A 72,089-nucleotide genomic window follows, 5' to 3' on the forward strand; every position below is an offset into this window, starting at 1 on the left:
CACTTTGTTACTTTGAATTTGGATTAATGAATTGAGGTTTCATTCAATTATTTGATTGTTGATGATTGTTTGGATTAGATAGTTTTAATTCAATTCTCTTCTTTAAATTGCATCATGTTCTCTATAATTGCCTACCAATTATTTGTGATAATGACAACCTTAGCTATGGAGTAGATTTCTCTCACTTGGCTTAGGGGTTGAGTTATTGGAGACACTTGAATAGTAGATATCAATTGTAGATTATGAATTGAGAATTGCTAATTGACTTGGAGTGCACTAAAGCTAGACTTCCCTAGGGTGAGACTAAGACTTGTGACTCAAGTTAGTTACTCTCACTTGACTTTCCTCCATTGTTAGGGGGTTAACTAAGTAAAGCAACAATCAATTCTTATCATAATTGAAGGAAACTATAATGATGGAACTTCCAATGCTTACCCTTAGCCAAGGTTTTTATCTCAATTAATTGTTGTTTGCTTTGCTAGCTTGAATTCTTGCACCAACTCTTAAAACCATAAAAGCTTTCCTAATCAATAATGCACATTCTAAAGCAATTCCTAGGGAGAAGGACCCGGGATCAATACTCTCGGTCATAGATTTTAGAATTATTTGATGCGGTATTTGCGTGTTGGTTAGACTATACTCACGATCGGATTCATTACTAGTTTCTAACCGGCATAAGAATATTTCCGTTCATCAAAACCTATCTATAAGAATAAAGGGGATATACAGAGTTGCAAAAACTATAAAGGATCAAGCTCATGAGCCATACCATGAAATTATGGAAACGAGTGATAGAATAGAGACTGAGACAAGAGACACAAGTAACAGAGAACCAATTTGATTTTATGCCAAGCAAATCCACCACTAAAGCTACATACCTGTTAAGAAGGATGATGGATAGGTATCGTAGTAATAAAAGGGATCTACATATGGTGTTTATTGATTTGGAGAAAGTGTACGATAGGATGCCAAGGGAGGTCTTATAGAATGTTTTGGAAAGGAAGAGAGTAGGAATCGCATATATTCATGCAATTAAAAACATGTATGATGGGGCTATAACTAGTTTGAAGACTCAAGGTGGTGTGACAGAGGAATTTTCTATTGGTATAAGATTATACCAGTGATCATCCTTAAGTCCATACCTTTTTACATTAGTTTTGGATGTACCCACAGAGTATATCAAAGAGCTTGTGCCATGGTGCATGCTTTTTGCCGATGATATCGTCCTTATGGGAGAGTCAAGGAAAGACATAAATAATAAGTTGGATTTATGGAGATAAGCTCTAGAAGTGTATGCTTTGCGCATAAGCCGTAGCAAGATGGAATATATGGAATGTAAGTTCGGCCGCTAAAGAAAAAACCCTAATATAGAGGTGAAGATTGGAGAAAATATTCTACGAAAAGTTAAAAATTTTAAGTATCTTGGGTGTAGGGGTGTTCACGGTGCGGTTTGCATCGGTTTTAAGGAAAAAAGTCATCCAATCCGAACGCTTAATTTATGTGCGGTGCAGTTTGGATTGGATGAAATTTGTTTGGAAATCCGATCTGATCTGATCTGATTAGAAACGGTTTGGATGGGTTTGGATCTGCGGTTTTTTTAAATAAAAAATAATAACTTAATTTATAAAGTTGATAACCTGTTGGTGCACGAAATTGTGATCCCTGGTAAATGCTCCAAAAACTTGGTGCTCTAATCTTAATTCATAATTTGTCACAACTTCGATACAACTAACCAGCAAGTGCACTGGGTCGTCCAAGTAATAAAACCTTACGTGAGTAAGGGTCGATCCCACGGAGATTGTTGGTATGAAGCAAGCTATGGTCATCTTGTAAATCTCAGTCAAGCGGATATCAAATGGTTATGGAGTTTTCAAATAATAATAATAAATAAACAAAAAATAAAGATAGAAATACTTATGTAATTCATTGGTGAGAATTTCAGATAAGTGTATAGAGATGCTTTCGTTCCTCTGAACCTCTGCTTTCCTGTTGTCTTCATCCAATTATTCCTACTCCTTTCCATGGCAAGCTTTATATAGGGCATCACCGTTGTCATTGGCTACATCCCATCCTCTCTGTGAAAAAGGTCCAAATACTCTGTCACGGCACGGCTAATCATCTGGAGGTTCTCGATCATACTGGAATAGGATTCACCCTCCTTTTGCGTCTGTCACTACGCCCAGCACTCGCGAGTTTGAAGTTCGTCACAGCCATCCCTTCCCAGATCCTACTCGGAATACCACATACAAGGTTTAGACTTTCCGGATCTCAGGAATGGCCATCCACGGGTTCTAACTTATACCACGAAGATACTAATAACTCGGACTCGGTCTCCTGTATTAGATATCCAAGAGATATTCATTCTAGCTTGTTTGCATGTAGAACGGAAGTGTTTGTCAGGCACGCATTCATAAGTGAGAATGATGATGAGCGTCACATAATCATCACATTCATCATTTTCTTGGGTGCGAATGGATATCTTAAAAGCGGAATAAGTTAAATTGAATAGAAAAACAGTAGTACTTTGCATTAAATCATGAGGAACAGCAGAGCTCCACACCTTAATCTATGGAGTGCAGAAACTCTACTGTTGTAAATACATAAGTAATGAAGGTTCAGGCATGGCCGAACGGCCAGCCCCCAAACGTGATCAATAGATCAAAAGATGATCCGAAGATGGTCTAAGGACTAGGCGTCCAAAGATGTCTAATACAATAGTCAAAAGTCCTATTTATACTAAACTAGTTACTAGGGTTTACAAAAGTAAGTAATTGATGCATAAATCCACTTTCGTGGCCCACTTGGTGTGTGCTTGGGCTGAGCTTGAAGTTTACATGTGCAGAGGCTTCTTTTGGAGTTGAACGCCAAGTTGTAACGTGTTTTTGGCGTTCAACTCTGGTTCGTGACGTGTTTCTGGCATTTAACTCCAGACTGCAGCGTAGAACTGGCGTTCAACGCCCTTTTGTGTCATCTAAACTCGAGCAAAGTATAAACTATTATATATTTCTGGAAAGCCCTGGATGTCTACTTTCCAACGCCGTTGAGAGCACGACATTTGGAGTTCTGTAGCTCCAGAAAATCTACTTTAAGTGCAGGGAGGTCAGAATCCAACAGCATCAGCAGTCCTTCTTCGACCTCTGAATCTGATTTTTGCTCAAGTCCCTCAATTTTAGCCAGAAAATACCTGAAATCACAGAAAAACACACAAACTCATAGTAAAGTCTAGAAATGTGAATTTAACATAAAAACTAATAAAAACATCCCTAAAAGTAACTAGATCCTACTAAAAACATACTAAAAATAATGCCAAAAAGCGTATAAATTATCCGCTCATCACAACACCAAACTTAAATTGTTTCTTGTCCCCAAGCAACTAAAAATCAAATAGGATAAAAAGAAGAGAATATACTATAAATTCCAAAATATCAATGAAACATAGCTCCAATCAGATGAGCGGGAGCGGGACTTGTAGCTTTTTGCCTCTTGAATAGTTTTGGCATCTCACTTTATCCATTGAAGTTCAGAATGATTGGCATCTATAGGAACTCAGAGTTCAGATAGTGTTATTGATTCTCCTAGTTCAGTATGTTGATTCTTGAACACAGCTACTTTATGAGTCTTGGCCGTGGCCCTAAGCACTTTGTTTTCCAGTATTACCACCGGATACATAAATGCCACAGACACATAACTGGGTGAACTTTTTCAGATTGTGACTCAGCTTTGCTAAAGTCCCCAATTAGAGGTGTCCAGGGTTCTTAAGCATACTCTTCTTTTGCTTTGGACCTTGACTTTAACCGCTCAGTCTCAAGTTTTCACTTGACACCTTCACGCCACAAGCACATGGTTAGGGACAGCTTGGTTTAGCCGCTTAGGCCAGGATTTTATTCATTTAGGCCCTCCTATCCACTGATGCTCAAAGCGTTGGGATTCTTTTTATTTACCCTTGCCTTTTGGTTTTAAGAGCTTTTGGCTTTTTCTGCTTGCTTTTTCTTTTTCTTTCTATTTTTTTTTTCGCATTTTTTTTCTGCAAGCTTTGTATTCACTGCTTTTTCTTGCTTCAAGAATCATTTTTATGATTTTTCAGATTATCAAATAACATGTCTCATGTTCATCATTCTTTCAAGAGCTAACATATTTAACATTCTTAAACAACAACTTCAAAAGACATATGTACTGTTCAAGCATTCATTCAGAAAACAAAAAGTATTGTCGCCACATCAATATAATTAAACTAAGTTCAAGGATAAATTCGAAACTCATGTACTTCTTGTTCTTTTGAATTAAAAACATTTTTCATTTAAGAGAGGTGATGGATTCATATTCACTACTTTAAGGCATAGACACTTAGACACTAATGATCATGTAATAAAGACACAAACATAGATAATCATTTAAAATAAGAAAACGAAAAGCAGAAAATTTAAGAACAAGGAATGAGTCCACCTTAGTGATGCTGGCGTTTTCTTCTTGAGGAACCAATGATGTCCTTGAGCTCTTCTATGTCTCTTCCTTGTCTTTGTTGCTCCTCCCTCATAGCTCTTTGATCTTCTCTAATTTCATGGAGGATGATTGAGTGCTCTTGATGTTCCACCCTTAAGTGTCCCATATTGGAACTCAGTTCTCCTAGGGAGGTGTTGATTTGCTCCCAAAAGTTCTGTGGAGGAAAGTGCATCCCTTGAAGCATCTCAGGGATTTCTTGGTGATGAGCTTCTTCATGCGTCTCTTGAGATCCAGGAATAGGCTTTCTTGTTTGCTCCATCCTTTTCTTAGTGATGGGCTTGTCCTCATCAATGAGGATATCTCCCTCTATGTCAATCCCAGCCGAGTTGCATAGATGGCAAATGAGGTGAGGAAAAGCTAACCTTGCCATAGTGGAGGACTTGTCAGCCACCTTGTAGAGTTCTTGAGGTATAATCTCATGAACCTCCACCTCTTCTCCAATCATGATGCTATGGATCATGATGGCCCGATCTAAAGTAACTTCAGACCGGTTGCTAGTGGGAATGATTGAGCGTTGAATGAACTCCAACCATCCTCTAGCTACAGGCTTATGGTCCAGTCTTCTCAGTTGAACCGGTTTGCCTTTTGAGTCAATCTTCCATTGAGCTCCTTCCACACATATGTCCATGAGGACTTGGTCCAACCTTTGATCAAAGTTGACTCTCCTTGTGTAGGGGCGTGCGTTCTCTTCCATCATTGGCAAGTTGAACGCCAACCTCACATTTTCCGAACTAAAATCTAAGTAATTCCCCCGAACCATGGTGAGATAATTCTTTGGGTTCGGGTTCTTACTTTGATCATGGTTCCTAGTGATCCATGCATTACCATAGAACTCTTGAACCATTAGAATTCTGAGTTGTTGGATGGGGTTTGTTAGAACTTCCCAACCTCTTCTATGGATTTCATGTCGGATTTTCCGGATACTCATTTCTCTTGAGTTTGAAAGGGACCTCGGGGATCACTTTCTTCTTGGCCACAACATCATAGAAGTGGTCTTGATGGGCTTTGGAGATGAATTTTTTCATCTCCCATGACTCAGAGGTGGAAGCTTTTATCTTCCCTTTCCCTTTTCTAGAGGATTCTCCGGTCTTAGGTGCCATCAATGGTAATGGAAAAACAAAAAGCTTATACTTTTACCACACCAAACTTAGAATATTGCTCGCCCTCGAGTAAGAGGAGAAAGAAGAGATGAAGAAGAAGAAGAAATGGAGGAGAGGGAGAGAGGTTGTATTTCGGCCAAGAAGAGGAAGAGAGGGTTGTGTTGTATGAAAATAAAGAAGAATGGAGAGGTTTATATAGTGGAGGGAGAGGGGTTAAGGTTCGGCCATATGGGGAGGGTTTGGGTGGGAAAGTGATTTTGAATTTTGAAGGTAGGTGGGGTTTATGAGGTAGGTTTATGGGGAAGAGTGGATGGATGTGAGTGGTGAATGGGTGATAGGGAAGAGAGCTTGAGGTGATTGGTGAAGGGTTTTGGGGAAGGGTGTTTATTGGGAAGAGAGGATGAACATTGAGAAGAGGGAAGAGTATGAGTGGAGGTAGGTGGGGATCCTGTGGAGTCCACAGATACTGAGATGATCCTGTGGGGCCACGGATCCTGAGGTGTCAAGGAATTGTATCCCTGCACCAATTAGGCATGTAAAATGCCCTTGCATGCAATTCTGGCATTTAAACGCCGAATTGGTGCTTGTTCTGGGCGTTCAGCGCCCAGATGCAGCATGTTTCTGGCGTTGAACGCCAGTTTTATGCTTGTTTCTGGCGTTCAGCGCCAGCTTTCCTCAGTGTGCATTTCTGGTGTCTGAACGCCAGGATGCTGCTTGTTTTGGGCGTTCAACACCAGATCCATGCTCTGTTCTGGCGTTGAACGCCAGCCAGATGCTCCTTACTGGCGTTTAAACGCCAGTAAGCCCTTCCTCCAGGGTGTGATTTTTCTTCTGCTGTTTTTTATTTTTCTATTTATTTTGTGACTCCACATGATCATGAACCTAATAAAACATGAAAGAACAATAAAATAAAAATAAAATTAGATAAATAAAAATTGGGTGGCCTCCCAACAAGCGCTTCTTTAATGTCATTAGCTTGACAGTGGGCTCTCATGGAGCCACACAGGTGATCAGGTCAATTTTATAGACTCCCAACACCAAACTTAGAGTTTGACTGTGGGGGCTTTAGTTGACTCTGTACTGAGAGAAGCTTATTGTGCCTCTTTTTCATGTTTTCAGGTTGATAACCTTGTGCTTTAAATACAAGGGAGTCCCCATTCAATTGAAGGACTAATTCACCTCTGTTAACATCTATCACAGCTTCTGCTGTGGCTAGGAAAGGTCTTCCAAGGATGATGCACTCATCCTCATCCTTCCCAGTATCTAGGATTATGAAATCAGCAGGGATGTAAAGGCCTTCAACCTTTACTAACATGTCCTCTACTTGTCCATAAGCCTGTTTTCTTGAATTGTCTGCCATCTCTAATGAGATTTTAGCAGCTTGTACCTCAAAGATTCCTAGTTTCTCTATTACAGAGAGGGGCATGAGGTTTATCCCTGACCCAAGGTCACATAGAGCCTTCTCAAAGGTCATGGTGCCAATGGTACAAGGTATTAGGAACTTTCCAGGATCCTATTTCTTCTAAGGCAATCTCAGTTGATCCAATGCATTTAGTTCATTGGTGAACAGGGGAGGTTCATCTCCCCAAGTCTCATTACCAAATAAATTGGCATTCAGCTTCATGATTGCACCAAGGAACTTGGCAACTTGCTCTTTAGTAACATCCTCATTCTCTTCAGAAGAAGAATACTCATCAGAGCTCATGAAGGGCATAAGGAGGTTCAATGGAATCTCTATGGTCTCTAAATGAGCCTCAAATTCCTTTGGTTCTTCCTCCTTGGGATTCTCGTCCTCCCCTTCCTCTTTGGATTCGGCCATGATGGTTATATCAATGGCCTTGCACTCTCCTTTTGGATTTTCTTCTGTATTGCTTGGGAGAGCACTAGGAGGGGTTTCAGTGATCTTCTTACTCAGCTGGCTCACTTGTGCCTCTAAATTTCTAATGGAGGACCCTATTTCATTCATGAAACTCGGAGTGGCCTTAGATAGATCAGAGACTAAGTTTGTTAAATTAGAGGTATTTTATTCAGAGTTCTCTGTCTGTTGCTGAGTGGATGATGGAAAAGGCTTGCTATTACTAAACCTGTTTCTTCCACCATTATTAAAGCCTTGTTGAGGCTTTTGTTGATCCTTCCATGAGAGATTTGGGTGATTTCTCCATGAGGGGTTATAGGTGTTTCCATAAGGTTCACCCATGTAATTTACCTCTGCTATTGCAGGGTTCTCAGGATCATAAGCCTCTTCTTCAGAAGATGCCTCTTGAGTACTGTTGGATGCAGCTTGCATTCCATTCAGACTCTGAAAAATCATATTAACTTGCTGAGTCAATATTTTATTCTGAGCCAATATGGCATTCAGAGTATCAATTTCAAGAACTCCCTTCTTCTGAGGTGTCCATTACTCACAGGATTCCTCTCAGAAGTGTATATGAACTGGTTATTAGCAACTATGTCAATGAGTTCTTGAGCTTCTGCAGGCGTTTTCTTTAGGTGAATGGATCTACCTGCAGAAGTATCCAATGACATCTTAGCTAATTCAGACAGACCATCATAGAATATATCCAGGATGGTCCATTCTGAAAGCATGTCAGAAGGACACTTTTTGGTCAGTTCCTTGTATCTCTCCCAAGCTTCATAGAGGGATTCACCTTCTTTCTGTCTGAAGGTTTGAACATCCACTCTAAGCTTACTCAGCTTTTGAGGAGGAAAGAACTTGGCTAAGAAAGCCTTGACCAGCTTATCCCAAGAGTTCAGGCTATCCTTAGATTGAGAGTCCAACCATATTCTAGCTCTGTCTCTCACAGAAAAAGGGAAAAGAATGAGCCTGTAGACTTCAGGATCTACTCCATTAGTCTTAACAGTATCACAGATCTGCAAGAATTCAGTTAAGAACTGAAAGGGATCTTCAGATGGAAGTCCATGAAACTTGTAATTTTGTTGCATCAGAGAAACTAATTGAGGTTTAAGCTCAAAATTGTTTGCTCCAATGGTAGGGATGGAGATGCTTCCTCCATATAAATTGGAATTAGGTGCAGTATAGTACCAAGCATCCTCCTTGCATTGTTATTATTTTCGGCCATGTTGTCTTCTTTTTCAAAAATTTCTGTCAGATTTTCTCCAGAGAGTTGTGCTTTAGCTTCCCTTAGCTTCCTCTTCAGAGTTCTTTCAGGTTCTGGATCAGCTTCAACAAGAATGTCCTTGTCCTTGCTCCTACTCATATGAAAAAGAAGGGAATAACAAAGAAAATATGAAATCCTCTATGTCACAGTATAGAGATTCCTTTGTGTGAGTAGAAGAAGAAAAGAATGTAATGTAAGGAAAGAGAAGGGAGGAGAATCCAAACACAAGGGTGAGGAGAGCAGAGATATGAGATGAAGAGAAGTGTTAGTAAGTGAATAAATAAATAGAAGGAGATGAGGGGTGAGAGAATTCAAAAAATAAAAATTAAAATTTAAAGTTAAATTTCGAAAATAGTTTTTTTTGAAAAAGGTTAGTAATTTTTGAAAATTAGGAATGAAATAAAATTAAAATTAAAAATTGAAAACAATTAAATAATTAAAAAGAATTTTTTTTGAAAAAGAGGAAGGTATTTTCAAAAATTAGAGAGGGATAGTTAGTTAGGTAGTTTTGAAAGAGATAAGAAACAAAGAAAAAGTTAATTAGTTAGTTGAAACAAATTTTGAAAATTAATTTTTTAAAAGATATAAAGATAAGAAGTTAGAAAAGATATTTGAAAAAGATATGATATGAAAAGGTATGATTAAAAAGATATGATTTTGAAAAAGATAAGATAAAAAGATATTTTTGAAAAGATATGATTGAAATTAGTTTTGAAAAAGATTTGATTTTTAAAATCATAATTAATGACTTGATTCACAAGAAATCACAAGATATGATTCTAGAACTTAAAGTTTGAATCTTTCTTAATAAGTAAGTAACAAACTTGAAATTTTTTAATCAAAACATTAATTGTTGATAATATTTTCGAAAATTATGAGATAAAATTAAGAAGAAGATTTTTGAAAAATATTTTTAAAATTTTCGAAAATAAATAAGAAAAATGAAAAAGATTTGATTTTTGAAAAAGATTTTGAAAAAGATAAGATTTTTAAATTGAAAATTTGATTTGACTCATAAGAAACAATTGAATTTTTAAAAATTTTTGAAAAAGTCAATCCAAATTTTTGAAATTTATGAGAGAAAAAAAGAAAGAAATTTTTTTTATTTTTGAATTTTTAATGATGAAAGAGAAAACAAAAAAATGACTCACAACATGAAAATTATGAATCAAAACACATGATGCATGCAAGAACATTATGAATGTCAAGATGAACACCAAGAACACTTTGAAGATCATGATGAACATCAAGAACATATTTTTGAAAAATTTTTTATGCAAAGAAAACATGCAAGACACCAAACTTAGAAATCTTTAATGCTTGGACTCTAACAAACGAAAAATGCATATGAAAAACAAGAAAAGACACAAAACAAGAAAATTTAACTATCAAAAAAGAAGACTTACCAAGAACAACTTGAAGATCATGAAGAAACATTATGAATGCATGAATTTTCGAAAAATGCATAAATTTTTAGAAAAAATGTAATTGACACCAAACTTGAAATTGACTCAAGACTCAAACAAGAAACACAAAATATTTTTGATTTTATGATTTTATGATTTTTTTGTATTTTCTTTTAAATTTTTTTCGAAAAACATATAGGAAAAAGAAAATAAGAAATTCAAAAATTTTAATAAGAATCCCAGGAATCTTTCAATGTTGGCCTAAAGCTCCAATCCAAGGGTTGGGCATGGCTTAATAGCCAGCCAGCTTTAGGATATAAATCACGCATGCAACAGCTGATATTCCAATTAACTTGCCTCTATGCTGATGGTTGGAAGCCACAGTCCAAAAGAATTAGACATGGCTTTACAGCCAGCCAGGCTTCAGCACGCTTCATGAAATACTAGAATTCATTCTTAAAAATTTAGAATAATTTTCGAAAACAGATGAGAAATTTTTTGAAATATTTTTGAAAAATTTTTTAAAATAAAACAAAAAGAAAATTACCTAATCTGAGCAACAAGATGAACCGTCAGTTGTCCAAACTCGAACAATCCCCGGCAACGGCGCCAAAAACTTGGTGCACGAAATTGTGATCCCTGGTAAATGCTCCAAAAACTTGGTGCTCTAATCTTAATTCATAATTTGTCACAACTTCGATACAACTAACCAGCAAGTGCACTAGGTCGTCCAAGTAATAAAACCTTACGTGAGTAAGGGTCGATCCCACGGAGATTGTTGGTATGAAGCAAGCTATGGTCATCTTGTAAATCTCAGTCAGGCGGATATCAAATGGTTATGGAGTTTTCGAATAATAATAATAAATAAACAGAAAATAAAGATAGAAATACATATGTAATTCATTGGTGAGAATTTCAGATAAGCGTATAGAGATGCTTTCGTTCCTCTGAACCTCAGCTTTTCTGCTGTCTTCATCCAATCATTCCTACTCCTTTCCATGGCAAGCTTTATATAGGGCATCACCGTTAGAGCTCACTTTCCACCAAGTTAAAATAACAAAACTACTTGGATCAACTGGTTTCTCCAAAGACCCCATGAGATATAAATCCACTTCATTTGTGTTGACACTCTCACTTGCTTGTACATCATTTTCAAATGCTGCTACAAAGCGAACATCATCAAAGGCACGATAATCCATATCCACATATTGGCTGTGTTGTGCAAATTGGTGTGCTTGATCACTATTGAGAGCAATCCTATAGCTATTGAACAAGCCATTGAATACTTCCTTTACCTTACCGTATAAGAAATCAGCATCCTCCTTCTCAAACAACCTTTGAAAACTCCACTCAACAAACTTAATATTATATCTAGGGTTAAGTACCACAACAACAAAAATCATCATATTCATGTTCCTCAAGTTACCCCAATATTTATCATGCTTAGCCTTCATTTTTGTAGCCATACCCTTAAGTAATATGTCATTACTATCAGCCCAAGTCTTCAAAGAACTAAGAATTGAACAAAAGTGATGAAATTATGAAGAAGAGGTCATAAACGTAGAACCCGAGACTTTTTTTATTACATCAGAAAAAATCTTCAAAAACCTCACAGAGCATCTTGAATTATCCCAATCTTCATTCTTTGTAATTCCGCCTTGCATCATTACAAACTCAACATCCCTCTCACTTAATCTCTTAAAGGATTTTTGGAATTCTAAAACATTATTAAAGATTTATGTAAGTGGAATTCACCTAGTGGAGACATCTAGTTGCACACAAGAGCAGTCTTGGATCCTAGCCTCTTTAATACAACTTTTAAACTTATTCATGCGACTAGGAAAAGCATGAACATTGATACGTGAGCATCTTTTCTATCTTTTCCTAGTGAATTTACATTTAAATTGTTGAGTTTAATTAAGAATTAATTATCTTTTAGCCACTATGGATGCTACTTTGAGTCTTGTGCAATTCTGTTTATTTTAGGTAGCATTTGGTTGGATTTGATGGAGCTTCCGCAGAAAAAGAGAAGAAGGCTATATAGGGTAGGAATGGCTTAGAAAGATGGAAAGGAAGCTTGCACAAATAGAATCAGCACAAGAATTAAAGGAGATGACCAGCGAGGAGCGACGCATGCGCGTACCTGACGCGTGCGCGTAATTTGGAGATTTACACAGCGACGCGTGCGCGTACCTGACGCGTACGCGTGACACGCAAAGAAGACCATCGACGCGTATGCGTGACATGCGCCACGTGCAGGAAACGCAGAAAACACTGATTGCTATAATTAATTATGATTTAAACTTTAATTTTTATAAATAGGAAAAGATATTATATTAGTTTTAGAAAATAGATTTTAAATTAATTAGGATTAGATATAAAAGAGAAAAGAAACTTCTCTTCTGGGGATTGGAACAAGATTCCACTAATCATTCCACCAGAGCCCAATTTACAGTTTACTAGAATCCTAGTTTTCACTCTTTTTCATGAGCAACTAAACCTCCACTATTAAGGTTAGGAGCTCTGTCTATTTGTATGGATTGATTCTATTATTTTTGTATTTTAATTCATGTACTGATTTATAATTTAAGAATTGTTTTCGTTCTTTATCTTATGAATTTAGGTGGAACGGAAGTATGACCCTCTTTCTAATTGAGTTCTTGTATAACTTGGAAAAGCTCTTTACTTGAACAACAGCTTGAAAACAATTTCTCCTAAATTCTAATTATCTGGACTTAACGGGATACGTGACATATAATCCTCTTATATTTGGATAATTAGGATTTTTGTGGCATCATAACTAGAATTAAACTTCACCCCCTAGTTGGAATTAATTGACCAAGGAATTGGCGGTTGATGAAAGTTAGAGGAGACTAGAAAGGTCTAAGGAATTAGGGTCTATTCACATATAGTTGCCATAAATTAAATCTTGCATGATTAAAATAAATTAATAAAAAAAGTCAATCTGGAAAATAGATATCTCTGAAACCTTAAATGCCTTCTCCATATTTTATTCCCAACTTATTTATTTTGCCTGTCCTCTGATATTCTAAATTACTGTTTAATGCTTTTGAACTCTCAAACACTATTTTCTGCTTGTCTAACTAAGTAAATTAATCAACCATTGTTTCTTAGTCCTTCAATCCTCGTGGGATCGACCCTCACTCACCTGAGGTATTACTTGGTACGACCCGGTGTACTTGCCGGTTAGTTTGTGGTTATAAATTCTGCACCAAGTTTTTGGCGCCGTTGCCGGGGATTGACTGTGATTAACGACTATTAGTTGTTTGATTGCTTAGATTAGACGTTTTAGTTTTAATTTTACTTAAATTTTGCTTTAGTATTTTCGAAAAAAATATAATATAAATATATAAATAGCACTAATATTTTTTCTTAATTTCTGAAATTAAGTTTGGTGTCCCCTAGTTATTTTTATTTCAATTTTTCCTGTTTATTTTTCTTGTTAATTTCAAATTTTTCTGTCCTGATTTTACCTACAAATTTCGAAATTTAGTTATTTATTCTATTTAGTATTTTTATTTTATTTCTTTTACACAGGTTACCTCACTGGAAATTCTCTGCACTCTGACGTAGATATTCCCATCTTTTGTTGTTTTCTATTTGTTTATGCGCAGGAACAGAGACAAGGAACCTCTCTTAGACTTTGATCCTGAACCTGAAAAGACTTTCAAGCGACGTTTGCAACAAGTAAGACTTTACAAGGCTGCAGAATCCACTATGTATCCTAATAATGCTGTTAATGCTAATGTGGCAAATCCGAATGGTGATGAGCAACAAAGGCGATTGCTTGGCTCTTACTCTGCTCCTACTGCAGATCTTTATGGGAAAAGCATTGTGGTGCCTCCTATAGCTGCGAACAACTTTGAGTTGAAGCCACAATTGGTCACCCTAGTGCAACAAAACTGCCAGTATCATGGTCTTCCCCACAAAGACCCAAATCAATTTATTTCTAACTTTCTGCAGATTTGTGATACTGTGAAGACAAATGGAGTGAACCCAGAGGTGTAAAAACTCATGCTCTTCCCGTTTGCTCTGAGGGATAGAGCAAAGCTATGGCTAGATTCCCAACCCAAGGAGAGTTTGGATACATGGGACAAGGTTGTTACCGAGTTTCTTACTAAATTTTTTCCACCAAAGAAGCTGACTAAGCTTAGGGTGGAGGTTCAGACCTTCAGGCAGAAGGATGGTGAAACTCTTTATGAAGCTTGGGAGAGGTACAAGCTACTGACTAGGCAATGCCCTCCGGACATGTTCTCCAAATGGACCCAACTAGATATCTTTTATGAAGGCTTGGGTGAAATGTCCAAGATGTGCTTAGATAATTCTGCAGGTGGTTCATTGCACAAGAAGAAGACACCAGAGGAGACTATTGAGCTTATTGAATTGGTTGCTAGCAACCAATATTTATACTCAACTAACAGGAATCCTATGAACTCTGAGACTCCTCAGAAGAAGGGTATCATGGAAGTAGAAGCTCTTAATGCTATTCTTACTCAGAACAAGCTTATGTCTCAGCAAATAAGTCTACTTACGCAATAGATGGGTGGCATGCAAGTCTCAGCTATCAACACCCAAAACCACCTCAAGAGGTCTCCTATGACATGACAGGTAATTTTGTGCAAAATGATAATTATGATTATGCTCAATCCTCTTTTGAATAGGTCAATTACATAGGGAGTGGTCCTAGAAATCCCAACAATGATCCATATTCTAAGACATACAATCAAAGATGGAGAAATCACCCAAATTTTGGGTGGTGGGACCAACCTGAGAGAGCTCAGAATTTCAACAATAATTCTCTGGGCGGCTTCCAACAGAACAATCACAATAACCGCCAATTTCAATCTCATCAACAACAACCACCTCCGCAAGAAAATTCTAAATCCCAAGAAGATTCTAATTGGGAGATGATGAGGAGTTTTATGCAGGAAACCAGAGCCTCCATTAGAAACTTAGAGGTACAAAGGGGCCAGCTGAGCAAGCAAATACCTGAGAGGTCTGCAACTGAGCAAGCAAATACCTGAGAGGTCTGCAAGTACATTTCCAGGTAAAACAGTGGTGAACCCAAGAGAAGATTGCAAGGTTATTCAATTGAGAAGTGGTAAAACAGCTGGCTCTGAGACAAAGGCCAATGAAGAGCTAGTTGAAAAGGAAGCTCCAAAGGAGAAGAAGGAAAATGTGGAGCAAGCCCCTCCAAAGCGTGCAGACAACCCGTTCCCTGACTCTCTTGACACTTATCCTACATTGCCAAAGGCTCCTGAATACAAGCCAAAAATGTCATATCCTCAGAGGCTTCAGAAGGCTTCCAAAGAAAAGCAATTCTCTAAATTTTTAGATGTCTTCAAGAAGTTACAGATCAACATTCCTTTTGCAGAGGCTCTTGAGCAAATTCCTCTTTATGCTAAATTTATGAAAGAATTGTTGACTCACAAGAGGAATTGGAAGGAGCAAGAAACCGTGGTGTTAACCAAGGAATGCAGTGCCATTATTCAACATAAACTTCCTGAGAAAATGCAAGATCCAGGGAGTTTTGTGATTCCTTACACCATTGGAGATGTCACCATTCAAAGAGCTTTATGTGATCTTGGAGCTAGCATCAATCTCATGCCACTTTCAGTGATGAAAAAGCTTCAAATTGAGGAGGTAAGACCCACTCGTATTTCTCTTCAACTTGCTGATCTTTCTGTTAAATTACCTGTGGGTGTTGTTGAGGATTTACTTGTGAAAGTAGGACCATTTAATTTTTCCTGCTAATTTTGTTATATTAGACATGGAAGAGGATGTAAAATCCTCTATTATTCTTGGTAGACCCTTTTTAGCTACAGGAAGAGCTCTGATTGATGTGCAAAAAGGTGAATTAACCCTGAGGGTAAATAAAAAACAGGTGGTCCTTAATGTTTTTGAAGCTCTCAAGCACCCTAATGATTCTGAAGGGTGTATGAGAATTGATGTTGTTGAACCACTTGTTCAATAAGTACTGGAAGCTGAGGTACTTGATGACATTCTGGATCCTATTTCTGAGTATGAATTAGTTAAAGTTGATGATTCACCACCCCAGAAGGCTATAGTTCTCACGCCTAAAGCAGAGGAGGAAGCCCCCAAGCTTGAGCTCAAACCTTTACCTCCTTCTCTGAAATATGTGTTCTTGGGTGAAAATGATTCCTATCCAGTGATTATCAGCTCTTTCCTGAAGCCTGAAGAGGAAGAGGCGCTTATTTCAGTGCTCAGGAGCCATAAGACAGCTCTTGGGTGGACCATTAGTGACTTGAAGGGGGTTAGTCCAACCAAGTGTATGCACAAGATCCTCCTTGAAGATGATGCTAAACCAGTTGTGCAACCACAAAGGAGACTCAATCCAACCATGAAAGAGGTGGTCCAAAAAGAGGTAATGATATTATGGGAAGCATGTATTATTTACCCTATTTCTGACAGTCCTTGGATAAGTCCTGTGCAGGTAGTTCCCAAGAAAGGAGGGATGACAGTGATCAAGAATGAAAAGAATGAGCTTATTCCTACAAGGACAGTCATAGGATGGAGAATGTATATAGACTACAGGAGGCTCAACACTGCTACAAGGAAGGATCATTTCCCCCTGCCCTTCATTGATCAAATGCTTGAGAGGTTAGCTGGTCATGCATTTTATTGTTTTCTAGATGGATATTCTGGATATAACCAAATTGTAGTGGAACCTCAACATCAAGAAAAGACAGCATTCACAGGCCCCTTTGGAGTGTTTGCCTACAGAAGAATGCCATTTGGACTTTGTAATGCTCCAGTAACTTTTCAGAGGTGTATGCTTTCAATTTTTTCTGATATAGTTGAAAAGTTCATTGAGGTATTTATGGATGAATTTTCTATTTTTGGTAATTCTTTTGAATCCTGCCTTAAGCATTTATCTCTTGTCTTGAAATGGTGTCAAGAATCAAACCTTGTTTTGAATTGGGAAAAATCTCATTTTATGGTTACAGAAGGTATTGTTCTTGGACACCGGATTTCAAGTAAGGGAATTGAGGTTGATAGAGCAAAGGTGGAGGAAATTGAAAAATTACCACCACCAGCCAATGTTAAGGCAGTCAGGAGTTTCTTGGGTCATGCAGGATTTTATAGAAGATTTATAACGGATTTTTCAAAAATTGCTAAACCATTAAGCAACATGTTGGTTATTGATGTTCCTTTTGTGTTTGATGCTGAATGTCTGCATGCTTTTGAAACTCTGAAAGCAAACCTTACCTCTGCTCCCATTATAGCTCCCCCTGACTGGGATTTACCATTTGAATTGATGTGTGATGCCAGTGACTTTGCTATAGGAGCTATTTTAGGACAGAGACATGGTAAGCTTATACATGTCGTTTACTATGCCAGTCGTGTGTTAAATGATGCCCAAAAGAATTACACAACTACAGAAAATGAATTATTAGCTATTTGTATGTTGTTGATAAGTTTAGGTCTTATTTAATTAGTTCTAAGGTTATTGTTTATACTGATCATGCTGCTTTGAAGTACCTTCTAACCAAACAGGATTCTAAACCAAGATTAATCAGATGGGTGTTGCTCCTTCAGGAGTTTGATATTGAGATAAAAGACAAAAAAGGGTCAGAAAATCAAGTAGCTGACCATATCTCCAGAATTGAGCCTGAAGCAGGAGTACAACCACCCACAGCTGTGATTGAGACATTTCCGAATGAGCAATTGTTCCTCATTCAGCAGGCTCCATGGTTTGCAGACATTGCAAATTACAAGGCCATGAATTTTATTCCAAGGGAGTATAGTAGGCAACAAGTAAAAAAGCTATTGACTAATGCCAAGTACTACATTTGGGAGGAACCATACCTTTTCAAAAGGTGTTCAGATGTTATAATCCGGAGATGTGTCCCGGATGAGGAAAAGCAGCAGATTCTTTGGCACTGTCATGGTTCCGATTATGGAGGTCACTTTGGTGGTGAAAGGATAGCAACAAAGGTCCTTCAGAGCGGGTTCTACTGGCCGACTCTCTTCAGGGACTCAAAAGCATTTGTGAAGCACTGTGACAGATGTGAGAAAGCCACGAATCTCTCTGCCAACCATGAAATGCCACAGCAGGGAATTCTTGAGGTTGAGTTGTTTGATGTGTGGGGTATTGATTTCATGGGACCTTTCCCACCCTCACATTCAAACAACTATATTCTAGTGGCGGTTGATTATGTGTCCAAGTGGGTAGAAGCTGTGGCTCTACCCACCAATGATGCCAAGGGGGTAATGAGTTTTCTTCAGAGATATATTTTTAGCAGGCTTGGTGTTCCAAGGACACTCATTAGTGATGGAGGAAGTCACTTCTGTAACAGACAGCTGGACTCCCTTCTGCAGAGATATGGAGTCCGTCATAAAGTGGCAACCCCTTATCACCCTCAGACAAGTGAACAGGTTGAAGTTTCCAACAGGGAACTCAAGAGGATTCTAGAGAAGACTGTCAGTGTTTCAAGAAAGGACTAGTCTAGGAAGCCTGATGATGCTCTCTGGGCATACCGGACAGCGTACAAGACTCCCATTGGCATGTTCCCTTATCAGTTGGTCTATGGCAAAGCCTGTCACTTGCCAGTTGAGCTGGAGCATAAAGCTTACTGGGCAATCAGGTATCTGAATCTTGATTCAGAAGCTGCAGGAATTAAGCGAATGCTTCAGTTGAATGAGCTTTATGAATTCAGATATTCAGCCTATGAGAATGCAGGGTTCTATAAGGAGAGAACCAAGTTATTGCATGACAAGAAGATTGCCATCAGAGTCTTTGAGCTAGGACAGAGAGTGCTTCTGTATAATTCAAGGCTCAACTCTTTCCTGGAAAGCTGAAATCCCAGTGGTCAGGACCGTTTGTGGTTACTACAGCTTCACCATATGGTCATATGGAAATACAGGAAGAGAATATAGATAGGAAATTTACAGCGAATGGCCAGAGATTGAAGCACTATCTTGGAGGCGAGATCGATCGCCAGAGGTCCGCTCATCTGCTGAATTAGCAGAACTGACCGTCAATCTAGTGACGTTAAAGAAGCGCTTGTCGGGAGGCAACCCGATAATCTCGTATCCTTATTTATTTTTCGTAGTAGTAGTTTTCTTACTTATTTGATTTTTATTGAGTTTTTACTGTTTTTCTGATCATGCAACTATTTTAGAACAGGAACCGGACACTTCGAAAAAAAAAAAAGGTGTTCGACGCACAAGCGTCGCTGACGCGTACGCGTCATGCATGAGTACGCAACACCAAAGGAGTGAATAGAGAGTTGAGCAGGAGTGGCGCTGTAACTATGTTTTGTGCACAAACAAGCCCATGCGTACGCGTACCTCACGCGTGCACGTCGTTTGTGCTTTTAGCCACCCACGCGTGCGCGTCCCTGACGCGTACGCGTAACCCTGAAAAATCGGCGTCAATTAGTGTTTGGGCAGAGAGTTGTGATGGTTGGGGCTGGAATTATGCTAGAGACACAAACTTGGTCACGCGTACGCGTCCCTGACGCGTGCGCGTCCTTTCCACAAATGGCCATCCACGCGTGCGCGTGCATGACGCGCACGCGTCATTTGAGAATTTTGGTTACCAGGCCACGCGAACAGATAGCTGTGCGTGCGCGCGGCCGCCTTCGCGCAATTCGCACAAACCAAGGACACGCATACGCGTGCCAGATGCTTACGCGTCACTTGCGCCGCACACCTCCAATAGTGCACCGTCCAGTTTTAATTTTCATTCTCTCTCCCTCCCAAATCCTAATTCTCTCTTGTTCTTTTATCCTTTTATTCTTCTTTCATCATAATATTTGTTTTTTTGTTTTCAGTTCTTCTTCGCTTGAGGACAAGCAAACCTTTAAGTTTGGTATTGTCGCTTCGCTTATGGCTTTTCTGTTTATTTTAATAGCACCAAAGAGAGATGACTGTTTTTCATGGAGGAATGAGATAGCCACTAGCATAACTGAGGTGGTTGAATTTCTTTCATTCTATATTCCTTCCCGCTCTTACTGTGTTATGTTCCGGTTTTTCATGCTATTTTGGCTCGTTTATTGCATGATCCTTTATTAGATAAATTCTTAGGTTTTAGTTTAGTTCTGTTATTTTCAAAAATTTCTGTTAGTTGCTTTAATTCTGAAAGGTGTCTCATGTATTGCCCACTGATCTTGAAATCAAAAAGAAAGAAGAAAAGATGTAGTGCATGAGAAATTGAGTTTAATTTCTAGAATAGTCTCATTTATTCAAATGTGGTGGTATTTTCTGTGACTCTGAATGCATGATATGAACAGTGCATATTTAAATTTGAATCAAAGAATGTTGACGTACAAGGAACATGAATTTAGAGAACTATTATGAAGTCTCTGCAATAAGTAAAAGTTTAATCTTTGAAGCAAAAGAAACAGTATTGGAAAAAAAAGGGATATAAAAGCAAGGTCCAAGGCTCTGAGCATCAATGACTAGGGAGGTCAAACATGATTAAAAGCTCAAAGAGTTGTTTCCCTAGTCACATGCTTGTGGTGTTCTTGTGTCAAGTAATCCTTGAGACAAAACATTTAGAGTCGAGATCAATTGCAATTAGCAGAGTATGCCAAAGGTTTTGAGCACCACTGTTTGGAAGTAACTGAAAGGAAAATCAGAACTTAAAGAGAGTTCCCCAGTTAAGTGCTTGTGGTGTTTCTGTGTCAAGTGAAGCTTGAGACAAAACATTTAAAGTCACGGCTAGGCTCAAGGTGCAAAGCACCAAAGAAAAGAGAATCAAAGAAAAAAAATTGATGTGTTCAAGGGTTAAATTGAGTTACAAAAGATCAGAGAATTCATAATATTATCCGGATTATAATTCTGAATGACAGTGACATCCTTCTGATTTAAAGGAGAGTGAGATGCCAAAACTATTCAAGATTGCAGTTCTAAACCCCATTATAAGAAGAGACATGAGCTTAATCGAACTCTCATTCTCATGCAAATTCACATTCTAAGACTATATTAATTTGGTTGCTTGAGGACAAGCAACAATTCAAGTTTGGTGTTTTGATGCGTGAGCATCTTTCCTATCTTTTCCTAGTGAATTTGCATTTAAATTGTTGAGTTTAATTAAGAATTAATTATCTTTTAGCCACTATGGATGCTACTTTGAGTCTTGTGCAATTCTATTTATTTTAGGTAGTATTTGGTTGGATTTGATGGAGCTTCCGCAAAAAATGAGAAGAAGGATATATAGGGCAGGAATGGCTTAGAAAGATGGAGAGGAAGCTTGCACAAACGGAATCAGCACAAGAATTAAAGGAGATAACCAGAGAGGAGCGAAGTGTGCGCGTACCTGACGCGTGCGCGTGATTTGGAGATTTACACAGCGATGCGTGTGCGTACCTGACGCGTACGCGTGACACGCGAAGAAGACCATCGACGCGTACGCGTGATATGCGCCACGTGCAGAAAATGCAGAAAACGCTGATTGCTATAATTAATTATGATTTAAACTTTAATTTTTATAAATAAGAAAAGATATTATATTAGTTTTAGAAAATAGATTTTAAATTAATTAAGATTAGATATAAAAGAGAAAAGAAACTTCTCTTCTGTGGATTGGAACAGGATTCCACTAATCATTCCACCGGAGCCCAATTTACAGTTTACCAGAATCCTAGTTTTCACTCTTTTCCATGAACAACTAAACCTCCATTATTAAGGTTATGAGCTCTGTCTATTTGTATGGATTGATTCTATTATTTTTGTATTTTAATTCATGTACTGATTTATAATTTTAGAATTGTTTTCATTCTTTATCTTATGAATTTGGGTGGAACGGAAGTATGACCCTCTTTCTAATTGAGTTCTTGTATAACTTGGAAAAGCTCTTTACTTGAACAACAGCTTGAAAACAATTTCTCCTAAATTCTAATTATCTGAACTTAACGGGATACGTGACATATAATCCTCTTATATTTGGATAATTAGGATTTTTGTGGCATCATAACTAGAATTAAACTTCACCCCCTAATTGGAATAAATTGACCAAGGAATTGGCGGTTGATGAAAGTTAGAGGAGACTAGAAAGGTCTAAGGAATTAGGGTCTAGTCACATACGGTTGCTATGAATTAAATCTTGCATGATTAAAATAAATTAATAAGAAAAGTCAATCCGGAAAATAGATATCTCTGAAAACTTAACTGCCTTCTCCATATTTTATTTCCAACTTATTTATTTGCCTGTCTTCTGATATTCTAAATTACTGTTTAATGCTTTTAAACTCTCAAACACTATTTTCTGCTTGTCTAACTAAGTAAATTAATCAACCATTGTTGCTTAGTCCTTCAATCCTCGTGGGATCGACCCTCACTCACCTGAGGTATTACTTGGTATGACCCGATGCACTTGCCGGTTAGTTTGTGGTTATAAATTCCGCACCAAACATATCTAACAACATTCCTAATTTTACTAATTGAAGAATGAATATCCTTCAAACCATCATTCACCACCAAGTTCAAGATATGAGCACAACACCTATCATGCAAATGTTCACCTTTTAAAGGATGTGAATTCCAATCCTCGATTCTATCTTTTAAGTAACAAATGGCAACATCATTTGAACTAGTATTATCAACTGTGATGCTAAAGACTCTACTTATTCCCCAATTTAAAAGATATTTTTCTATCTTTCTACCAATTATTTCACCTTTATGATTCTTGATGAGACAAAAGTTAAATATTCTCTTTTGCTACTTCCAATCTTGATCAATAAAATGTGTAGTCAGGCAAAGATAGTTTAGATTTTGTACAGAAGTCCAACAATCAATGGTCAAACACACACATTGATTTGAATTTATAAAGACACTCTTCAACTTATGTTTTTCATTTATGAACAAGTTCCAAAAATCCCTAGAAACTGATATCCTGCCTGGAATATGGAGTTTTGGCTACAAAACACTCATGAAATCACAAAACCCCTCTCCTTCAACAAATCTAAAGGGCAACTCATCTACGATTATCATTCTAGCAAGAGCTTGTCTTCATAAATCAAGATCAAATGATACAGCAGTCAAACAATTACCCATCCCATTTTCTTCTTCTTTTTTAAGTTGCTGCATAACAAGTGTTTTTTGTATGGGATCAAGTGAATCTTTTGGAAATTTTCTACACTGACTCAACAAGTGACTTTTAAGATTGCTAGTACCATTTTTATGGAAATCAGCCACATAAGATACTCCACACCACTTACATATAGCCCCAGGTTTAGGACCACTTTCATCTTTTTTAAAATGCTCCCAAGTCCAAGATCTAGGTCTAACAGATTTTTTAGAGTTACCTGTACCTGGTTCCTCAGACTAGCTAGGATTAGTTGACTCATCAGCAACATTTTCTTTGCCTCTCCTCCTCTTAGATCTAGTTCCTTCATTGTTCTGATCACTGCATGGCGGTAACGGCGGCGGCGATGGTGGCTGCGTCTGCGTCTATGTTTGTGGCTGCGACTGCGGCTATGGCAGCAGCATCGACTTCGACTGTCCCGAAGATCTGACTGATTCAAAAGTGGACGGAGTGGCACTAGTAAATCTTGGCTCACTGCTTTGAACATCCTGTGATAACCAAAATCAGTTTATGTTATCTTAATATTTTTTTCAAATAATCAACATATTAAATTGTTACCAACATACACATTCCAAAATAAGAATATTACCTCAGGATATGAAGCTGGCATTGTTGACCTTCAAATTAAAAGCTAAAATCAAACTGAACAAATATAAAATCTGCAAAAGTACAATATAAAATTTAATATAACAGATTCTCAAAGATAACAAGAACAGATTGTCAAAAATAATAAATTTAACATAATAGATTGTCAAAGTAACAAGAACAAATTGACTTCAAATTCAATACATTAACAGAAATAGAAGAAAAAAACTATTTTTTTTATTTTTAATAAAAAAGTCATTAAGAAAACAGGGTTGGGGGTGGTTCGTGGATATTATTATTATAACTATGGTTTGAAAATCAAATGTTGATTATTTGAAGATTGAACTTAAAATAGACTAGAAAATCGTGTGCACTTTGATATGATCATCATATAAAAAAATGTAAAAACTCACCAAGAAGAGGAGGCAGTAGCGACGTCGAAGAGGAGACGGCGGACGGCGTCGATGACTCGGCGTGTGACGGTGAGCGTGAGTGAGGTCTGAGGAGTGTGTGAGTCTGTGACTATGTGAGATACGGTGAGAGACTGTGAGTGAGAGTGAAGAGTTGTGAGTACTGAGTAGGGTTTCTTTCTTTAGGTTATGCCGTTAGAGTTTGTGTTTGTTTGCGGGGAAGGAGAAATGGGAAATGAATGTGTGCAGGGTGACTCGTGATTGGGTGCGGGCTTGGGGGAAAAGTAAAGGAAAAGGACTAAGGGACTAAAAGAGTATGGGCTGGGCTGCTGTATGCCGTATCTTCTTCTTCTTCTTCTTCTATGCGGTTCGATTCAGTTGTGCAAACCAATCCAAAATCCAAAAAACATCCAAAATTGATCGGTTTGAAACGATTTTCGATTTGGATCGATGCGATTTTGTGGTTTTTTTACCGGTTTGGATCTAAACACCCCTACTTGGGTGTATCATACAGGATAATGGAGAGAATGAATATTATGTAAATCATATGATCCAACCAGGTTAGTCAAAATGGCGGAGTGCGTCTAGTTTTATATGTGACAAAAAAGTACCTTTAAAACGTAAAGGTAAATTCTATTGCACTGCTATTAGACCGGCTATGGTTTATGGTACAAAGTGTTGGGCGGCCAAAGGGGAGCACGAACATAAGTTAAGTGCAGTAGATATGAAGATATTGAGATGGATGAGTGGTCATACACGATTGGATAGAATAAAGAACAAAGTTATAAGAGAGAGTTGGAGTAGCCCCTATTGTGGAAAAGATGATAGAATCACGTCTCAGGTGGTTCGAACATGTGAGAAGAAGACCGATAAAGCACCCAGTCAGGAGGATGGATGAGATGGAACATGAACAAGAGGTGAAAGGCAGAAGAAGACTTAGGAAAACTATTCATGACGTGGTCAAACAACATCCACATGTAAATAGTTTTTCTGTAGACATGATACATAATAGAGTTTAATAACATCATTTAATCTATGTAGCCAACCCTACCTAGTAAGACAAGACTTCATTGTTGTTTTCTTTTGATGAGGAGGGCCATGAGGCGGGTGCCGGCATTAGGGTAAGAGATGAGGGAGGAGGAAGAGGTAGTGAAAGGTAGTTGGGGGGAAGGATGGGGAAGGAAATGGAGCGGTGGTGGTAGTGGTGTTAGTAATGGTCAAAAAAGAAGGAAGGATGAGACAGGTAGAGGGGATGGTGATAGTGGAAGGGATTGTGGTGGCAAAGAAGGGTGGAGGGAAAAAGGAGGAAAGGACAACTAAATTACTAGGTTAGAATTAGGAAAAAATACGAAAGAAAAATATTATTTACAAAATTATAAACAAATTTAATAATTGATAATTTTTGTCAAACAAAACTTATCTTATATAGATATAACTTCAGTTTAATTTCTTATGATCAGTTTTATCAATATCTGAATCTTTTATGATATGAAATGATTATTTACTCTACTATAAAATTTATTATATATGTTTTAAGAGTTGTATAAATTATTTTATAAGTAACTACAAAACTCAAAATTCCGTTGTTATTATTCTAGTTATCCAAAAAAATTGTATAAAAAATTTATAGTATTAATTTTTCGCACATTGTGCGGGTGTAAATCTAGTTCAATTTATAGTTATCCGATAATAATAATAATAATAATAATAATAATAATAATAATGATGATGATAATCAACGATGATGTTGATGCATTTAAATTAATCCAATTAAGGCTACAGTCAATTTGATCCCTTTAAATTTTCTTGCTTCAGTATTGCTGTCTGTTTTCTGTACACAATTTGAGGATTATTTTGCATGGACTTGTTCACCCATTTGCATCGGCAGTTATTTGCCGCAAACGTTTCATAACATGGGAGAAAGAAGGGCGTCTTGTGGGATCACTACAGCATGAAACAAAGTTTTGGGATATCAATTGAAAAAGTAGAGGTACAAAATGCACAAGATGTTGCAAAACGTGCATGAATCTGTTGCAGTAAGATAATTTGTTTATTCAAAAAAAAAAAAAAAAAGAATTATGATTTGTTTAATCTTACGTATCCCAACAGAGCTCAATCAACGCAGTCACTTGAGGATTTACATGGCTTGGAATCTCTAGTCTTTGGTCCATAAAACCAACAGCTGCAACAACCTGCACTAACAGTATTCTATTCGTGAAATAAAGCATAAATATATGATTTGAATTTTGATGTATACATTGAAGGGGCAGCCCAGTGCAAAGTATCCCGCGTTGTGCAAGGTCTGGAAAATGGTTGCACCCAGAAGAGGAGGAGGAGGAGGAGAAAGGAAGGAGGGTGGGGGGGGGGGGGGGGTTGTATGCGTCCTAAAAAAAAAAGACCATGTCAGAGTAAATAATCTAACCTGTGAAGGATTTAACTGTCTCCATGGCTGTTCCAGGGTAACTAGTTCCCACAATATTACAGCAAAGCTGAATACATCGCATTTTTCATTTGATGGTTTACCTAGGATGACTTCTGGCGCCATCCATTCAGGCTAATCATTTTCAGAAGGCAGGAAGAAGGATTAGAATGTGAAGCCAACAAAGAATTTTTTATATGACTTGTTAATGCAATCAAAGAACACTCTTTATTTTCAGTCAATGAATAGAACTTACTGTCCCAGCGGCAGTTTTAGATGAAAGGAATGTATTTGCCTTTGTTCGTGAAAGGCCAAAGTCAGCTACCTGGAGTAAATATGACAAAAGTGAATGTCAATAGATACATTTTATTCGTAAGTTTGAGCATTTGGACTTCGTAACAGTTACAATGGGTGAATAACATTAATTATTAGGTTCCTGCACCATCCAAGTGTAAGTTTATTTTTAAGTGCCAACAGGGGAACAGCTAGATGCCCTTTCATTCATTTAATATTATGACAAGGATTGGGATGTATCCTCAAATTCTTGCTTGAATTAGTGTGTGTGTCCTAGCATAGCTGTAAAGTAATAAAAATGTAGTGTCAATGGGGCAACACGAAGATGACCATTTCATCCGTGTGACTGTTTGGTAACAAATGGTTTAAATTCATGTAGTAAGCACTCAGAATTCCTTGCAAACTGTTAGAAGCTTTATGGATCTTGAGAGGAATGAAAAAATCTACAATACCAAAAGTTTCAACTGAAAACGATGTTAGGATCCAGCTACAAGGTACGGGACTTGAATCCCACAAGGAATGTACTAAATTCCAATGTGGTGTTTTAGTGGGTTTGGGCTCTCCTAGCACAATAGTTAGCTAGCTTTATGGTAGGGTTCTCGAAAGTTTATAGTAACTGGCATCACAAAAGTTTAAGAGAGATGGCAACTATAGGTGGCTGATCAGTATAGTGGAGTAAAATTGGATTGGGAGAATTCATCAACCACTTGAGTTCTCTGAGAGGGTTGGTGCAACCCTATTGTAGCTATGTGACCCCCCTTCTTGGAGTTCAAATCATTTGAGTTTCAGCCTGCTGGTTTGCATCTGGAGTGAGGAACTGGAACCATTGAATCTAAGAAAGGTCTTAGATCATAAACAGTTACAAACACGGTAAAGACTATTAAGGAATTGAAACTCTCTATCAACATCACTACTCATGAAGGAGAAGAGGCTGTGTGGAAAGTAGAGAGTATTTAAAATTCTCCGTAGTGTGAGAGAAAACATCTACCGTGATTAAAATGAGGTAGTGAGCAAACAAGGAACCAACTCCGTGTCTAGCAATGTAGAAGTAAACAGGTGTTACTCAGGAAAAAAAAAGTGGGAGAGGCCAGCCATGTCCAAATCCTGCAAATGAAGCTAGTCCAGTCAGCTTAGAAGGATCCTGATGGATAGTTTTATGTTGGTTGGAAATGACACAGGAGCTAATGTAACATTAGTTTCTGATTCATTGTTATTTGAAGCTTATGTTGTATTATCCTGCAAAAAGTATTATCCTCTTTTGTTGTGAGTCTACCATACGCCCCAGCACATCAAGAGATGGGAAATGAATGCTCAAATGTTGGTTTGTGTGATCCCTCAAGTCTCAGAATAGATCCTTTCTCGCCACAATTAATGCTGGCTCACAGCTTTAAAAGTATCCAATCAGCAAGAGCACTCTCTGCAGCCAACAGAAATCACAGACATTAATGACCAACTACATACACACACCTGGGAGCACCATTTCCAGAAAGCTTCTTTGTACGCTCAAGTTTTTGGGACATGAGTATAAAGATATTGCTGCCGTGGATCACGACACAGCTGCTTTTGAGCAAATGTGAAACATGGTTCACCTCCTACATTTTTATGGCAACACCATGCAGTATGGCCATTTGGCAACCAGGAATGTTACTTGTGACCAATTATTTTTATGCAGTTTACTTTAAATCATGACAAATTTGTGATATGTGATGTAAAACCCGTTTTTCTTTATGTTTCTTTGTTGAAAATTCTAAATTTCATTTTATCATAGGAAACACATGGATACCTATGGGTACCTATCTCTGAAAATAAAAAATGTTTACCAATGTGGCAATGACAGGGCAGAAGCCTGTTAAAACTCCATCAATGAAACCAATAAATGGTTTACTAGCAAAGTTCCACATTGGCTAGAGGCATGACCTAAGAGCTAATTTAACGATTGGTGTTAGAACACGGATATAGGATGGTGTTACATACCATGCCAATCAGAAATTAGGGATGTAATTGTAATCGAGTATATGGATTAGGGTGGGTTTTGTAACTAACTTGCCTAGCTGGCAAGTGAGCGACAAGTGAGCTCTGTGTTATGAGAGATAGATGGAAACTATAAAGGGTTCTAGGGAACTAGTGAGAGGGTATGGAGAAAGATGGGATGAGACTAAGGCTAGGAGTTAATCAGGTCTCAAGAATTCCTAATACCTTTGTTGCACTTTCCTTTCAGGAAATAATAATACAGATACATTGGGAAATTGGGCGATATCTCATTGGTACCACTCCAAGAGCATATCCAATACTTTATTTCAGTCTACCTAATGATGTTTTTTACACACTCCAAATCTTTGGTCTTGGGCATTAGAGAGGTATGTTAATTCTGGCATTGGTGTGGCCTGGCTGCATAATCACTTGGGAAATCCTCTCCTTAGAAGCTGCTCCTAAGGTCGGCACTAGATCTTACTTTAATTGTTCAAACTTTAAAGTATCAGAAAAATCAAAGCAAACTGCAGAAAAACTTGTCTACAACAGTTACCTTGACAGTGTATGTATTGTCAACCAAAAGATTTGGGGACTTCAAATCTCCATGAACAATGGGAGGTCTCATTTGATGGAGATAATTCATTCCACTTGCCTAGACAAAACATATAAGTATCACACAAAGTCTAATCTGCAAATGACAATGCATTACTTTCTCGTAGATGCAAAAAATGACAAAAGACAACTAGCAGCTTTGATCAGTGAAGGTGTACCACGTCATAAGCCATGCTTAAACGACGCATCTCACTGAGTGATATTCCAACACCAGGCATGCGCAGAAGTTCATACAAGCTGCCTCTGCAAAAAAAAAGGAGAGTATTTGTTTCATCTATTTCAGCCTAAAATATATCCAACCAAGGGCATAAATGAGGAACAATACAAGCATAACTGGTACAAGAAATTAATGTACCTTGATAAATATTCTGTTACTATAGATAACCTTGGGGGTTGAAATACTGCACCCATCAGAAGTACAATGTTTGGGTGCCGCATGCGCTTCATTAGGGAGACCTATAAAATAAAACAGGATACTGAAGTGTTTACACACACACACACACACACACACACACAGAGAGAGAGAGAGAGAGAGAGAGAGAGAGAGAGAGAGAGAGAGAGAGAGAGAGAGAGAGAGAGAGAGAGAGATACCCACATATAAACAGATAAAACTGGATATTATGACATACCTCCTTCAGAAACTCTTCTATTCGCTCAGAATCAAAATCTTGCACCTTAAGAATCTTCACAGCAACATCCTAAAAGGTTATACTGTTAGCATATAATATTGACACCATTAAACACTTTCAACGAGGAAAGAACAACATTAAAACATGAAATCTAGAATGATCCTGAAATTAATGAGTATCATATTTGCACATACAATTAGTCAGGCACTCCTGCAATTTCTGCAGTATTTTCACTTCAAAACTTAACCTTAGCGGTTAGCAGTAAATAAGAATAGATTATGCTATATTTTTGACAAGCTGAGCATGATTAACATCTATGCTCTAGGTTGAAGGGGAGTAACACCCTATCCAAACACAAAATGGATTCTGCTTTCCAAAGAATCACTATAAAAAAATCACCTTTTTTACAAGCTTAATTTTTTTTATAATCAAACAAACCGGAATCATCTCCAACCTAAACAGTAAAACATTAAATATGGAACGATTAGAGAGCAAACACTGAAAGAAAATAAATCCTTACAGAACCACGCCAATCTGCACGAATGACAGTTCCAAATGATCCTGGAAAACAGTTATAATGCCTTATTCTATTGTTTGACAATACATTTTCTAAGATATGCAGAATGCTTCAGCAGAATCAGTAATATACTTGTATAATATTTAGTTTACTTTAAACAATTTAAACAATATTTTATTGGTGAAATCCTTTAAAAAAACCTACCATTAGATTAAAGGTTCATATCTTAGTACAATTTTATATACTACAAAATTAACAACAACAACAATAATATTTTACTGCACAAAAAATAAGAGTTCTCTGATTACATTGGTATTGATGTACAGGTTTTTCAAAATTTAACACAAATGAATTATAAATGATCACTATAAATGGTTGAACCAATTAAAATTATATCTTTTAGAAAATTAGTGCAATAAGTTGCACCAAATCTGATACCAATGTAATTCCATCCTATCACTGCATACTAGGAGATTAATTTCAATCTTAAATCAATTGATATTGTATACAGTTGAAGACCAGATCGATATTGAACATTTTTGAAGGACTAATTGAAGCTATAATACCGTTAAGGACCAATCATATATATATAATGAATGATGCTTCATATACAGTACCTGCCCCAATGTTCTCCTTCAGAACAAGTTCACTCCATGGAATGTCTAGGTCCTCCACACCAAGATCAACTACAGACGGGTTTGTTTCAGTAACGGAAACATAGTCATCTGCACTAAGACCTGCAGAAGAAGGCATATCATATGGTAAGGTCTAATTCCATTGCATGATAATTTCTAATAGAACACAACTTAACTTTGTCCAATTTGAAGGGATTTTCTACATTAAATTTAATGGCATTGTAGTGTCTTGTTATTGTCATGTTACATTCATTCCTTTAACTTTAAATATCTTTTCATACTATCACCTATGGTTTTTATAAGTTCCCCTCTCTTTTAATATTGTAGTACTCTACTAGATCTGCACTTCCTGTATGAGTGTCCAAAAGCATTTTTCCCATACATGCCAAAATAAGGTGGGACTAGTAAAAGCATGTCAAAATTGTTTATAAAAAAACAAATTGAAAAAATGAATCATACGTCATTCCACTTATGATCTACTCTATGACAAGAGATAGCTCGATCTTTCAGCAGGTTAGGTAAATTAAACACCAAATAACCACAATGTGGGTGGATTCTATGGTGATTATCATTATGGTGGATATGGTAGCTATGAAATTTTCGTAACACTTAAAAAAGTGCAATTAAAATTAAAGTTAGATTTTTTTTTTATTATTTATCAACAGTATTTAATTTTATCACACTTTTTACTTTTTTTATTTTTAAATTAAAAATGTATTATTAAATAGTAAAAACATGTAACCTTAATTTTAGCTACACTTTTTAAGTGTTGCTTGTTACCTAGCTCAATGACCTGATAGGTTACTAATTATAGTAGTGGATCAGTTAGTTAACTTACGACTAGCTATAGTTAGTGTGATTAGTTGGTTCACTTGTCAGCTGGTACGTTAGTTACTTTTCTGTTCAGTTTCTGTTTTCTGTTAGCATCAATTTGTTGTATATAAGGCAGAAGCTCAGGTAATGTAAACTCAGATTTTCGATTTGATGAAATCCAAGCTCTATTGCTGATCTTCTTCTCTGGTTTCTCTCTCAATGAGTCCACTCTTGCTCCACTCACACCTTCTACATTGTCAAAATTTCATAGCCACCATAATGATAGCCATTATAGCATTTACCTTACATGTGATCTACTCTAAAAGGAAGTGATAGACCATTCTTTCTCTTTCTTCTTTTCTTCAAGTTAGTAAAGATGGTTCATGCTTACCCGATGCAACTAGGTGGTCATTCCCATGGGCATAGTGTGCACTAGAAGTTCTAGTTTCTTTTACATCCATTCTGTCACTAAGATTAACTTTACCACCTGCATGATGCAAATCTGAAATTTTAGTAATGTATTGTCAAAATTATTTTGACAAGACGTAGACCCGGGCAGGAAAAATAAGAATTTCAATAGAAATAAATGTAACTTCTTTTACAAAAATTGGTTTCTGAAATTAAAAAATGGTGTATTGAAAAATTAAATATTTTAATATTTTCAATATTTATTATGTTAAAAAGTTTGAACTCTGAATCCTAAACCCTGTAAAAATCTTTAAAAAAGTAACTATGATTAAAACTAAAATATCATTTATTTGTATTATATTTAGCTACATTACATTACATTTATTTAAGTGGTACATATACTTTCCATTTTCTTTGTATTTAAAATATATATATTATTCCTAGTTAGAATTTACTGTTTAGTTTGTTATGAACATAGTTATTAAGTGAAAAAAGTAAAGATAAATTAAAAAGTAGAGAAATGATTGAAATAGTGAGGATAATTTTAAATATTTTTTAACTTAATTTAAAAAGTCATGATGAGTCTCTTGATATTTTTTATTTTAACATAAAAAAAAAGAAAGATTAAGGAGAGAATATTAGAAAAAGACGGGAAAATAAATTACATTGTCCAGTTGTCAAAGTATTGGTAAACAATACTTACAACTTTTTAATTGGACAAGTTATTCTAAAGTCATCCCACACAAATATAACGAACTGATCATGGAGTTTATTTTAGGCCATTAAACATACTTTTGGATATGAGAAATACATTAACATTTATTATATTTATGAAAATTAAATTTGTTATCCAAATGAATAATAATAACAATAATCATAGGGAAAAAAAAAAAGAATGCTATGGGGCCAACACTTTTAGTGAAAACAAGGCGAGAGTTGGCTAGTGTTGGTTCAAAAGTAAGACAAAAATAAGGAAAAAGTATTGGTCACATAGAATTTCTCAATAAAGTTAAACCCAAAAGGTGGGACTCTTGATATGGAGTCTTATCCATAACAATAAAATATTTTTCTATTTGGAATGCCTGGATACATTTGAAGAAACCTCTTGTTTTGAATTGCTTTATTAAATAAAATACAATACTTAGAATTATTTGTATATATAACTAATGAATTGTAATAATGAAATTTTAAAGGAGCAATGAACATAGTTAGAAAATTTAATGTGAGAAATCATAGATTTTATACAAGATTAGTTTTCTTGATATCATTCTCTATGTTGTTATAAAATTAGTCTCATGCTTACATAGTAAGCTTTTTTTAAGGAGAAAAAAAACACTTAGATGTCATTAATTCATCATAGAATGACTTTCATTTCTCCTTTTATATATTTATAAATCATGCTATATGTATATTAAAAATCAGCCACCAAATCAACCACACGTATAGAAGACATATTGAAATACAAATAGACATCTAAAATTAGTTAAACAACACACGTATTTATATAAAAATACATGATGGCTGATTTTTGACGTGCATATAACATTTTTGTTATAGGTAGATTCTTTAAGCTTAATGTTGGATTGAATGAATAGATACACAAAACAAGGTGGGGCTGAGGTGGTGAAAGTTAGCTTCAAGTAGTTTGGCCACAATGTAAAGAAGTCCTATAAAATTAACCCTAGTAAGGAGAGTAGATAAAATGAAGGTTTAGATGTAATTATGTACAGTAGAATATCTATGCATAAATGAGTTAAGATATTATAGGATCTATTATGATACAGTAGTTAAATGTAATTATGTACAGATTCCTTTTTCAAGTTCTATAAACTAGTTTCCACTTCGTAACTAAAACTCATGGAATTTTTTATTTTGTCTTTCTCTCCTCTCACAATTAACAAAGCACAAAACGAATATGAAAAGAAGAACCTAATTAAGCCTTCCAAATCCTTTTAGACCCTCTATAATACTTTTTAATATTTCATACAATAACAAAATGCATGTGAGATGTGAAAATTCAAATAGATAATACTAAAAACACACGCAACAGAAACGAAGAAAAAATAAGGAAAAAAAGAAACAGAAGTTTTTAGTAAAAAATGGCAAACAAAATACTTCCTCCCTTTTCTATAAAAGTTAGTGCCAGTTGATAATTATACTAAATGCATCTGAAGAGAGAAAATAACCTGATGTTGTATCAAATATATGGTGCAATCCTTGACTGTCCAAGAAAAATGATTGGGCTAATGTCTTAGTATATCCAGCTGCTTCAACTGTCTTGAACTTTGGGTGACATAATGGTGAAGAGACCACCATTGATGATGCAGAGTTCAGCAAAGAGTCAGGCTGGCACACTGAGCCAGGCCTTTCAACTAAATCAATCATATACTCCCTAGAAAGGTGTATACAAATGTATATTGTTATTATTATAATTGAACCTTTTTTCGTGGTTATTTCAGATAACAAAATCATGCCTGGCAGATTCAATGCAGAAGGAAAAACAAGCAGCAGCAGCAGCAGCAGCAACAACAACAACAAAGCCTTATCCCAATAGGTGGGGTCGGCTAGAAGGAAAAACAAGCAATTGATATAAAAGTTTACAAAAGCTATTATAGCAAATAAAGACTATTGATCTGATTAGGATTGTCTAAGTTTATTCCATAGGCAATTAGGACAACTCTTTAGTTGGAGCGTAATGCACGCACCTTCAATGACAAATTTTCTTACAAGCGAGTTTTGTGGGACAGGATTAGACATCTAGCATCTTTTTGGTGTAACGCTCATGATTTATATAGAAAACTTTCCCTCTCAAATAAGTTGGGAGATTTGAAAGCTATGCTTTATAGATAAATCTTTTGTTTTGTTTTGATTTTCTATCCTTTATCCCCAATTTGTATTATCCTTCTCCTCATCATAAGAAATTCTCTTTTTGTCCCAACCAAAAAAAAAAAGTATTTAATGTATTTCCTATTGTTTTCTAGGTTCTCATGTGTATCACTTACCTAAAGATGTTGAAATTGTGAAACAGGTGGCTGAATTGTTTAGGCTCACCCAATAAGTTCACCACTTGAATATAGACACCAACCAACACTATACGTAATGCAATAAGAAACACAATTTACATTTACAAGGACAATAACAAAGATTTGAACTATTTTTTATAGCTCTTATTGTTCCAATTCCATGCCTTCTACTATTCGAAGTGCCATATTAATCAACTGGTAGCAAAATTTGCTTTTGCATACTTGGCTTTGCCCTGCTACCTTATATCAATTTTCTTTTTTCTAGTTTTGCAGGTTTAGGGAGAATAAGGGATGCCACATTTTTTGTAGCAATGTGCCATATATGCCACTACTTGAAGTATTTGGTTGCAGCCTAATTCTCACACCTTCGGTGATAGATTTTCATGCAAGCAAGTTCAGTGGATAAAGATAAGCATTTTGTCTCTATTTGATGTAAAGCTCATAATCTTTTAAGAGTACTTTCCTCCCAGATTTGGTTATATTTAGACATCAATTGCACCTTAAATTGATGGAAATTTTAATACTATGAAGGAGCAAGTTAATGTGAAAATCTTCCAAGGATTAATTTGAAGGCCAAGTTGACACCTTTTTTTCTTCCCCAAAAAGTTGAATCAAGAAGCATTTTGATCATCAGATAATATTGTTATTAAAACCCAAAATAAGCTAATCCAAATATGAACTACAGCAAGAAATAATGAGAATTAAAAGTCATTCGAAGTTTTCACGCAAATTTTAATTAATGACCAAACCTGTCAGAATCAAATTGCACTATGCATGAAGCGCCAACATCCCTGCTACAATACTTGCAGCCCTTAGCAATTCGGCAGGGTAAGTCAATTAAGTCAGCTAACACCTGAAATTTAAATTGTTAATTGTGGATATTAGGTCCCCAAATGCATCATGTCACCAGAATTCATATTAACACTAACTATGAAAATTCTTTATTAAAAACTCCAAATTGCTTAAACATAACAATGATTGGAATGAAATAAGAATTATAAGAAAAATGTTTATAATCTTATTGATATTGAGGACAAAAGAATGCACATACCCAGAAAATCAATCAAAATAAAAATTTAAATAAAGTGCAATACTTTAAACAGCAATGCTCGGTGAACACAAAGACCAACAGCTAAGCTTCCAATCGGAAGAATGACAGAATTCAGGCAGCTTTTTAGTTTTTGGGCGCACTCCTTCCACTGTGAGCCTAAATTTTCCTTAGTTGAACGTCCTCCACTTTCAGGGAGAAAAAGAATATATATGTAAAAAAAAATAAAAGGCTTGTCAGGACAATGGCAATACAATTGTGAGTAACGGAAATATTTTCCTTGTACTTTTCCAAATGAAAGAAAGATGAACCTCACCCCATCCTACTATAAACAAGATTTGCAACCTGAACAGCTGCAAATTTTCGAGAATTCCAGCTACTTGAAAGACTGACTACTCTACTTTGCAGTTCTCTCAGACCAGGATCTCTAAATTTATCAATAGCAACCACTACAATTGACGAGTCATCGCAAGGTTCTATTGACATCAGTGATTCAAATGAAGGAATTATACCAACATTCTGCAGATCAGAACTTATCGACCATGTGTAAGCATCCACCCCATGGATTAGGTAGAAGCCATCGAGAATTTTGTCCGAGTATTGCAAACAACCATTTACCTGCCCATTGTGAGAACAGAAAATAACTGATTAATTCCAGATATTAATGACAGATCTAGGTCAAGACAATTGAGCAATTCCTTAGATTAAGATTTAAAGCAGAAAAGAAAAAGAAAGTTAATATAAACTGTTAAGTCACTACTCAAATTACTAATCAACATTGAACTTTGTCACACCTAATTAATGAAAAGAATCAGCAGAATCAATTTACAGTATATTTCTGGTAAGAATACCGTATTAGAGCAGGAGGTGTATGACTGAACAGATAATTAGTTTTTGACAGTGCCCTTTTATTTTTAAAAACAGTTTCCTCGCTTACGCTAAAAGCAGGTCATTATTGCATTTTTGGACCAAATTATTTGTGCAATCATGTAGTTCGTTAATATACTTCCTATTATAGGCTGTGACAGATATTAGTGTGGTTAATTAGTTAGAGTAACATAACAGAAGCGGTTATGATTCATCTTCTCTCTTCAACATATATAAAGAGAGCATGACTTAGATATGTATGTGGCATTTTCTTCACTTACACAATAGCTCCTATTCTAATCACTCTTCTGCAACTGTGGCTTTCTTCTTTTTCTCATACTCAAGTTCTTAATAGAACTCTGCATCTCTAGGAAAACTTACACAAATGAAATAAAATCACTCTAGTATGGAGTCTATAAATTATGTGTTTTAATCATATAGGCCATAGATGAAGAAGAAATTAGCAGGGAAAATTTGTCATATATTTCAAATTAATTTAATTTCTGGCATTATTTAGATTCACTTCATTTATTATTTGATCTAAAAGAGCCTGTCAAATACCACACTCCTACTTTTCAAAACAATCCTTCTGTTGTATTTAGTTTGTGTTTGAATTTGCTTGGGGTATTCAATTTTTTTCAAAGAGGGCTTTTCAATTTTTTTTTTCAAATAATAATAATAATAATAATAATAATAATATAATGAGAATTGTTTTTTATAACAACCAGTTCAGTAGATTGAATGTCGTATGTGCAAACTCAGAAATAATTCCAAAATAGTCATAGTGGGCCTTCAGAAATAATTCTAAAATGATTATAATGGAAAATCTAACATGTACCTTCAGGCTAGGAAAGTTGTTTACTCGTAACCGGTAACCCGAATAGCATATTTTTGAGTTTGCATGAACTTTTGCATAGACCTTCATTCTCCATATTTATTTGTCTTAAGCTGAAATTTTTTTTTTTTTTTTGTAGTCAACAAGGATCGAACTCTAAACCTTTTAAGTCATAGAAGCTCTAATACTATATCATAAAACTATTTCTCTTAAAAATTTAAATAGAAAGAAGCACATGAATAATTATATCTCTAACATATATCATTTAAAATATATACATCTATATTTAAAAAGAGAAATGTTAAGATAAAATCTTTGGTGGCTAATTTTCTTATTTCCAAAAACTAACCATGAACATGATGAGAGAAGTTACAAAATGCTAAAGAAAAAAAAACATAAAATAAAATTTTAAAGAAATGTGACTTAATCAGCACGAAACCCTACGGATGATAGTAATAATAAAAGATATCTTCATATATTTGAAATTTATATATTATACTTTTAGTTATTTGGTTAACTATATACTCTGATGATATCGGACGTATGATCCTCCACCAAGCCACCCATTCAGCTGTCCTCCTATTTCCCCAAATTTAAAGTTATTCATTCACAAGAAGCATAACAACTATAATTAGGTAAATTCTATCCAACCCTCTAAGGTAGGTTATCCTGATTATTAGATGAAATTAGTTTGACTTATCATGATTAACTTCATTACTCAAACTCAACCCAACTCCACCATCAAAATCTCACTAAGCTTGAAGAGAATGTACCGAAGCACAGATGCACAGCCTACGGATATCATGACATAACACAGTTCGTGCCGGACGAACAATCAGAGCACCCTGAATCGTGCTGTGGGAAATTTGTCTGCTCTTCGGTTAACAAGGAAGTTTAATTCATTTCCTAATTCGCTTTCATTTCATTTCATTTATTCTATTATATGATGATGCATCACACTTCGCAGGCTGGTCTCGCCAAACTCATTGGACTTGCTAGAGAGACTAACGTTCAGGCAATTATATATAAATCTTGCTGGATTCGCATTTCATTTTCATTTCAATTTCAGTCTCATTTCATTTATGTTCTTTTGGTGCTTTGAACCCAAAAGGGTGAAGAGCAAAAGAAATTGGATGTGCTTTTCAATAAAGTCTTTATCAAGATATGATAAACCAACTAATTTCATTCAATAATCATAAGATATGTCACAGTAACTTATTCTTTATTTTTTTTATTTATTCTTTTATTTTAGAGAGATGGATAGAATTCACTAATAATAATAATAAATAATAAAAATTCCAAGGGAAAAAAAGAGACATTAATACCCAAAAACGATGCGACATTGCCAGGGCCGAATCGGAAGAGGTGGGTTGCAAGTCAAGGAAATTGGGATTGTCGGAAGAAGCAGACTGCGAAGAGAGGCGAAGTGCCAGCTGGAGCTGAAGCTGATAGCTCTCCTCAATCTGCTTGGCCCAGCTCTTGATGGAGTTCGACGAAACCTGCTGCTGTTCTTCGTCAGGCGCATCCATGGAGTGATGGTGATGGGGTATGGCTATCTGACTCTCAGGGGGCAGGAGCGCCACCATGCATCTCTTTTTCCAAAACTGTGCCCTTAATCTTCCAAATCCAAACAGTGTCACAAACTACTACGTTTATTTTCCACTTTTCCTGGATACTGGGTAACCGGTTTTCACTGCCATTAAAAGTGGTCTTTTTAAAAGCTTATTTGGGAGGTTAGGAATTAAAATTTATTTAAGAGTTAATTTTTTTTATTTTACTTTAAAATAATTAAAAATAAATCATTTAAATTTTTTTAAGAATTTTAGTTTTTTTTTATTTTTTAATTAGATAAAAAAATTTGATTTTCAAATCTATTCCCATATTTTTTAAATTTAAATTTTATTTTATTAATATATTATAATTATTTTAAATTATGAAATTAAGTTTTAAATAGAAATAAATTTTTTATTTAAAGGAATAGAATTTTTTTTTCATGTTGGATGATTTTTAAACAAACTCAAAAAAATGAAAATAATAACTCCTTTATACGTATCATTTTTTTAGCAGAATATTCTTTATTTTTAATTAAAAGTCATTTATTAAAAAAAATAAATTTATAGATAATTATTCACTTTAATAATACCATCAAGCTAAAACTTGATTGTTATTAAGAGCATTTCTAATAAAATATTTTTTGGTATTATTTTTTATATTCACAACAATTGAATTAATTTAAAATTAAGAGTATTTTAAATATTTGATTTTAGTTTAATTTTATTTTGGGTCTCACAAAATGTTATATAAATATTTGTAGGATCATATATTCTAAAAATTACCAATCTAAAATCTATCACTCTAATATTTGATTTTATTTCAATTTAACAACGATACAATAATAACGATAAAATATTTGTTTAATAAGTTTAATAGATATACAAGTGGTAGAATTTTATTAGTTTTTTTTTTTTTAAATGATACAGTTTTTCTTACTTATACTTATGATTTCAAATATTATATCTAGTCCAAATTTTAATTTTAAATTAAGGGTCCATTTGGGAAACACCAAAAAACTACTTTTTTCAACTTTTGACTTATAGAAAGTTATATTAATGTGTTTGGTACAATTTTTTAAATAAACTTTTAACTTTTCAAAAAGTTATTTAAGAGCTTTTGAAGAAGTTAAAAAATGTGACTTCTCCTATTTTCAAAAGCTATTTTATCATTCTTATTTAATGTGCAACTTTAAAATAAAGACTTCTATAATAACTATCCAAACTCAAAATAACTTATTTAAAAGTTATTATTAATAAAAGTCCTTATATTTTAAGCTCCTTTTTCAAAAGAACTTATTTAAGAAGTTTAGCCAAACTGGCCCTAAGTCAGTTATTGTAGAAGTCGAAAGTGATATCCATAAGGTATTTTATTGCAGTTACTCTAAAACTTGTATTGATTATAATATTTGAAATAAAATTACTATCAGCAAAAAGAGATCATATATTTTAAAAAAAGACTAATTATATACTGTCATTTGTATAATTTATTAAATAAAATAATTAAAAATAATATAAAATTTAAATTGAGATAAAATTAAATATTAGAGTGATAAATTTTATATTAAGTCTCAAATCAATTTTTATAATATATTGTTCTAGACTCAAAACAAAATTAAATTAAAACTTGGAGATGCTCTAATAACTAGTTCCATTACATGTGAAAAACACGGATTTGTAAAAATTAAACATGACAAAATGAATAAATTAATAATTTAATAATACAATGTAAGCACTAATCATGATATCCTTATATTACAAGTAAGTTGACAATAGAAAAAAGAGTAACTAAACTTGCATCTCAAAATAAAATTATCTATTTGGAGGATGATGATGGTAATTTAGCTATTGAGGGTATTACAACTGCTGTCTAGAAATATTTTGTAGAAATTTTTAAAATTAGTGATTTGAAAGATCCAGAAGAAGTGTTGGACGGTATCCCAATAAAGATAGATGAAGTCATAAACAAAATACTAACTAAAATGGTTTCAGAAAAGGAGGTTAAATTAGTCTCCAAGAAATGATGGCTTCACAACTAAATTCTTCCAATTCTTTTGGGAAGCAATAAAAAAAGATGTGATTAGTCCAGTATGAAGTTTCTTTTCAAGAAGTAAAATGTTAAAAGCATTCAATCATACTCATATTTGCTTAATTCTTAAAGTTTCAAATGTTAACTCTATGAAGTTTATCAGACTTAGTAGTGTCTTTTATAAAATCATCTCTAAAATTTTGGTTTGTAGATTATAATTTATGATGAATAGATTGATCAATAATTCACCAAGTGCTTTTGTCAAAGAAAGATTGATAAGTGATAATGTATTAATTGCCTTCATCCATTTTTTAAAGACAAAAAAAGGCATGACAACTATAATTTAGCTCTGAAGATAGATATGAGTAACGCTTATGACAGGGTAAAATGGTCTTTTGTATCGGCAATGATGAGAAAAATGAAATTTATAATAAATGGATTGCATAGATCAAGGAGTGTGTGATATAGTTTCATACTCTGTTATTGTGGATAGTCAACCTTGTATTTTTTTTTTTAACCATTTAGAGGGCTTCAGCAAGGCGACTCTCCTTCACCTTACCTATTCTTGTTTTGTGCAGAGAGACTTTTTCATCTACTCCACAGAAGAGAACAAAAAAAATAGAATTTTTAGGATTGATAGTTAATCACAAGTGCCCGAAGAATAGTCATTTATTTTTTTTGGATGATTCTATTTTATTTAGTTGGACTACAGAGAATGATTGTGCTAGTTTGGTTCAAATACTGAAGACCTATGAAGAGGTAAGTGGTCAAGTTATCAATCTAGACAAATTCTCTGTTTTTTTTTTTTTAGTTAGAATACTCCACTTGACACTCAAAGTATTTTGGCTGAAATTTTTATGGTGCCATATATTGGGAATCAAAATAAGTATCTTGGTCTACCGATAATTGTTCAAAAATAAAAAAGAACTACTTTCAGCTATATCAAAGACAAAGTAAATCAAAAGCTCAAACACTGGAAGAGAGCCTTATCATTACTACGCAGAAGAAAAGTTCTAGTTAAGGCCATTCCACAACTATTCCACTATATACTTTGAGTTGCTTTAAATTGTCGAAAATGTTATTAGAGGATATATAGGGGGCAATTCTTAACTTTTGCTGGGACAAAAAAGGAGCGAAATAGAAAATACACTGAGTTGGATGGAGAATCTCTTGTAAACCTAAGGAATAAGGGAGACTTAATTTCAAATATTTAAAGACTTTTAATCTTGCTATGCTCGCTAAACAAGGTTGGAGACTTTTATCTAGACCAAATTTCTTGATTTCTAAGGTCTATAAAAGCAAGTATTATCGATATGCCAATTTTTTGCAGTCTAAGATGGGTCGTAACCTATCAAGGGGTTGGGGGAGTGTGATTGAAGGCAGAAAAATATTAGAAAAAAAGTTGTTATGGAAAATTAGCAAGCGCAATCTTGTCTGAATCAAAAAAGATTTATGGGTTCAAGAATTCACAACAATAACTCCTACTACAACATAAAATTCAGCGTTTCCACCAATACGGATATCAGAATTAATGTAACTAAATAGACAATGAAACCAGACACTCATTTCAAGCACATACAGTCCAGAAGTAGCTAATGCAATTCTAAACACTGATATCTATGAAAGAGAAGATACTATTACCTAGTGCAAAGAGCGTCCTGGCCACTACTCAGCAGCATCTGGATACAACATAACTTTCCAGTTCCATCATCCTCCCCTGGAATTTCTCCCTGAATAGTGCAAAAACAAGAAGATATGGGTGGATCTAAAGAAACTAAAATGTTAACCAAAAGTCCGCAATTTCATATGGAAAATGTTACATGAAGGACTACACGTTAAGCAAAAGCTCAGCACCAGATTTACAGCAGCAAGTCTGATTTGTCTTAGGTGCTCCGAAGAGGAAAAATTAGTCCTACACTATATTTTTTATTGCCTAGAATTAGTTGATGGTTGGAGAATTGTTGGCTTCCCAATTCTAAACTAAACAACGATTCTGTGGAGATGGTGAGCAGAGCTCCAAACTCAAATTCGCAGAGGACAAAACCAGAAAAAAATGGAGGAACTGAAAGTGAATCTCACTTGGTTCATCTGGAAGGCAAGAAACGTGATGACTTTTGAAGGTGAAAAAATAGATCTCGTCCTAACATTAGAGAAAGCTAGGAGAAGTGTTAAAGAACAATCTATGATTCCTTAGTTTTTGTTTCTAATTCCTATTGTAGCTATTGTTGGCAAGCTTTCTTCTTTTTTGTGGGTGGAACTTTCCATTATTATCTTTGTGCTTGTTGTCCTAATTGGGATAGTTCATTTTATTATCCAATAAAATATTTATCTTAGGAAAAAAACTTTCATGTCAAGATAAAGAATAATGAGACAAAATTGAAAGAAATATAATTATAAAAATTATCTACTAAACATGCAAATAAATATAACTAAGGGTATGGCTCGCACTGCCCGTGGATCATGTAGTTAATTTCCTTTTGTATAGTTATGAATAGTTTATTTACAAAAATATTATTACTGGAAGAGTTAATTTATTTAATATACAGGCAGATTAAGTGATTAATCTAGTTGTCCATGTTCAAAATAGTAGAAAATTCTTTCCAATATATCCGATCTACAAATCTCAACCTTCCAAATGCAATGCAAACCAAACAAAACCAAAGCTAAATCCCTCTACATAATAATGATAAGAACAGTTGAAGAATGGAAGTTTCTAGGGAAAAAGCAAGGGTAAAGAGTTCCCCGTTTCTTCGAATCTAGGCAAAAGTAGAATTCATCAACCAATCACCGACAAAAAGCAAGCATTCCGTGGGAAAAAAAGGCCATGTTCAGCAACACAGTACTGTAACAGGACAGATCATCAAATTAAAAAACTCAACTAAACTTTTAGATCGAAAAGATCATCAATTCAGCTAACAGATCATCCAAAAAATTTTGCCACACCAATGTAGAGAAAATCATAATTCCAATAAAAAAAACAAGAATAACACTCCATTCAAATATTCATCGTGTAGTTCTTTTCTCTGAGCAACTGAATAACAGTTCAGTTATTGTTTCGAAAGAAAGAATCACGAGTGATTAAAAATTATGTTAGCTTCAAAGATCATCCACATAAGAAGAACATACTCCTCATTTATCGAAATCCAGAAGAAAGCATCTCAATTCACACAGCTAAGCAAATCCACAATCTACAAATTCGAATACAGTTTTACAAAAGGAATCAGATAGTAATTCACAGCAAGAACATATCGAATCTTCTAGATCATGAATGAAATCTTGATATCGGGAAGCATAAACAAGATTAAAGCAAATATTCACAAAAGTGAGGAAGAGAAGAACTAGCTAAAAGATAAAAGAGTCGCAAACTAGAACCAAAACTGAAGTCATTAAAAAAGCAAGTTCAAGAAAAGCTGCCAAAGGATAACTCAAGGTTGGGTACAAAGAAGAAGGAAAAGAGTGGCAAGAAGCGGCAAAGGTCGCCTGATATCAACAACGAGATGACAACAACTACATAAACGATAAATATGACATTCCTATAGGCATTTGATAGTGTCACAATTTGTAAGGGGAACACGGATTGGATCGGATCGGATATGGCCAAATTTTCGATTCGATCCGCACTAAAATCATTGGATCGGATCCAATATCCGCAGATTTTAAGCTTGGATTCGATCGGATATCGAATATATCCGCAAAATACAAAAATATTTTTAAAACCATATTTTTATGAAAAAAATATCAGTAAAATTTATTTTTTCTATTCTTTAAACATGTTTACTCTTAAAATAATATTAAACATATTTTTCTTAAATAATAAATTAAAATAATACAATATATATGATAATTATTAGTTGAAATAAAACATAAAAAGAATATTTACTTATTTATTTCTTTATTTTTACGGATACGCGGATATGCGGATCGGATATTCGAATACCTACACAAAATCCACAATCTGATATGATTTGTGTGTAGATCAGATCCGATATGATCCAATAGCCTTGCGGATCAGATCCATATTTGCAATTTTCGGATCGGATTCGGATAAACACCACGGATATGCGGATCGGATCCGATCCATGAACACCCCTAACAATTTATACAAATAGGCATGCTTCTATTTATACAATTATGATCCTACCATAGGACACTTGCTCCATATTACACAGATTAAACCTAAGCTCTGATACCACTTTGTCACGGCCCAAAATGAATCATGACCGGCACTCAGAAAAAAAAAGTCCCTAAGCAAGGCTAACAGACTCAAATATAAGTTGAATAAAGTTATAAATGTTTTACAAGTTCTAATATAAATAATTATACATTTTTAACAAAAATTAAAATAATTAAAAATGGTTGGATCCTGCCTGTGACATATGGAGCATATAACATCTAAGAACTCGAAAAATAATAGGTACTCATTACAGATCGTTACTCTTTTGAATAGAAAGTCTCACATAGTCAAGTATTTGTTCCTGAAAAATATTTTTAGAAAAAATGAAGTGAGTTTTGTAACTCAGTGACTAGACAATACATCTATAATTGACATGAGACCATATAAATATTATTATCAAAGTAATTTAAAAAAAAATAGTTGTTCAAACTAATAAGTGAATCAATAAGGGAGTTCTCATACAGAAATCAAATAAAAAATTTAAATTTGGATGGCTCCACCTCTATGGGTAGCCATTTCCTCTTGTGTATCCTAACAGAATAGCAGATCTAATGTGTGACCTACACGTTAAGGTAGCAACACCCTTGCTAGTTGGAGTCTGAGTTAGATGCATCTAAGTTAACGTCATAACCGCCGTTAACTACGATTTTCTAATATGAGCCTCCCAAACCAATTCAAAACATATAATTTTAAATACAATAAATATTTGATCTTTCAAATATATAAGGTATCGAATCAAATCAAATCAGATAATCCTTTCTTATCAGAAATCTTTTCCAATCATACTTTTTCAATAAAAAAATTTCAAACACATTTCACAATTTTAAAGTAAGTGAGTACCAATAAATACTTCAATGCTCAAAAACAGATATTCAAGTAAAATCAAATATTTTGGAATAATGCAAAACTTCATAAAAAATATATATGGTCTCATGTATAGTTCCTAAAGTATAAACTTCACAAAAACGAATTATTTAATTCTAATAAATTAATTATTCTAATCAATTTAAAAGCATTCAAGGCAAATATAGTGAGTATAATTCAAAGATCATAATAGATATATGTCAAAATAATTATAGATGCACAATTAAACAATTATAAATGTAAAGTCTACTCACAACTTGGTCCCAAGAGACCGAAGATATCAAACCCAGAGTTCCAAAATCCAAGGTGATAAGTGTAACACACTACCACATAAAGCTTTACACTTATGTTCGTAAAACAGAGGTGGTGAGGTATTACGACCTCTAAAATAATATATATATATATATATATATATATATATATATATATATATATATATTATATAATTGAAAGAATTGGTAACTAAGAACCTTAAACAAAAGTTTAAACAAAAGTCGCAAACAAAAAGTGCAACGTTCACCTAAACAGAGAACTTGGATAGGAAGAAAAGTAAAGACACACACACACACAAGGGTAGAAAGTCAAAGGATACAAAATATCAAGCTCCGGACTCGACCTGCGAAGCCAATGTCGGCCGGAGAATATGTACATACATACACATATATAAGTATATCCCATAAAACCCTAAAATACATAAAGAAAGAACCTAGTTCTCCAAAAAGCCTCTAAGATAATTAAATATAAGTTATTTATACATAGGAGAGTCTATAAATAAAAATACATAACTGATAGGCCCAAATTATAATATCCCAACTTTGCTTGCCATAGGAACCTCCAGACACTCACCGAAGTGCATCTCAACCTACATTTGAACAACAATATTTGTATGGAATGAGAACTATAGATTCTCAACATAGTGCCCACAAAATACTATATAAGGCCCCAGGAAAGCTAGAGGTAATCCTATAAATCCGACACTCAGATTTAAAACTTAAAGATTATACTAAACCATAAGTTTTTGGTAATCAATCCAGAGATGCAATCTAGTCTAACTATTCCCCTCTTGTCGACCTAACATTTTCCTTTCTGTCCCCTCTAATCATCTGAATCACCAGTGGAACAACTCTCATCACTCTTCCACCAAATGAGGGATCTCTCAGTTACAAACAAATACAAAATAGACAAGGAAAGTACAAGTATATATAACAGTTACAACAAGTAGAATAAGTAGCAGATAAGAAAGGATAAAGCAGTTAAGCAAATCAAAATAATGCATACTCAAGTAAAACATACAAATGCATATAATGTATGCCTGTCCTACTGGCCGTGAGCTCACGTGTCGGTTACTTTGCCATAACCCGACACACCCGATAGCTAACTCGGATATCGTCTCTTTGACATGCCTCCACACTCTTGGGATATAGTGTCCGCCACACTCATGGGATATAATTCATTGGTGGGAATTTCAGATAAGCGTTTGGAGATGCTTTGTTGCTTCTGAACCTCTACTTTCCTATTGTCTTCATCCAATCATGCGTGCTCCCTTCCATAGCAAGCTGTATGTTGGTGGATCACCGTTGTCAATGGCTACCATCCGTCCTCTCAGTGAAAATAGTATAGGTACGGTTTCTGTACGGCTAATCAACTGTCGGATCTCTTGTCTCAAATGAAAAATACCAGGCACAGCTACTACACGGCTAATCATCTGTCAGTTCTCACTTGTGTTGGAATAGGATCTCTCTATCCTTTTGCACACTGTCACTGCGCCCAACATTCGTGAGTTTGAAGCTCGTCACAGTCATCCCGTCCCAGATCCTACTCAGAATACCACAGATAAGGTTTAGACTTTCCGGATCTCAGAAATACTGCAAATTGGTTCTAGCCTCAACCACGAAGGTTCTAATCTAACGGATTCGGAAGCTCTGTTGTCAGGAGAGGCAAGTCAAATCTGTAAATCAGAGACCCAAGAGACTATACTCCGGCTGTCGTCCAATGACTACGTTGAACATCATGTAGACCGCTTGTGGTTGTCAGGCACGCGGATCTTGGCTAAGCGAGTAACGAAGATAGTGGGTGATTGTCATGGGTCACCCCTTCTATAATACCCTAATTAGCCTAAGCATTACCTCGCATCGTAAAGCAAAGATTAACCAGAGATTATGACAGTTCTAAAGCTCATACGTATAATATATAGAAAGAATAATATAATCTAGAAGCCCGATGAAAAATATAGCTCACATATTGGGTTTCAAAGCGCAAAGCGTACTATCATAAGGCATAAGAAACAGAAGTGATATAGACAAGGTAATAGTATAATATCATAAGAAAAATAGCCACGACTCGCGGAGTTTAAGCCGGCTAGCCATATACAAACCATATAGAAACCTGACAGTTTAAAACAGCTTATACAAGTTTTTCTCTCATAATACAAGCCTCTAGGCTAAACAAGATACAAAAGTGAGAGACATAAAAACCAAATAAACCAAAAAGACTCCAATGAAAATCAAGATCCTCAGTTCCTGTCACCATCCAAAACAACTCACCGAGGTGGGTTGCGACCTGCATCTGAAAAACACAACAAAGATATGGTATGAGAACTGGAGGTTCTCAGAAGCGTAACAGTGCCCAGTGATGTAGGATATAAGACGCCGGGACGCCAAAGGCAATCCTAAGCTCCATATCCATCACAAGATTCAAGCTTAAAGCGTTCTAAAACAAATAAGCATAATATAAACCTCATCATAAATAAACCGGGTGATCTATCTTAAGGGAAAAACTATTCTAATCAAACACCGCTGTCCCACAGCCTTCACCAACCTATCCTCTATGCGATCCCATCGCCACCGCCTTCCGAACCTCCTCAATCTCAGTAGAAAATACAATTAATAATAATGCAAGTAATTCACAAGTAAAAGCATACAAGGCAAGTAGATCAAGTAAGCAATTAGACATGTTATTCAATTAGGCATACAATGACAAGTCGACAAAGCAAATAAACAGATAGGAAATGCATATGATGAATGCCTGCCCTACTGGCTGTGATATCACATTGTTGGTTCAACTGCCAACCCGACACATTGGTGCGCAGAAATTGTGATTACACTTTAATTATGTAAAATTCATCGCTCTTTCTTTCCCTGGTAATGGCGCCAAAAATATGATGCCGATACCATGGTTCACAACTTCGCACAACTAACCAGCAAGTGCACTGGGTCGTCCAAGTAATACCTTACGTGAGTAAGGGTCGAATCCCACGGAGATTGTTGGTATGAAGCAAGCTATGGTCACCTTGTAAATCTCAGTCAGGCGGATATAAAATAGTAATGGGTTTTCGAAAATAAATAATAGAATAGGGATAGAGGTACTTATGTAAATCATTGGTAGGAATTTCAGATAAGCGAATGGAGATGCTTTTCGTTCCTCTGAACCTCTGCTTTCCTGCTATCTTCATCCAATCAGTCTTACTTCTTTCCATGGCTGGCTTTATGTGATACATCACCATTGTCAATAGCTACTTTCGGTCTTCTCTCGGGAAAATGATCCAAATGCCCTGTCACGGCATGGCTAATCGTCTGGAGGCATCACCCTTGTCAATGGCTTCATCTTATCCTCTCAGTGAAAATGGTCAACGCACCCTGTCACGGCACGGCTATTCATCTGTCGGTTCTTGATCATGTTGGAATAGGATTTACTATCCTTTTGCGTCTGTCACTACGCCCAACAATCGCGAGTTTGAAGCTCGTCACAGTCATTCAATCATTGAATCCTACTCGGAATACCACAGACAAGGTTTAGACTTTCCGGATTCTCTTGAATGCTGCCATCATTCTAGCTTACACCACGAAGATTCCGATTAAGAGATCTAAGAGATACTCATACAATTCTAATGTAGAACGGAAGTGGTTGTCAGGCACGCGTTCATAGGGAATGATGATGATTGTCACGTTCATCACATTCAGGTTGAAGTGCGAATGAATATCTTAGAAGCGAAATAAGATGAATTGAATAGAAAACAGTAGTACTTTGCATTAATCTTTGAGGAACAGCAGAGCTCTACACCTTAATCTATGGAGTGTAGAAACTCTACCGTTGAAAATACATAAGTGAAAGGTCCAGGCATGGCCGAATGGCCAGCCCCTCTAAAACGTGATCACAGGATCAGAATACAATCCAGGATCCCCCGATCTCAAATACAATAGTGAAATGTCCTATTTATAATAAACTAGCTACTAGGGTTTACAGAAGTAAGTAATTGATGCATAAATCCACTTCCGGGGCCCACTTGGTGTGTGCTTGGGCTGAGCTTTGAGTGTTGCACGTGTAGAGGTCCTCCTTGGAGTTGAACGCCAGCTTTTGTGCCAGTTTGGGCGTTCAACTCTGGTTTTGGCTCCTTTTCTGGCGCTGGACGCCAGATTTGGGCAGAAAGTTGGCGTTGAACGCCAATTTGCGTCGTCTATTCTTGGCCAAAGTATGGACTATTATATATTTATGGAAAGCCCTGGATGTCTACTTTCCAACGCAATTGGAAGCGCGCCATTTCGAGTTCTTTAGCTCCAGAAAATCCACTTTGAGTGCAGGGAGGTCAGAATCCAACAGCATCAGCAGTCCTTCTTCAACCTCTGAATCTGATTTTTGCTCAAGTCCCTCAATTTCAGCCAGAAAATACCTGAAATCACAGAAAAACACACAAACTCATAGTAAAGTCCAGAAATGTGAATTTAACATAAAAACTAATGAAAACATCCCTAAAAGTAACTAGATCCTACTAAAAACATACTAAAAACAATGCCAAAAAGCGTATAAATTATCGCTCATCACAACACCAAACTTAAATTGTTGCTTGTCCCCAAGCAACTGAAAATAAAATAGGATAAAAAGAAGAGAATATACTATAAATTCCAAACTATCAATGAAATATGGCTCCAATCAAATGAGCGGGACTTATAGCTTTTTGCCTCTTGAATAGTTTTGGCATCTCACTTTATCCATTGAGGTTCAGAATGATTGGCATCTATAGGAACTCAGAGTTCAGATAGTGTTATTGATTCTCCTAGTTCAGTATGATATTTCTTGAACACAGCTATTTTATGAGTCTTGGCCGTGGCCCTAAGCACTTTGTTTTCCAGTATTACCACCGGATACATAAATGCCACAGACACATAATTGGGTGAACCTTTTCAGATTGTGACTCAGCTTTGCTAAAGTCCCCAATTAGAGGTGTCCAGGGTTCTTAAGCACACTCTTCTTTTGCTTTGGACCTTGACCTTAACCGCTCAGTCTCAAGTTTTCACTTGACACCTACACGCCACAAGCACATGGTTAGGGACAGCTTGGTTTAGCCGCTTAGGCCAGGATTTTATTCCTTTAGGCCCTCCTATCCACTGATGCTCAAAGCCTTGGGATCCTTTTTTATTTACCCTTGCCTTTTGGTTTTAAGGGTTATTGGCTTTTTCTGCTTGCTTTTTCTTTTTCTTTCTATATTTTTTTTTCACCCTTTTTTTTTCTGCAAGCTTTGTTCTTTGCTGCTTTTTCTTGCTTCAAGAATCATTTTTATGATTTTTCAGATTATCAAATAACATGTCTCCTTGTCATCATTCTTTCAAGAGACAACATATTTAACATTCTTAAACAACAACTTCAAAAGACATATGCACTGTTCAAGTATTCATTCAGAAAACAAGCATTGTCACCACATCAATATAATTAAACTAAGTTCAAGGATAAATTCGAAACTCATGTACTTCTTGTTCTTTTGAATTAAAACATTTTTCATTTAAGAGAGGTGATGGATTCATAGGACATTTATAACTTTAAGACACAGTTACTAACTACTAATGATCATGTAATGAAGACACAAGCATAGATAAGCACATAACATAGAAAACGAAAAACAGAGAAAGTAAGAACAAGGAATGAGTCCACCTTAGTGATGGTGGCGTTTCCTTCTTGAGGAACCAATGATGTCCTTGAGCTCTTCTATGTCTCTTTCTTGTCTTTGTTGCTCCTCCCTCATTGCTTTTTGATCTTCTCTTATTTCATGGAGCATGATGGAGTGCTCTTGATGTTCTACCCTTAGTTGTCCCATATTGGAACTCAATTCTCCTAGGGAGGTGTTGATTTGCTCCCAATAATTTTGTGGAGAAAAGTGCATTTGAGGCATCTCCGGGATCTCATGGTAATGAGCTTCTTGCGCCTCTTGAGCTCCATGAATGGGCTCTCTTGCTTGCTCCATCTTCTTCTTAGTGATGGGCTTGTCCTCTTTAATGAGGATATCTCCCTCTATGTCAATCCCAGCCGAATTGCATAGGTGGAAAATGAGGTGAGGAAAGGCTAACCTTGCCATAGTGGAGGACTTGTCAGCCACCTTGTAGAGTTCTTGAGGTATAATCTCATGAACTTCCACCTCTTCTCCAATCATGATGCTATGGATCATGATGGCCCGGTCTATAGTAACTTCAGACCGGTTGCTAGTGGGAATGATTGAGCATTGAATGAACGCCAACCACCCTCTAGCTATAGGCTTGAGGTCCAATCTTCTTAGTTGAACCGGCTTGCCTTTGGAGTCAATCTTCCATTGAGCTCCTTCTATACATATGTCCATAAGGACTTGGTCCAACCTTTGATCAAAGTTGACTCTCCTTGTGTAGGGGCGTGCGTTCTCTTCCATGTTTGGCAAGTTGAACGCCAACCTCACATTTTCCGAACTAAAATCCAAGTATTTCCCCCGAACCACTGTAACATAGTTCTTTGGATCCGGGTTCTTACTTTGATCATGGTTCTTGGTGATCCATGCATTGGCATAGAACTCTTGAACCATTAGGATGCCGACTTGTTGGATGGGATTTGTTAGAACTTCCCAACCTCTTCTTTGAATTTCATGTCGGATCTCCGGATACTCATTTCTTTTGAGTTTGAAAGGGACCTCAGGGATCACCTTCTTCTTGGCCAAAACATCATAGAAGTGGTCTTGATAGGCTTTGGAGATGAACCTTTCCATCTCCCGTGACTCGGAGGTGGAAGTTTTTGTCTTCCCTTTCCCCTTTCTAGAGGATTCTCTGGTCTTAGGTGCCATCAATGGTAATGGAAAAACAAAAAGCTTATGCTTTTACCACACCAAACTTAGAATATTGCTCGCCCTCGAGCAATAAAAGAAAGAATAGATGAAGAAGAAGAAGAAAATATGGAGAAGAGGGGTGAAGTGTGTTTCGGCCAAGTAGAGAGGAGAGGGTTGTGTTGTGTGAAAATGAGGAAGAATGGAGGGCTATATATAGGGGAGGGAGGTGGGTTAAGGTTCGGCCATTTTGGGTGGGTTTGGGTGGAAAATTGGTTTTGAATTTTGAAGGTAGGTGGAGTTTAAGAGGTAGGTTTATGGGGAAGAATGGATGGATGTGAGTGGTGAAGAGGTGATGGGGAAGAGAGATTATAGGGTTGTGTGAAAGAGAGTGGTGAGGGATGAAAAGAAGTGAGTGGAGGTAGGTGGGGATCCTGTGGGGTCCACAGATCCTGAAGTGTCAAGGCATTTACATCCCTGCAGCAATTTAGGCATGCAAAATGCCCTTGCACATAACTCTGGGCGTTCAGCGCCAGGTTGGTGCCCATTTTGGGCGTTCAACGCCCATTTACTAGCCATTTCTGGCGTTGAACGCCAGAACCATGCTTGTTCTGGGCATTCAGCGCCAGGATGCTGCCCATTTTGGGCGTTCAGCACCAGAACCATGGTCTGTTCTGGCGTTGAACGCCAGGAAGATGCTCCTCCAGGGTGTGATTTTTCTTCTGCTGTTTTTGATTCCGTTTTCAATTTTTATATTCATTTTGTGACTCCACATGATCATGAACCTATAAAGACATATAACTAAGAAAAATATTGTTAGATAAATAAAAATTGGGTTGCCTCCCAACAAGCGCTTCTTTAATGTCAATAGCTTGACAATGGGCTCTCATGGAGCCTCATAAATGTTCAGAGCATTGTTGAGACTCTCCAACACCAAACTTAGAGTTTGGATATGGGAGTTCAACACCAAACTTAGAGTTTGGTTGTGGCCTCCCAATACCAAACTTAGAGTTTGACTGTGGGGGCTTTGTTTGACTCTGCTTTGAGAGAAGCTTTTTATGCTTCCTCTCCATGAATGCAAAGAGAGATCCTTGAGTTGTAAACACAAGGTTGTCCTCATTCAATTGAAGGATTAATTCTCCTCTGTCCACATCAATCACAGCTCTTGCTGTGGCTAGGAAAGGTCTTCCTAAGATGATGGATTCATCCTCTTCCTTTCCAGTATCCAGGACTATGAAATCAGCAGGGATGTAAAGGCTTTCAACCTTTACTAACACGTCCTCTACTTGTCCATAAGCCTGTTTTCTTGAATTGTTTGCCATCTCTAATGAGATTTTAGCAGCTTGCACCCCATAGATTCCCAGTTTCTCTATTACAGAGAGGGGCATGAGGTTTATCCCTGAACCAAGGTCACACAGAGCCTTAAAGATCATGGTGCCTATAGTACAAGGTATTATGAACTTTCCAGGATCCTGTCTCTTCTGAGGCAATGTCAGTTGATCCAGATCACTTAGTTCATTGATGAACAAGGGAGGTTCAACTTCCCAAGTATCAATGCCAAATAATTTGGCATTTAGCTTCATGATTGCACCAAGAAACTTGTCAATTTGCTCTTCAGTAACATCCTCATTCTCTTCAGAAGAGAAATACTCATCAGAGCTCATGAATGGCATAGGGAGGTTTAATGGGATCTCTATGGTCTCTAGATGAGCCTCAGAGTCCTTTGGTTCCTCAGAGGGAAGCTCCTTATTGATCACTGGACGTCCCAGGAGGTCTTCCTCCTTGGGATTCACGTCCTCCTCTCCCTCATTGGATTCGGCCATTTTGGTTATGTTAATGGCCTTGCACTCTCCTTTTGGATTTTCTTCTGTATTGCTTGGGAGAGTGCTAGGAGGGATTTCAGTGATTCTTTTACTCAGCTGGCCCACTTGTGCTTCCAAATTTCTAATGGAAGACCTTGTTTTATTCATGAAACTCACAGTGGCCTTAGATAGATCAGAGACTAGATTTGCTAAGCTAGATGGATTCTGCTTAGAATTCTTTGTCTGTTGCTGAGTGGATGATGGAAAGGGTTTATTATTGTTAAACCTATTTCTTCCACCATTATTAAAGCCTTGTTGAGGCTTTTGATCCTTCCATGAGAAATTTGGATGATTTCTCCATGATGAGTTATAGGTGTTTCCATAAGGTTCACCTAAGTAATTCACCTCTGCTATTGCAGGGTTCTCAGGATCATAAGCTTCTTCTTCAGAAGATGCCTCTTGAGTACTGTTGGATGCAGCTTGCATTCCATTCAGACTCTGGGAAATCATATTGACTTGCTGAGTCAATATTTTATTCTGAGCTAATATGGCATTCAGAGTATCAATTTCAAGAACTCCCTTTTTCATAGGCGTCCCATTATTCACAGGATTCCTTTCAGAAGTGTACATGAACTGGTTATTTGCAACCATGTCAATGAGTTCTTGAGCTTCTGCAGGCATTTTCTTTAGGTGAATAGATCAACCTGCAGAGATATCCAATGACATCTTAGATAATTCAGACAGACCATCATAGAATATTTCCAGGATGGTCCATTCTGAAAGCATGTCAAAAGGACACTTTTTGGTCAGTCCTTTGTATCTCTCCCAAGCTTCATAGAGGGATTCACCTTCTTTCTGTCTGAAGGTTTGAACATCCACTCTAAGCTTGCTAAGCTTTTAAGGAGGAAATAACTTGGCTAGGAAAGCCTTGACCAGCTTATCCCAAGAGTTCAGGCTATCCTTAGGTTGAGAGTCCAACCATACTCTAGCTCTGTCTCTTACAGCAAAAGGGAAAAGCATGAGCCTGTAGACTTCAGGATCTACTCCATTAGTCTTAACAGTATCATATATCTGCAAGAATTCAGTTAAGAACTGAAAAGGATCTTCAGATGGAAGTCCATGAAACTTGCAGTTCTGTTGCATCAGAGAAACTAGCTGAGGTTTCAGCTCAAAATTGTTTGCTCCAATGGTAGGGATGGAGATGCTTCTTCCATGTAAATTGGAATTAGGTGCAGTAAAGTCACCAAGCATCCTCCATGCATTATTATTATTTTCGGCTGCCATATCCTCTTCTTGTTTAAAAATTCCTAACAGGTGCTTACTGGTTTGTTGTAATTCAGAGTTCTTTCAGGTTCTGGATCTGCTTCAACAAGAATATTCTTGTCTTTGCTCCTGCTCATATGAAAAAGAGGAAACAGAAAATAATAATAATAATAATAATAATAATAGGGATCCTTTTTACCACAGTATAGAGGTCCCTATGTGAGTAGAAGAAAAGAAGGAGATGAGAGAGAAAGAGAATTTTCGAAAATGATTTTTGAAAAAGAGTTAGTGATTTTCGAAAATAGTTTTTGAAAAGTGTTAGAAATTTTTTGAAAATTAAAATTAAAAATAATTAGTTAATTAAAAAAAAAGAATTTTTGAAAAAGGGGGAGATATTTTTTCGAAAATTAGAGAGATAGAGAGTTAGTTAGGTAGTTTTGAAAAAGATAAGAAACAAACAAAAAGTTAGTTAGTTAGTTGAAACAAATTTTGAAAATCAATTTTGAAAAGATAAGGAGTTAGGAAGTTAGAAAAGATATTTTGAAATCATATTTTTGAAAAAGATAAGATAAGAAGATATTTTTGAAAAGATATGATTGAAATTAGTTTTTGAAAAAGATTTGATTTTTAAAATCACAATTAATGACTTGATTCACAAGAAATCACAAGATATGATTCTAGAACTTAAAGTTTAAAACTTTCTTAACAAGTAAGTAACAAACTTGAAATTTTTGAATCAAAACATTAATTGGTGATGTTATTTTCGAAAATTTGTGATAAAGATAAGAAAAAGATTTTTGAAAAATATTTTTATAATTTTTGAAAATAACTAAGAAAAATGAAAAAGATTTGATTTTTGAAAAAGATTTTGAAAAAAATGAGATTTTTAAATTAAAAATTTGATTTGACTCATAAAAACAACTAGATTTTTAAAATTTTTTGAAAAAGTCAAATCTAATTTTCGAAATTTTAAGAGAGAAAAAGGGAAAGATATAATTTTTTTTATTTTTGAATTTTTAATGATGAGAGAGAAAAACAAGAAAAATGATGTAATGCATGAAATTTTTAGATTGAAACAATGAATGTATGCAAGAATGCTATGAATGTCAAGATGAACACCAAGAACACTTTGAAGGTCAAGATGAACATCAAGAACACATTTTTGAAAAAAAATTTTTTAATGCAAAGCAAACATGCAAGACACCAAACTTAGAATTCTTTAATGCTTAGGCACTAAGAATTCAAGAATGCATATGAAAAACAAGAAAAGACACAAAACATGCAAATGCAAAGATCAAACAAGAAGACTTACCAAGAACAACTTGAAGATCATGAAGAACACTATGAATGCATGAGAATTTTCAAAAAACGCAAGATGCACATGCAATTGACACCAAACTTATAACATGACTCAAGACTCAAACAAGAAACACAAAATATTTTTTGATTTTTATGATTTTATGATTTTTTTGTATTTTTCTTTTAATTTTTCGAAAATCATTTTGAAAAAAGAAAAATAAGGATTCCAAAATTTTTAATATGAATTCCAGGAATCTTATGCTCTTTAGCCTAAAGCTCCAATCAAAGGGTCAGGCATGGCTTAATAGCCAGCCAAGCTTTAGTATGTAACTCAGACATGACACGTCTAACATGCCCTACAGTCGTATTAGACATGGCTTTACAGCCAGCCATGCTTCATGAAACACTAGAATTCATTCTTAAAAATTCTGAAAATATATTTTTGAAAACATTTTTTTTTTGAAAGATTTTTCAAAAACAAAGGAGAGATTTTTGAAAAATTTTTGAAAATAAAATAAAAAGAAAATTACCTAATCTGAGCAACAAGATGAACCGTCAGTTGTCCAAACTCGAACAATCCCCGGCAACGGCGCCAAAAACTTGGTGCGCAGAAATTGTGATTACACTTTAATTATGTAAAATTCATCGCTCTTTCTTTCCCTGGTAATGGCGCCAAAAATATGATGCCGATACCATGGTTCACAACTTCGCACAACTAACCAGCAAGTGCACTGGGTCGTCCAAGTAATACCTTACGTGAGTAAGGGTCGAATCCCACGGAGATTGTTGGTATGAAGCAAGCTATGGTCACCTTGTAAATCTCAGTCAGGCGGATATAAAATAGTAATGGGTTTTCGAAAATAAATAAAAGAATAGGGATAGAGGTACTTATGTAAATCATTGGTAGGAATTTCAGATAAGCGAATGGAGATGCTTTTCGTTCCTCTGAACCTCTGCTTTCCTGCTATCTTCATCCAATCAGTCTTACTCCTTTCCATGGCTGGCTTTATGTGATACATCACCATTGTCAATGGCTACTTTCGGTCTTCTCTCGGGAAAATGATCCAAATGCCCTGTCACGGCACGGCTAATCGTCTGGAGGCATCACCCTTGTCAATGGCTTCATCTTATCCTCTCAGTGAAAATGGTCAACGTACCCTGTCACGGCACGGCTATTCATCTGTCAGTTCTTGATCATGCTAGAATAGGATTTACTATCCTTTTGCGTCTGTCACTACGTCCAGCAATCGTGAGTTTGAAGCTCGTCACAGTCATTCAATCATTGAATCCTACTCGGAATACCACAGACAAGGTTTAGACTTTCTGGATTCTCTTGAATGCTGCCATCATTCTAGCTTACACCACGAAGATTCCGATTAAGAGATCTAAGAGATACTCATACAATTCTAATGTAGAACGGAAGTGGTTGTCAGGCACGCGTTCATAGGGAATGATGATGATTGTCACGTTCATCACATTCAGGTTGAAGTGCGAATGAATATCTTAGAAGTGAAATAAGATGAATTGAATAGAAAACAGTAGTACTTTGCATTAATCTTTGAGGAACAGCAGAGCTCTACACCTTAATCTATGGAGTGTAGAAACTCTACCGTTGAAAATACATAAGTGAAAGGTCCAGGCATGGCCGAATGGCCAGCCCTTCTAAAACGTGATCACAGGATCAGAATACAATCCAGGATCCCCCGATCTCAAATACAATAGTGAAATGTCCTATTTATAATAAACTAGCTACTAGGGTTTACAGAAGTAAGTAATTGATGCATAAATCCACTTCCGGGGTCCACTTGGTGTGTGCTTGGGCTGAGCTTTGAGTGTTGCACGTGTAGAGGTCCTCCTTGGAGTTGAACGCCAGCTTTTGTGCCAGTTTGGGCGTTCAATTCTGGTTTTGGCTCCTTTTCTGGCGCTGGACGCCAGATTTGGGCAGAAAGCTGGCGTTGAACGCCAGTTTGCGTCGTCTATTCTTGGCCAAAGTATGGACTATTATACATTGATGGAAAGCCCTGGATGTCTACTTTCCAACGCAATTGGAAGCACGCCATTTCGAGTTCTGTAACTCCAGAAAATCCACTTTGAGTGCAGGGAGGACAGAATCCAACAACATCAGCAGTCCTTCTTCAACCTCTGAATCTGATTTTTGCTCAAGTCCCTCAATTTCAGCCAGAAAATACCTGAAATCACAGAAAAACACACAAACTCATAGTAAAGTCCAGAAATGTGAATTTAACATAAAAACTAATGAAAACATCCCTAAAAGTAACTAGATCCTACTAAAAACATACTAAAAACAATGCCAAAAAGCGTATAAATTATCCGCTCATCACACATCTCCATGGAGACGTCGCCCTTCGGATTTCTCTTATGGGAACCCCTGAGATATAGTGCCCAGATCACTGTCCAGGTACCGGCACCTGCTCGCCTATAGGTCTGAAGGGATGCGAAGGGGATACTCTTGCCACAGACCTCACATCTCAATGCAAGCGGCACGAACCACCGCCCTTACGCCGCCGCCACTACCTTGACAGGCGGGATCCAACCGCCGTCCTTGCCGGGCGTATAGCGTCTCATATTCTTAATAAAAACAATATTTCAGTGGTTTTCAGAAAACATTTTCAATATACAGAGATCCATCGTCTCAATTTGAGTCCTCGACTCATCTCAACCATTGTCCATTCATAACTCAGTTTCCAATTATCAACAATTCATCATTCCTCATATCATATATCAATCATCCTTCACCTAACGTCAAATCGTTCTCAGCACGCCAGAAACCTAGGTCTCCGTTTTCTAATTATCATAAAATCATGTACTAGGACTCTTAAGTTATATCCCATACCCTAATACTCAAAACTAGGCCCAAAAGTCTTAAAATGGTGTTAAAGAAGCTTGCAACCTTGTTGGGAAGGTAGAATAGTTGAAAACAAATAAAATTTTGAGAAACAGGACGTGTGCGGCTGCACAAGGGTCTGTGCGTGCGCACACTCCTGAGAGTTTTAAAATTCGTGCGTACGCACAGGGGTATGCGTACGCACAGGGGTATGCGTACGCACATATGTCAATTTTTAGAAGGATTTGTGCGCTCGCACAACCTGTGCCAGCGCCCCCAACAAACCAGCCTCCCCAACTTGTGCATCCGCACAAGCCTGTGTGTCTGCACAGGTTGAAATTTTTCCTTGGATATATGCGTGCACAAGCTGTGCTAGCGCCGCGACCAGAACGCACTTTCCTGCCTGTGCGTGCACATAGATGTGTGCGTCCACACAGGTCAAAATTTTTGCAGCGTGTGCGTCCGCACGAGTGTGTGCGCCCGCACATATCAGCAAATCTTGAAATCATGCAACTTTGCAGAATTTTATATTTTTAACACCAACTTTGAAGGATCATAACTTCCTCTACAAAATTCTAATTTTCACCAATTTTATATCGATTTAAAGAGTTTTCAAAGATCTTTAATTATAAATAAATTTCAATCAGTTTTGAAAATTGAGGCAAAAGTTATGATCGAGCAAAGTTCACCAAAAACTCCATTTTACCAAAAGTTCACAATTTACCAACTTACTTATTTTCACAACTCAACCCAACCAATACCAAATAGAACCATTCCAAAACTCCATTTCTCATCAACACCTACACTTCATGACATTTTGCACCATTCTTTCCACATTTTCCTTCACATATTATTCTCAACCTCAATATCACATATTCACTAATCAACATTATATCACTATCAATTTTTCTCATCAACTCAACCATGATTCATATTAATAATCAACAATATTCATTTATCCAATCCAATAATCATCAATAACATATAAATTTCCAACCCTATCCTATAGGTCACTAGCCTAACTGTCCATGAATATTATATACTACATAGAGCAAACTGAAACCATACCTTGGCCAATTTCCCTTTATGTACCAAAACTCAAATTGATCACCAAATAGCTTTTAACCAATTTCGAAGCTTTCACTTCTACTCTAATAAGCACAATTAAGTTCCAAGAGCTCCCAAAGCCACAATAATCAAACTATATACATATAAATCACCTCAAATCAACCTAGGGTTCCAATTAAACATAAATTCACAAGGGTTTAGTGGCTCTTACCTTCTCCAACAGATTTACTAGTAAGAATCCAAGGCTAAGCAAGGATTAGAGCAAACCTAAACACCAAGACTCACAAAAACTCATTTAGGCACAAAGCCTAAGTACCCGAAATTTTCAAGAGTGAAACTGGGAAGATTTCTTGATTACCTTGAGGGTTTCTTGGGTGGGTTTTGTAGAGCTCTTCACAAGGAACGTGTAGCCGTAAACGGTGCGGCGATCGGAGCTTTCTAGCTCAAGATATGAGCTTTGGAAGAAGATGATGAATAGTAACCAAAAGGGTTTCTCTCTTCTTCTCTTTTCAGCATGTATGAGTGTGTTTGTTTAGTGTTGTGGCTGGTTTGGTTCATTTAATGAGCCTTTTATATGTTGGGCTTGGGCCCAACTTGGGCCCGGTCCAATCCGTTAGCGTTTTTAGCCCGTTTGGCCCAACTTCGGGCCAAACCTTTAAAATTAACGCCCGGTTTTCCATTCCTAACATTTTTCTAAGGTTTTCGCCGGTTTTCACTTTTTCTCATGCGGTACCGGGCAGACTTGAATCGGTTCAACTGGTTCAATTGCCGGTTCACAGTTTTTTGCAGTTTTTTGCAGAAAGCACATCTTCTGACTCAGAAAGACCCACTGAGTCCGAAAATCACCTTTAAATCCTCAAATTCTCTCTCTAACTTTTCAGAATCTAATTTGGGCAATTAATCACTTAATTAACCGGTTGATTTGTTGCGGTTCTTACATTCTCCCCACCAAATAAGAAATTTTGCCCTTAAAATTTGAATTACCTGAGAAAAGCTCGGGATAATCCTTTCGCATCTCAGACTCCAATTCCCAAGTGTGCTCTTCTACTCCTGCTCACTCCCAAGCAACTTTAACCAATGGGACATCCTTTCCTCGCAGCTTCTTCACACTAGTGTCATCAATTCTCATTGGCGTTACTTGGAAAGTTATGTTCTCCTTCAACTCAACCGACTCGGGTTCCAACATATGAGCCGCATCCGACGTGTACTTACGGTGCCGTGACACGTGGAATACATCATGCAAGTTAGACAGATGAGGTGGCAAAGTGACTTGATATGCCACCGGCCCGAATCTCTTTAAAATCTCAAACAGTCCTATGTATCTTGGGTTCAACTTCTTGGTCTTGATTGCTCTTCCAATCCCAGTTGTCGGTGTAACCTTAAGGAATATGTGTTCTCCTACTTCAAACTCTAACGGTTTCCTTCTCTGATCCGCATAACTCTTTTGTCGACTCTGAGCAGTCAAAATCCTTTCTCGTATTCTCTTAATCTTCTTAGTAGTCTCTGCTATCACATCTGGACACAATACACTTGCTTCACCAGATTCATACCAACAAAGTGGAGACTGGCACTTCCATCCATATAAAGCCTCACACGGAGCCATCCCAATGCTTGCATGAAAACTGCTGTTATATGCAAACTCCACCAACGGCATGTAATGATCCCAACTTTCAGGTTGATCCAAAACACACGCTCTTAGCATATCCTCCAAGGTTTGAATAGTCCTTTCCGATTGTCCATCGGTTTGCGGATGATATGCGGTGCTAAGACATAGCTTCGTACCGAAAGCTCTTTGGAAAGCTCCCCAAAACCTTGAGGTGAATCGGGGATCATGGTCCGATACTATGCTCGACGGCACACCATGCAACCTTACTATCTCCTTGATGTACAATCTTGCTAACTCCTCCATAGAACAGTTCACTCGGATAGGCAGAAAATGAGTGAATTTGGTTAGGCGATCCACGATCACCTAAATCGCATCAAATCCCAACCTAGTCCTCGGTAAACCCGTCAAAAAATCCATTGCAATTCCTTCCCACTTCCAATGAGGAATTTCAAGTGGTTGAAGCATTCTTGATGGTTTCTGGTACTCTATCTTTACCTTCTGGCAAGTCAAACACTTGGATACCACGGTTGCTACATCACCTTTCATCCCAGGACACCAAAACATCCTCTTTAAGTCATAATACATCTTCGTGCTTCCGGGATGAATAGAAAACCCACTGTTGTGAGCTTCTGACAATAAATCTTGTCTCAAACTCCCCACATCCGGTATGCAAATTCTTCCCTTGTACCTCCATAACCCTTCATCATCCTTAGTGAATTCTTTGTGCCTCTTATCACCAACTAGCTGAAACAATTATTGAAGCTTCTGCTCATCTTGTTGAGCCCTATATATTTCTGAGTTAAACGTGCTTGAGATTTGTAGCTAGTTTAGATAAGCTCTCCCGGAAACTTCACCAATATCCAGCTTAAGGTCTACAAACTTATCTACTAGCTCCTCTTCCTTAATCCTCATCCAAGCTATTGTTAGAGATTTCTGACTCAAATCGTCTGCTACTATGTTCGCCTTTCCAGGGTGATAACTCAACTCAAAATCATAATCTTTAAGCAATTCCATCCACCTTCTCTGGCGCATGTTTAGCTCCTTCTGATCAAAGATATACTTGAGACTCTTATGATCAGAAAAGATGCTAAACCTTACTCCGTACAAGTGGTGTCTCCAAATCTTCAATGCAAACACAATCGCCGCTAATTCCAAGTCGTGAGTGGGGTAATTCACCTTATGCGGTCTTAGCTGACACGATGCGTAAGCCACCACGTTCCGGTGTTGCATCAACACGCAACCCAAACCCTTCAAGGAAGCGTCACAGTACACTTCAAACGGTTCATGCGGTTCCGATAAGATTAGAACATGTGCTGAAGTTAATCTCTGCTTTAACGTATGAAAACTCTCTTCGCACTCCGACGTCCACACAAATGGCACCTATTTCCTCGTTAATTTCGTCATCGGTAGCGCAATCCGGGAAAATCCTTCGATAAATCTTCGGTAATATCCGGCTAAACCCAAAAAGCTCCTGACTTCCGTCACAGCCGTCGGTCTCTCCCATTCCATCACTGCTTCTACCTTAGAAGGGTCTACCGCTATTCCTCCTTTACTCACCACGTGGCCTAAGAACTATACTTTCTCCTTCCAGAACTCGCACTTTGACAACTTAGCGTATAACATATGCTCCTTCAAGATTTGCAACACAATCCTCAAGTGGTCCTCATGTTCTTTTGCCGTCTTAGAGTAAACCAAGATGTCATCTATGAAAACCCCCCACAAATTTGTCCAAAAAGGGATGAAACACTCTGTTCATGTAATCCATGAAAACAGCAGGTGCATTCGTTAACCCAAAGGACATTACCGCAAACTCGTAGTGTCCATAGCGTGTCCTAAACGCAGTCTTAGGGACATCATCTTCCTTCACTCTTATCTGATGGTAACCGAATCTCAAATCAATCTTGAAAAACACTCCAACTCCTTGTAATTGATCCATCAGATCATCTATCCTTGGCAGCGGGTACTTGTTCTTCACAGTCACCTTGTTCAACTGTCGGTAATCCACGGACAAGCGCATTCCTCCATCTTTCTTCTTCACCAACAAAACTGGCTCTTCCCACGATAACACACTCGGTTGAATGAACCTCTTATTCAGAAGCTCTTCCAACTGAGTCTTTAACTCTGACAGCTCTATCAGAGCCATTCTATACGGCACAATCGACACTGGTCCGGCTCCCGACACCAATTCGATCGCAAATTCAATTTCCCTCTGAGGTGAAAACTCAGGGATATCTTCCGGGAATACTTCTGGAAAATCTCTAACCACCGGTATCTGATCTAAGTTCTGGGCATTACCAAATACATTAGCAGCCAACAAAATATAACCCTGACATTATATTCCTCCCCACTACAATGCACCATTACAGAGTTCAGGTAATACCCCGTAGCTACCACTGCTCCATTTTTTCCTTTCGGCATAAACCGAATTGTCCGTTCAAAACAATCCAATAAAACCCGGTTCTTCGACAACCAATCAAACCCCAAAATCATTTCAAGCCCCACCATTGGTAAACAGATCAAATCATGCACAAAATCTCTACTCTCAAGCTTGAAAACTACTTGTCTACAACCTGACCTAGTCATAACTGTTTGATGCGGAGTATGCACATGCAGATCAAAAGGTAACTCTGACACTTTCAAGCCTAATTCCTCAACTTTAGCAAACAAAATAAACGAATGCGAAGTTCCAGTATCATATAATGCAACTAAGGATTTATCACCAATTAGACATATACCTCTCATCACTGGATCCACCTTGGAAGCATCCTTGGCATTCATAGCAAAGACTTGGCCTTGATGCTGACTATGGCCCGCACTCTGATTCCTCCAACAAGGGCAATCCTTCGCAATGTGGCCAGGTAACCCACACTTGAAGCAACCACCTAAACCAATCTAGCATAAGTCATAAGGGTGAAAACGTCCACAACGATTACAAGCTAAATCCGGAGAATCCTTACTCTGATTTCCTCTTCCCCTAGCATACTGAAACTTATTCTGATTGTTCTTTCTGAAGCCCCCTTGGCCTTGAGGCACATATCCTCCTCTTTTGAAGCTTTGTCCTCTAGGATGGAAATACTTGCCACACCCCCGACTAGAGCTCCCTCCATGAGTGTCTTTAGATGCCACCACGGTCTTGGCATATTCCTCCACTACTCTAGCCTTATTCACCAAGTCGGAGAAGCCACGGATCTCCATAGGAGCCACAGCAGTCATAATGTTATCCTTCAAACTCTTCTGGTACTTAACGTATCTCTAGCTCTCGTAAGTCTCTGGGTCACCCTGACACACCCAAGAAAACCTACAAAGCTCTTCAAACTTGTTGGTGTACTCAGCCACAGACATGGAACTTTGCTTCACCTGCATTAGCTCCATCTCCTTCGTTTCCCTTGCAGACTCAGGGAAATATTTCTTATAGAAAGCCATTTGGAACTCCTCCCATGGAATGTCAGCGTTCTGAAGCTATAGCAAATGACACTCAGCTTGCCACCAGAGCTAGGCCTCTCCCGCTAGCTGATAAGCTGCAAACTCTACATATTGATTGAGGGGAACATGCTGCGCCTGTAAAGCACGCTCCATAGCCTGGAACCAGTGGTCCGCTTCAGTAGGATTTGTGGACCCTCGGAAAGTTGGTAGATGAACCTTGAGAAATGTCGCCAAGGTCATCAGAACTCCTCCCGTGTTATCGCCGTTACCCTCAGCATTATCATTGGCATTCCCTTCGCCATTCCCATTCCCGGCCGGTTGGCCCAATCTCTGCACCCCTTGCAGAGTCGCAGCAGCATTAGCTTCCATGGTGTTAGCGAGGTTCACCATTGCCACCATGAATTCGGCATGATTGTTAGCTGGTTGCTCATTACTACTTTCTCACGTACGCGTTTGACCTCACCCGTGAGTAGCCATATAGGGTTACTGTCTACACCAAACAATCGATATCAAGGTGATCAGTCTCAATATCAAAAGCCTAGTGTTTCAATTATTCGAAACAGGCACTCACAAACAAGCATGCTAGGCATATATCCAGTAGATAACCTAATAGAATCAAAGAAAAGACACACAGAGTATGCAATGAAGCACAATCGGTCCATCCATCAGGCTCACGAGGACGAACCGCTCTGATACCACTAAATGTAACACCCTAATTAGCCTAAGCTTTACCTCGCATCGTAAAGCAAAGGTTAACCAGAGATTATGACAGTTCTAAAGCTCATACGTATAATATATAGAAAGAATAATATAATCTAGAAGTCCGATGAAAAATATAGCTCACATATTGGATTTCAAAGCGCAAAGCGTACTATCATAAGGCATAAGAAACAGAAGTGATATAAACAAGGTAATAGTATAATATCATAAGAAAACTAGCCACGACTCGTGGAGTTTAAGCCGGCTAGCCATATACAAACCATATAGAAACCTGACAGTTTAAAACTCCTTATACAAGTTTTTCTCTCATAATACAAGCCTCTAGGCTAAACAAGATACAAAAGTGAGAGACATAAAAACCAAATAAACCAAAAAGACTCCAATGGAAATCAAGATCCTCTGCTCCTGTCACCATCCAAAACAACTCACCGAGGTGGGTTGCGACCTGCATCTGAAAAATACAACAAAGATATGGTATGAGAACCGGAGGTTCTCAATATGGTAACAGTGCCCAATGATGTAGGATATAAGACTTCGGGATGCCAAAGGCAATCCTAAGCTCCATATCCATCACAAGATTCAAGCTTAAAGCATTCTAAAACAAATAAGCATAATATAAACCTCATCATAAATAAACCGGGTGATCTATCTTAAGGGAAAAACTATTCTAATCAAACACCACTGTCCCACAGCCTTCACCAACCTATCCTCCATGTGATCCCATCGTCACCGCCTTCCGAACCTCCTCAATCCCAGTAGAAAAAAAAAATTAATAACAATGCAAGTAATTTACAAGTAAAAGCATACAAGGCAAGTAGATCAAGTAAGCAATTAGACATGTTATTCAATTAGGCATACAATGATAAGTCGAAAAAGCAAACAAACAGATAGGAAATGCATATGATGAATGCCTGCCCTACTGGCTGTGATATCACATTGTCGGTTCAACTGCCAACCCGACACATCTCCATGGAGACGTCGCCCTTCGAATTTCTCATATGGGAACCCCCGAGATATAGTACCCGGATCACTGTCCAGGTACCGGCGCCTGCTCGCCTATAGGTCTGAAGGGATGCGAGCGGGATACTCTTGTCACAGACCTCACATCTCAACGCAAGCGGGATGAACCACTGCCCTTACGCCGCTGCCACTACCTCGACAGGCGGGATCCAACCGCCGTCCCTGCTGGACGCATAGCGTCTCATATTCTCAGTAAAAACAATATTTCAGTGGTTTTCAGAAAATATTTTCAATATACAGAGATCCATCATCTCAATTCGAGTCCTCAACTCATCTCAACCACTGTCCATTCATAACTCAGTTTCCAATTATCAATAATTCATCATTTCTCATATCATATATTAATCATCCTTCACCTAGCGTCAAACCGTTCTCAGCACGCCAGAAACCTAGGCCTCCATTTTCTAATTATCATAAAACCATGTACTAGGACTCATAAGTTATATCCCATGCCCTAATACTCAAAACTAGGCCCAAAAGTTTTAAAATGGTGTTAAAGAAGCTTACAACCTTGTTGGGAAGGTAGAATAGTTGAAAACAAATAAAATTTTGAGAAACAGGACGTGTGCGGCCGCACAAGGGTCTGTGCGTGTGCACACTCCTAAGAGTTTTAAAACGCGTGCGTATGCACAAGGATATTCATACGCACATATGTCAATTTTTAGAAGGATCTGTGCGCTCGCACAACCTGTGCCAGCGTCCCCAACAGACCAGCCTCCCCAACTTGTGCGTCCGCACAGGTTAAAATTTTTCCTTGGATATGTGCGCGCAGAAGCTGTGCTAGCGCCGCGACCAGAACGCACTTTCCTACCTGTGTGTGCCCACAGATGTGTGCATCCCCACAGGTCAAAATTTTTGCAGTGTGTGCGTCCGCACATATCAGCAAATCTTGAAATCATGCAACTTTGCAGAATTTCAGATTTTTAACACCAACTTTGAAGGATCATAACTTCCTCTACAAAATTCCAATTTTTACCAATTTTATATCGATTTAAAGAGTTTTCAAAGATCTTTAATTATAAATAAATTTCAATCAGTTTTGATAATTGAGGCAAAAGTTATGATCGAGCAAAGTTAACCAAAAACTCTATTTTACCAAAAGTTCACAATTTACCAAGTTACTTATTTTCACATCTCAACCCAACCAATACCAAATAGAACCATTCCAAAACTCCATTTCTCATTAACACCTACATTTCATGACATTTTTCACCATTCTTTCCACATTTTCCTTCACATATTATTCTCAACCTCAATATCACATATTCACCAATCAACATTATATCACTATCATTTTTTCTCATCAACTCAACCATGATTCATATTAATAATCAAAAATATTCATTCATCCAATCCATCATATCTCAACTTCATCATTCAATCACAACAACAACAACATCAATTCATTATACATTATCAACCCAATAATCATCAACAACATATAAATTTCCAACCCTATCCTATAGGTCACTAGCCTAAGTGTCCATGAATATTATATACTACATAGAGGAAACCGAAACCATACCTTGGCCGATTTCCCTTTATGTACCAAAAGTCAAATTGATCACCAAATAGCTTTTAACTAATTTCCAAGCTTTCACTTCCACTCCAATAAGCACAATTAAGTTCCAAGAGCTCCCAAAGCCACAATAATCAAACTATATACATATAAATCAACTCAAATCAACCTAGGGTTCCAATTGAACATAAATTCACAAGGATTTAGTGGCTCTTATCTTCTCCAACAGATTTACTAGTAAGAATCCAAGGCTAAGCAAGGATTAGAGCAAACCTAAACACCAAGAATCACAAAAACTCATTTAGGCACAAAGCCTAAGTACCCAAAATTTTCAAGAGAGAAACTGGAAAGATTTCGTGATTACCTTGAGGGTTTCTTGGGTGGGTTTTGTAGAGCTTTTTACAAGAAACGCGTAGCCGCAAACGGTGCAGCGATTAGAGCTCTCTAGCTCAAGATATGAGCTTTGGAAGAAGATGATGAATAGTAACCAAAAGGGTTTCTCTCTTCTTCTCTTTTCAGCATGTATGAGTGTGTTTGTTTAGTGTTGTGGCTGGTTTGTTTCATTTAATGAGCCTTTTATATGTTGGGATTGGGCCCAACTTGGGCCCGGTCCAATCCGTTAGCGTTTTTAGCCCGTTTGGCCCAACTTCGGGCCAAACCTTTAAAATTAATGCCCGGTTTTCTATTCCTAACATTTTTCTAAGGTTTTCACCGGTTTTCACTTTTTCTCATGCGGTACCGGGCAGACTTGAACCGGTTCAATTGCTGGTTCGCAGTTTTTTGCAGAAAGCACATTTTCTGACTCAAAAAGATCCACTGAGTCCGAAAATCACCTTTAAATCCTCAAATTCTCTCTCTAACTTTTCAGAATATAATTTGGGCAATTAATCACTTAATTAACCGGTTGATTAGTTGCGGTTCTTACACCTTTATTCTAACTTAACTGAATTAAGTACGAGAGTATATCTTGGAGAAGAAGTAAGTGTGAATTGAAAGAGAAATAGTACTTGTATTAATTCATGAAGAACAGCAGAGCTTCGCACCTTAATCTATGAGGTGTAGAAACTCTACCGTTGGAAAATACATAAGAGAAAATAGCCTAGGCATGGCCGTGAGGCCAGCCATGCATCAAGTTGATAAAAGATGATAAAGGTATGAATACAATAGGAAAGACTAGTATTTATACTAAACTAGTTACTAAGGATTACAGAAATTGAGTAACTAAGTGCAGATAGTGCAGAAATCCACTTCTAGGGCCCACTTGGTGTGTGCTTGGGCTGAGCATTGAGCTTTACACATACATAGGCTTTTTCTAGAGTTAAATACCAGCTTGGATGCCAGTTTGGCCGTTTAACTCCAGTTCTGGTGCCAGTTCTGGTGTTTTACGCTAGAAAAAGGGTCTCTTGCTGGCGTTTAACGCCAGTTTGGGCCATTAAATCTCGGGAAAAGTATGGACTATTATACATTGCTGGAAAGCCCAAGATGTCTACTTTCCAACGCAATTAAGAGCACATCAATTGCGTTTCTGTAGCTCCAGAAAATCTACTTCGAGTGCAGGAGGGTCAGAATCCAACAGCATCTGCAGTCCTT

At 36.9% G+C, this 72,089-nt stretch overlaps 1 protein-coding gene, 1 long non-coding RNA gene and 2 other non-coding genes across 9 annotated transcripts; 2 read left to right on the forward strand and 2 right to left on the reverse strand.

Moving 5' to 3' along the window:
* The first annotated feature begins 8,180 nt into the window (after positions 1 to 8,180).
* Positions 8,181 to 8,288, forward strand: LOC148574457 (small nucleolar RNA R71). The gene has a single exon (XR_015906554.1). It is a non-coding gene; the product is annotated as a small nucleolar RNA R71 (small nucleolar RNA).
* Positions 8,289 to 23,089: 14,801 nt separating this feature from the next.
* LOC110265486 (uncharacterized) lies at positions 23,090 to 24,536 on the reverse strand. Its single transcript, XR_002351631.2, has 3 exons — positions 24,199 to 24,536; positions 23,790 to 23,859; positions 23,090 to 23,688 (listed from the first exon to the last, which is right to left on the reverse strand). It is a non-coding gene; the product is annotated as an uncharacterized LOC110265486 (long non-coding RNA).
* Positions 24,537 to 25,921: 1,385 nt separating this feature from the next.
* On the reverse strand, positions 25,922 to 39,994 carry LOC107613034 (serine/threonine-protein kinase CTR1). Of its 6 annotated transcripts, XR_015905461.1 has the most exons (18): positions 39,592 to 39,994; positions 36,881 to 37,182; positions 36,611 to 36,752; positions 36,266 to 36,369; positions 34,680 to 34,885; positions 32,477 to 32,572; positions 31,255 to 31,374; positions 30,641 to 30,681; positions 30,121 to 30,189; positions 29,847 to 29,947; positions 29,650 to 29,734; positions 29,433 to 29,531; positions 28,182 to 28,325; positions 27,897 to 28,012; positions 26,871 to 26,939; positions 26,618 to 26,749; positions 26,293 to 26,387; positions 25,922 to 26,139 (listed from the first exon to the last, which is right to left on the reverse strand). XR_015905461.1 is itself a non-coding variant. In XM_088506406.1 (17 exons), the coding sequence occupies exons 2-17, from the start codon at positions 38,354 to 38,356 to the stop codon at positions 26,064 to 26,066; spliced, it is 1,824 nt and encodes a 607-aa protein (XP_088362532.1). In that variant the 5' UTR covers positions 38,357 to 38,379; positions 39,592 to 39,888; the 3' UTR covers positions 25,922 to 26,063. The 6 variants fall into 6 exon arrangements, 4 of the variants coding, with proteins under 4 accessions (XP_088362532.1, XP_088362530.1, XP_088362531.1 ...); XR_015905460.1 differs by having other exon boundaries at positions 27,897 to 28,325; XM_088506406.1 differs by lacking the exons at positions 27,897 to 28,012; positions 28,182 to 28,325 and adding an exon at positions 38,270 to 38,379 and having other exon boundaries at positions 39,592 to 39,888.
* Positions 39,995 to 56,516: 16,522 nt separating this feature from the next.
* Positions 56,517 to 56,624, forward strand: LOC148574458 (small nucleolar RNA R71). Its single transcript, XR_015906566.1, has one exon. It is a non-coding gene; the product is annotated as a small nucleolar RNA R71 (small nucleolar RNA).
* The last annotated feature ends 15,465 nt before the right edge of the window (positions 56,625 to 72,089 follow it).

This window comes from Arachis ipaensis, chromosome B2 (genome assembly GCF_059453495.1).
Source record: "Arachis ipaensis isolate K30076 ecotype BB chromosome B2, ASM5945349v1, whole genome shotgun sequence".
In the NCBI taxonomy this organism is placed as follows: domain Eukaryota; kingdom Viridiplantae; phylum Streptophyta; class Magnoliopsida; order Fabales; family Fabaceae; genus Arachis; species Arachis ipaensis.

Coding starts and splice junctions, on each gene's coding strand:
- LOC107613034 (XM_088506404.1), bottom strand. CDS start 39,852: ATGGTGGCGCTCCTGCCCCCTGAGAGTCAGATAGCCATACCCCATCAC. Junction 36,753..36,880: donor CTTGTTTATAGTAGGATGGG/GTGAGGTTCATC, acceptor TCTCCCTGAAAG/TGGAGGACGTTCAACTAAGG. Junction 31,375..32,476: donor TGACCACCTAGTTGCATCGG/GTAAGCATGAAC, acceptor CTTCTTCTGCAG/GTCTTAGTGCAGATGACTAT.